Below are 72,089 nucleotides of genomic sequence, written 5' to 3' on the forward strand. Positions count from 1 at the left end.
CAATGGTTAATGAGATGCACGTGAATTAATAGCAGAACTTCCAAAAGTGGAAAGCAAATTGATTTACTCCAGTTTTGCTGCTACGGAGTCAGTTTTCCCTAAAAGAAGAGTAAACGACACGTTTCAATATTGGCTATCAAAGTGTGAGAAATTGTTGAGATAAATAGGCATGTTATTTCAGAAAAAATCCCACCTTATGCTTGTAGGATGAATGACAGGCACTAGTCCTCTGCAGATGACAGCTGATGCCTACAAGGATAAAGGAGAAACTCCTAGCAAGGAGAGGAATTGGTGCTGACCTCCCTTTTCGAGGTTGTTCCAGTCAAGGCACATTCAAGGATGGGAAAAACAAAAGTAAGGGGGTGGGACAGACTTCAGTGGAATTTCATACCCTTCCCACAGAATGTTTTTTGCCTCCCTGACTCCATGGAAACACAACAGCCAGTAGTACCAAAGGGGAAAAGAGTGGCACCCAAAATGAATAGAATTGTGAAGGAATCAGGACTGCATTCTCAAACAGAAATTTAATCAATCCAGGGGTTATGGAATCATTTAGGTTAGAAAAGACATTTGAGATCATCAAGGCCAACCATAACAACAGGACTAGCCAAGTCCATCACTAAAGCATGTTCCTAAGTACCAGATCTATGCATTTTTTAAACACCTCCAGGGAATGTGATTCCACCACCTCCCTGGGCAGCCTGTTCCAATGCTTGATAACCCTTTCAGTGAAGAAATTTATCCTCATATCCAGTCTAAATCTCCCCTCATGCAACTTGGAGCTGTTTCCTCGTGTCTTATCGCTTGTTACCTGGGAGAAAAGGCCGACACACACCTCACTACAACCTCCTTCCAGGTAGTTCTAGAGATTAAGGTCTCCCTGAGCCTCCTTTTCTCCAGGCTAAACAGCCCCAGTTCCCTCAGCCGCTCCTCATAAGCCTTGTGCTCAAGACCCTTCACCTGCTTCGTTGCCCTTCTCTGGACACGCTCCAGCACCTCAGTATCTGTGTCATAGCGAGGGCCCCAAAACTGAATACAATGTTTGAGGTGCAGCCTCACCAGCGCCCAGTGCAGGGGGACAGTCACTGCCCTGGTCCTGCTGGCCACACGGTTTCTGACACAAGCCAGGGGGCTGTTGGCCTTCCTGGCCACCTGGGCACACTGCTGGCTCACGTTCAGCCGGCTGCCGACCAGCACCCCCAGGGCCTTTTCCTCTGGGCAGCTTCCCAGCCGCTCTGCCCCAGCCTGTAGCGCTGCGTGGGGTTGGTGTGACCCAGGTGCAGGACCCGGCACTGAGCCTTGTTGAACCTCACACACTCAGCCGTGGCTCATCAGTCCAGCCTGTACAGATGCCTCTGCAGAGCATTCCTGCCCCCAGGCACATCAACACTTCCCCCCCACTCGGTGTCATCTGCAAACTTACTGAGGGGGAACTCAGTCCCCTTGTTCATTGATAAAGATATTAAACACAACTGGCCCCAGCACTGAGCCCTGGGGAACACCACGTGTGACCCGCTGCCAGCTGGGTGTAACTCCATTCACCACCACTCCTTGGGCTCAGCCATCCAGCCAGCTTTTTCCCCAGTATAGAGCACACCCATCCAAGCCATGAGCAGCCAGTTTTTCCAGGAGAATGCTGTGAGAAACGGCATCAAAGGCTTTACTAAAGTATAGGTAGACATCATCCTCAGCCTTTTCCCTTAGCCACTAGATGGGTCATCTTGTCGTAGGAAGAGATCAGGTTCATCAAGCAGGACCTGCCTTTCATAACCACACACTGACTGGGCCCAGTCCTTCAGCTGTTCTGCACATGCTGTGTGATGGCACTCAGGATGATCTGCTCCATAACCTTCCCCAGCACCGAGATCTGGCTGACAGGCCTGAAATTCCTCATATCCTCCTTCCTACCCTTCTTATAGATGGGCATCACATCTGCTAACCTCATCAGCTGGGACCTCCCCAGTTAGCCAGGACTGCCGATAAATGATGGAGAGTGGTTTGGTGAGCTCCTCTGTCAGCTCCCTCAGTACCCTCATGCGGATCCCATGCACAGAGACTTGTGCATGTGTAAGTGAAGCAGCAGGTCACTGACCATTTCCCCCTGGAGAGTGGGGACTTCATTTTGCTCCTCATCCCTGTCTTCCAGCAGGATGGTGAGGTGAAAATGTAAATATTGCCTTGGCAACTTGAGATAAACTCATGAAAAATGTAATGTGTTACCCTATGACGGAGAAAATGACAATCAGATTAATATTGAATCAAGATGGTTTTATTCAGATTCTCAGAGCAGGTAAACAATTTGCCAAGTGGTGTGAATGCATAAAATATTTCTTCCTTCTTTTTCTAGAGTGACATACATATTCTAGGCATCACTGGCATATCAACATGTTAAACAGGCCACAGAAATAGTCATGGAAACTGACGCTGATCAAATTTTATTCTGGTATTTGGAAAGGAGTACTGTAATAGGGTTGTTGCATACTTTATCACTATTTAATTTGATTTCCTAATCTGCTTTTGTAACTGATAGAAGAGGGAGGAAGACAAAGATTTATAATTAACATTAATCAGAAACTTTAAGAAGTGTTTCTCCAATTCAAGTTCTGCATTTTCTTTTGTTCTTTTAAGTTTTGACTGTTGGTGTTTCTTGACTTTTAATTTACCTCAGAAATGTTTGGTAGCTTGCTGAGAAATTCACTTTTCCCTTTTATGTACTCAGTTGTTAGGCTCACATGCTAGATTTTTTTTCAGTCTGAACAACAGCCCAGAAAAATATATAATTTCAGTGCCACTGTAGTTGAGACTGAGGCAAAGTTTCTTTTTCTCAAAGAAAAAAAGACAAAGAAACTTTTTCACTTTCAAAGTGGCATTGAGATATGGCACACCAGCTTCCTGACGAATGCTGGTTCTATGCAATATCCTGGTGATAACTGGGAGAGGAACTCAGCTGTGCCAAAGCCCACACACAAGTTATAAGTCCATAAATTCAAAATACAGCTTCATCATTGGCATGAGAGACTTTGAAGTGTAAATTACAGAAATTTGCTAAACTTTAGGCATAGATTTTCTTTGCTTATTTTCTTTCCTGACCTTTGGCTACAATTCAGTAGCACCCTCTAGCACTCATTGTGCATTCATATCTGGATGTGTTGTGCATACACTGCTTTTATAGAGTTTTTATGCATTTGTGTTAACATTTTATTCCTTGAAATTCTCAGCAATTTTAAATCCCATTGCTCCACTATAATTATTCCTCTGCTAGTTGTATAGACAACCTCTTGTATAGCTTAGCTGCAGTAGGTTTTCATTTAAATTGAACAAGAAATACTTGGATGGAATAAAAATAAGCGGCTAAACAAGGTACTGCACTGCAGTAAAGCAAATATTAGTAACTAATATGTATTAACTATTCTTACAGTAATTAAATACTCAGATTTTAAAGTCACCAAAGTATCAGTTTTGGTTGTTTACTCTGATTCCCTGAGGGAGGTCATGAATTTTTGTCCAGCAGTTTCCAAACATACCCCAAGAACTGAAAAATCAGCTTCCAACTAGGCTGCTAGTGAGCAAGCTACCACTGATATCTAAGGAAAGCTGGGAAACTATGGAAACTGTAGCACAAGACCCTATGTCAGAAAAAACTGGCATCTACTATTTTTCACTTAAATATGTATTTGGGGTTAAAACACATGCTGTGGACTCCAGTTCAGGAAAGTATCTCTGTGCAGAATGGCATTTGAGCCTCTGTATAGACTCATACAATGATGATTTATGCTTAGTCCTTATCTTAAAAGTACCTATTTCATCCTGTTTATGTAGGTTTTCAGTTAGGACATCCTTATATCCTCATCAGACTTGATAAATCACTGGTACTATTCTGCATCCAAAGGAAAGCATCTGCATATGCCTTTCCTTGGGAATAATATTTGAAGTTGGGATGTGTCACATTTAGTCTAGGCAATAGCTTTCTCAAAGACACTAACTGATTGCCACTGGCAGGAAAAAGCCCTGTTTCAAATGGGTAAACATAAAATAACAGCAGTTGATTGAAATACTGGTGGATTTTCTGTAACACCTAACTCGCTGTATATGTAAATAGACCACATAGATTTTTCCAGCTCTTACGTAAGACACAGCCCTGGGACTGAAGACTTCTGCACTATACCTCAGGTCCCTAGCAATGTATTTATACATGGTATGTATTGTATGTATGTATTTATATCCATGCACATTTGGAGCAGAGGCTGTTCTGGCTCACATTGTCCCTCTTCTCTGAGGACCAAATGCACAAAACAGGAGAACCAGAAACCCTGCCTTGGGCTTGGAGGCTGATTTTATTTCTTTTGCATAACACAAGCAAAATTGTGCAAGGAAACTATCCCCATGTTAGAATAAAATAACAGTGGGAAAGGTACAGTAGGATGTTGGAAATAAGAAAAATTCTAGCTTTTACAGCATCTGACAGTCAAACTTTATTAACACACAATCATCTTGTTTAAAGCTAGTAACTACAGTTTTATCACCAACAGCAGGGCAAACTTACCTGCTTGGGTCTTCATAAATCTGAGCAGTGACTTCACTTGCTTATTTAAAAATATAGAAAGTCACATTTAATATGAGTACACACTAATGCAAATTCTCCATTATCCTACATACTCATGGCAAGAATCTCCTCCAGACTATAAATTAGTGAAGAATTTAAGCTGGAGAAATCAAGAAAAAGGTTCATCATGTGTACTTAGTATTCTGTTTAACTTTTCGTCTGTTCATGTCATACAGCACAAGCCAGTTTGTGAAATATTTTGGAGGCTTTATATGCATGGGTCAGGGGATGCTATTATAAAGAAAAAAATGTCAACTAGAATCTTTAAAACTGCTATGTTGACATACATTCCTGGAGTCACACTTTTTTACCTCTCTTTAATGTCAGTTCTTATGAATGTTGAATTCAAATGTCTACAAGCTTAATCTTAATAATAAGAGAGATTCAACTGTTCTCATAAGGAATTTCAAATAATACTAACACCAGCAATTGTATACAAAAAAATGGAAAACCAGACCATTATTTACGGTATCCTCTTGATCTTTGCAGAAATATTTGTGGTGCATTTGAGGCTAATAACTTGAATTTGCTTTCATAAGTCATTACAGATGATCTATATGGGCTTGAAAAAGAATTTTTCATTTATCCTATGTTTCTGATAATAAGGAAACATAAGTAGACAAATAAAATAATCTAGGAAATCTTGGTGCTTCTCTGCATCATTATAATGAGGCATTATAAGTGCCATAAGACTGTGTAAAGATACTAGAAGCTGTACCATTTCATATTACAATTGCACAGAGATGAAGAAGTCTTCTGTATTCATGATTATGCTATACAGAATAAATGATGAAGCAGGGAATATTCAATTTCTTCCTCAGCCTGACAAAAAAGGAAAACTGCATACTGGAATTTTTGTATAGTTTTCATGCAGTCGTAACTTTCTAATAAAGTTCTAGCAATACAGATGTACAAAGGTTGTGTGTCACTCAGATCCTGCAGACACCCACACCTCCTGCACATGTAGCACACAGTCCAATATCATCTGTCTGCTCTATCCATGCCGTGGTATCTGACGACCAAAATAATAGGCACCATCTGATTTACATACGCTACTATTCACTAGCACCTCATAACACAAGGGAGGATAAAAACCTGGTCCAGACAGCTGAGACCATCAGTATTCCTCATTGTTCTTCTAGTGCACCTGCACCTTACCCCACACAGGGATAATTTTTGGAGCTGAGGCTCAAACGTAATGCAAGCTACATTAGAGAAAGCCCTTTGCAATACTCTTACCTCCATCACAAATGTTTTCCACTTAGGTTTCTATGGACTAGAACTGCATTGTAATGGAGACAGTTGGTCTTCTTACTTGTTTGAAGCTTTGGAGGTGACGAGGAGGCAAGCGGGAACCTTGGTGTGATGAGAGAGCCTGGGCACATAGGCTGTCCTATATTGTACTGTCACACACATGATTTCCATCTATTAAATCAATCTTGGTGTTGCCTACTACTGTCTGAGAAAGCCTCTTGAAATTCTTCATAAGGGCTGTGTATTCCCAAAATTTCCTGCTGGGCATATCAGCTAGATCTTCCTCATGCTGCCCAAGGGCAGCTCAAACACAAGACTTATTGGATGAGGGGGGATGTTGCTAGACTACCTTCTGCACATCCATAGATGAGTCTTGGTGATAAGCTTGCTGTCCATCCCCTGAGCTGCTCCTGCGTCTAACCTCAGAACTCAAGTAACAGATCTGCAGCACATCCCTTCCCTGGAAACATCATCTTGCATGATTGCCTAGCCGATTAAGAAGACCTTACAGAAGTTTTTAAACAAAGCTCTTTAAATAGCTCCAATGGGAAATCCAGGACTACTCTTCTCCTTTGTATTCTCATACATTGCCTTTGTGGAATGAAGGTGTTCAAGAGAGGCAATTCCTGCATACTTGATTTGACAATTTTCATGAGTCAAGGTGAGCTTACCTCAAGCAGTTTGGCTGTAGCTGGCTGATGCTTGCTTATTGCCTCTGCTAATCCCAGTGATGTTTATGTGTGTTACAGTAAAATGCAGCAGAAGTGCAGATGTATTCTGCCAAAATCTTCATGGGGAAAAACTTTTATAATTTTTTTATTTTTTCACAAGTAACATTTGTATTGATCAAACATTAAAGGAGCCTGGTATCCTCTGTAATTTGGATTTCAAAGTTTCACTGCTGTAGGCATATTTAAACTGACACTTTTCAAGGGTGCTGAAGGGGTTTTTTTAACAAATTCAGGTGAACATCAGCATTTTCAGCTTTCCTGTGAGCCTTAAATTGCATTGTTCTTGATGCAGATGGGTGAAATGAGTGTAAAGTTCTACCTGCATGCTACCAAAACACATTTGAAAGCATGACTTCAGAGCTCTTAGTGAGATAAAACAGCACCACAACTTGTTAACAGGAATATGTATACCATGTTATATAAGAAAGTTAAAGGAAAAGAGGAGGGAAGGATAAAAACCAATTTTTTACAAACTTAAATTCTTACTCTGTTTTGAAGAGAGGGTTGGGAAAACTTCACCTTAGTAAAAAATAAGCAGCAATGTTACTTCAGGTACCCTGTGATTAGTCATGTATATAACCCAACCTTACCTTTGAATTAATGTTCACTGCTTTCTTGCTAGTTCTAGCTCATTTCAAAGGCTTTATGGTCATACTAGTTTTTAGATTCAAAGTGCCAATATGCTGAACAGTTACAGTCACATCTAAATTGATAGTACTAAGGGGAATATATGTAAGCATCTAAAACATGGCCCATGCTTGGACTAATCACATGAATATTGCAGGCACACATTATTCTGCTCAGGGAAACAGAAAATTTCATTGCTAATTGTTCATTAAAAGTTTATTTAACTGGAATTTACATTTCTTTAAGTGACACATCCAGACAGAGAATGTCTAAGCTCTCATTAAAGTACATTTTATTAATAATTAGTTAGTACATATCAATTAATTTGTCAAAGGAAATTTCTTTGCCTTCACCCTATCCTTTTTGTATAATAGCTTGTCTGCATAACTTGTTTTTTGTCTTCTGTTCTGAAAAGTGGTTCTTAGGAAATGGGTAAAGAATAAGTTGTAAAAAAATGCAGAGTATATTCACTGACATCAAGCCAACCTTGTTAATGCCAGACTGAATAGAGAAAATCTAGCATAAAGAAACCAATTAATTTGATTTTAGACTGTGTGGATTAAAATGTCTGAAACAGGACCATACTTCTCAGTCTAGATACATTCCTGCTGCAATAAGCACTTGTGCAGCAAACAGAAATCAGGGAAAATGAAAATCCATTCTGAACCATTTTACATCATAGCATAACTCATAAAACCAAGGAGGGGCAAGGAGATTTATGTCATTAACTACTGCAAATCAGGTTCACAGCAAGAAGTCAGAGCTTCCCTGACCAACAAAAGATCTTCATGTTCTTAAATCATTCCTATGAATCTACATCTTTACTTCTAATAGTCTCAGAGAGCAATCCTGGGTTCCTAACATCCATTTTGTACAACCTGCATTTCAACTAGAGATAGATGTATTAACTACTCATGCAGCTATTATTTTTTTGTTTCTTTTATTTATGGTGCAGTTAATGCCAGCTGCTGGGTGGCCAACCAGCTACTTGATATGGCAAAACAATCCATGGGGCAATTGCTGCCTGTCAGGAAAGGGTTCAAGGTTACCAGCTCAACGAGCCTGTGCACTGGGATGCCGAAGAAGTGTGATCAGGCAGGGCTGGAGCACTGCGGGAAACAGGGTCTGCTCACAGGTAACAAGCAGAAGGGGGAAGGGAGGGCAGGAGGTACTCCAAGAGTGGGAAGCTCTGCCACATGCCTTTGGCTTGAAGGTATTTGGGGTGTATATAGCATCTATACAAAAACCAAAGACCTGCCTACCACCTGAGAGGTGATATACCAAGATGGAGATTTCAATGAAAAGCTGCACCTTATGTAGGACAAAGGCTCTTTACACGGAGACGGAAGTGATGGAGTGCTGTATCTTTGCATGGAAAGCAAGAAATCTAATTGTCTCTGAAGCATGTGGGCTGTCAGTAGCTGGAGGCAAGCCTTGAAAGGCTGCCATTAATATGGGTGGCCTATTCTTCCACGATGTTTGTTTATAATGTCTGCTCTTGGCATACGTTACTGCGAACTTAGGAAACTTCATCATTAACTGGGCTCATATCCTGTACAATGAATGTACCGAAACTCCAGAGACCGGAGGGCAAAGGGAAGAAGAAGCAGCAGTGCTGAATGAAAGGGTTTTTTAACGAAGAAGAAATCAGATAGAACAGGCAAACTGGAAACACTGAACACTGGAGGCCTGAGCCCTGGACAAACTAGCTCTCTGTCAGAAACTCAGGGAGACGTTTTTGCTGCTGAAAATATACATGGTTACGAGCAAATTCCCTTTCTGTCCATACTTACCAGGCAAAACTCCTTAGAGTGCTAACAGGGGAGACTTGAAGCCTTTGGCATGTGGAAATAAAAGCACACCAATGCCCTGTGCAGTGTGCTATGTTAGCGCAAGTACCCTGTGCACTGGAAGTCTATATGTAGACCTCCAACTAAGCAAGCTCTGCTGGAAGGGTGGGGAAGATGGCTGGCATTGCAGTGACATAAAGCTCCTCACTCCTGAATGACATCATCTAGAGGGGAATACAGTATTCTTCAGTTCCCATGACTGACTTTTTATTCCCAACATCTTTCCTAGGCATTCCTGAGAAGACCATTTCCTAGCTTTTTCAAGGCACAAAGTCAGGCTAAGAACTTTAGGATTTGGTTAGGATGATTGGAAATGTGATAAACTGTGTGGAAATTGCTTTTAAATTGCCATTTATTACTGCAAGATAGGATCTGTCTCCCCTTTTCTCTTCTCCTTTCCCACTTATTTATTTTTAAAGCACTTAATAATTACCTAAGGGAGGGAATACAAACTACTGATTTGCATTTTTCAGTCTGCCAACATAAGAAATGTTCACAGTTTTCTTTTAATCTTTAACAATAGAAAAACAGATGGCATGAGTAATTCTGTACTGTCCTGTGCATTATCAGTATTCCCAAAATGGTATGTACACTAACCTTAGCACAATCTCAAAGCACAACAGGGAAGGGAGGGGAAATATCATGGCAGTTGTGTTGTATTTCTGTTACAGTGTAGTGGCAATTTCTGCACGGACAGAATCGGACAATTGGAGAAAGACTCATTGAATTTCACTCATTTACACACACAAGGCTCTGGGGCCGATGGGATCCACATGAGGGTACTGAGGGAGATGGCAAGCAACTCTTCATCATTTACCAGGTTAATGACGTAGATTTACCATCTACAAGAAGGGCGAGAAGGAGGATGTGAGGAACTTCAGGCCTGTCAGCCAGATCTCGGTGCTGGGGAAGGTTATGGAGCAGATCATCCTGAGTGCCATCACACAGCATGTGCAGAACAGCCAGATGATGGAGCCCAGCCAGCATGGGGTTATGAAAGGCAGGTCCTGCTTGATGAACCTGATCTCTTCCTACGACAAGATGACCCATCTAGCGGCTAAGGGAAAAGGCTGAGGATGATGTCTACCTATACTTTAGTAAAGCCTTTGATGCCATTTCTCACAGCATTCTCCTGGAAAAACTGGCTGCTCATGGCTTGGATGGGTGTGCTCCATGCTGGGGAAAAAGCTGGCTGGATGGCTGAGCCCAAGGAGCGGTGGTGAATGGAGTTACACCCAGCTGGCAGCGGGTCACACGTAGTGTTCCCCAGGGCTCAGTGCTGGGGCCAGTTGTGTTTAATATCTTTATCAATGAACAAGGGGACTGAGTTCCCTCTCAGTAAGTTTGCAGAGCATAGCTAGGGAAAAACATCTGCATGATTCAAGTCTCTCTTACTTCCCAGGGGCAGTCTCCTGCATCTCCCCTCAACCTGCTCTCTCTTGGTTCTTTTCCAGTTTCCAACACCTCATACTTTCCAGACCTGATTATGTCCCTTACTTTCCTACTTGTCAATAGCATATGTCTGTTTAAAGAGAAATAAAAATCAAAAGCCTAAAGTTAGTTGACTCCTGTTGGACATGAACCAAACAGTGACAGTTCTTGACACATGGTGACTCAATCTGCATGGGAGTTCAGCTACCACATTTAAATATATCTCCTTGTTGCATGGGGCTAAGCTAATCCTTTATGCTTTGCGCAGAGACATTAGTTCATAAAATGGAAGTTCATTTAACAAGCATAAAAGTGTTAGCTGTCTTCCTTCAGGCTGCACCTTGAATGCAGGGGCTTGTGGGCTTATAAATACTGAGAAGTGATTGTTGTGATAGCCAACATGAACTGGAATTACAGCCTGACCAAGGGATTTCTTTCTTTCTATGCACAGTTCATTTTATAATTGTTTTCCATACAAATGTGAACTTTGACTTAATGAACCACAGGCTGTATTTCATGCTTATTGTCTTGGAAAGTGCAAAGCGTTGTTGTATAAGCATAAATTTATTTCAGTTCAAGGTCAAAAACATTAACTTGCTTTAAGAGGAAATACGGCTTATACTTTAGGTCTTCTTTTTGTTTTCTAGCCTGTGACCAAACAGCTATTGTTTGCTTTTGATGTAAGTGCTGTCTCATGTCAGTGCATCAGTAATCTTAAATGATTAGGCTTGCTGGGGTTTTGTACAAAACATTTAAGGATAAAGGTGGATATGCAGCACATGCACTACTCTAGTGTTTTCTATTTAAAAAGACACATTGCCTGTAAATCTGCATTAATTTGCATTCAAAATCCACTTTAGTAAAAGTGTCTAGTTTGAATTCTTTTAACTCATGAGTACAAACAATTTATCCTTGTATTCTTACATGGCATTTCTGCCACTTGTTTCCTCTGTTTGTATTCCATAATAGCTTTTGTTTTCTCTGTTGCTTCTCCCTAGCAATTTGTTTCCTTTATCTTTAAGTGCATCCAAATATTTGATCACAAAACTCAAATAGCAGCTCTGCCAATTAGAGGGAAACAACTTTGATGTGCCTGATTACAGATGAAACAAAACCAAATGTGGGTACTTACAAGAAACAATATCAAGCAGAAAGACAAACAGCCAAGATAACAATCTTTTGGTTGTGAAGTCATGACAAATGCAGATGGATGAAGAGTTCACATCCTATGGAGGCAATGTGAAATAAAATAAATAAATATAGTGAAATAGAGCAAGATTGATAGGCAGAAGAAAATAGTGAAAGTAATTAGGTTTTAATTCAGGAAAGTTCTTCCTAAAGGAGGTTTACGTAGGGGGGTGATGTATAACACTAAATAGTAAAATTGTTAGCAACAATGATGGTCTGGCAATACATGCTCAGTATGTGTCAAAAGAAATTACTGGAAAGTAGGATCTGGAAAGAATAACTTAGATTGATAACAAAATTAAACAACAAATCAATGAATAATGATAAAAACATTTAATTATTTACCTTTTTTTCCTTTTCTATTAAATCATTTGATAATGTTTCAAACTAAAGAAATAAATACATTTCTTGAATTTTTCAAAAGCATAACAGTCCCACAGTATTTTCTTATCCTCAGCGTGCTACATGCATGGCCTAATCCCAAAGTCATTTGAGGTTTTAGGCTATCTTTCCATGTATTTTAATTGTAATGGGATCCCTAAGGTCCCTTGAGCAGGCATTCTTAGTTTGAGGCACATGTTACCAGTAGGGCAGGGAACTTGTCCTGTTTGCTTCCTAATACTTCTAACACAAGTGATATCACAGTTACAAAACACAAGAGCTGCTGTCCAAGTGCCTTTGTTGAGTCTTTGTTCCCTTTTCACCAAAGTTAATACGAAGTATAAGGTAAATTCAAGGAACAAAATTAAGGTTAGAAGTTAAGATCTGAAATAATAAGAGAATTATGTATAAATGGATAGAAAAAGTCAGGACTAATTAATCCAGGGCAGGGAGGGCAACAGAGCAAGAAGACCCTCCACAGTCATGTTAAAGAAAGAAGGGTACTTCATGACGACAGATTTTTGTCATATTCCTAACACAACTCACTGGAAAAGTACATCTTATTTAGTGCATTGACACATCTTGACAGGAGTCAGATATATTCTTCTTCTTCCTTTGTAACAATAAATAAATTGTTCAAATGTTCAGGTAACACCTAACAGAATTCATCTGATCTTGAAAACTAAGCAGTTCTGGATGCAGTTTTTGGCTGGGAGATTTCCCAGATGCCATAAGCACAGGCTATGAATTGTGGCTGAATGCTCGGCAAATGCCAGACCACAGAAATCAAATTAGTGGAAAGACTTCATTTGGCCCAATCACAGCTGCTGAGTTGACAGATGGGAATACTTTGTTTTTAGTGGGGTCTTGTGACATATTCAATTCCGACAACTGCCAGAGGCAGGACCGAGTGATCTGACCCAGGCTGTCAACGTCAAGTCTTTTATGACACCATTGGGTGAAAAACGGGATGTGAGCAAAGTACAGGCACATTGGAAGGGAAAATTCAAGGCAGACCAATTAGTGATATTATTTTAATTTCTGACTTTTCATATCTTGATAGTAAGTATTTTTAAATCATAAATTTTATACAATGCTTAAAAATGTATTTGTCTCTTCTAACACCCCAAATCTTCATTTCCCAAGCTGTCAATTTGTCATGTACTTTGTCGTCACAGTGAGGACTCACAGCTTTTGAGCAGAGACTAATTTGCTTCACGTTGGTATAAACTGGGAATCATTTTTTTGATGTCAGTAGAATGACAGCAAGGCAACACAAGTGACTGGAACCAGGTCCTCCATCTGTAAGGATTTTTTTACTTGATGATGATAACCAAATAAGACATACTCATACTCCCAGAAGTATTTTTATGAACAACTGTCAAATTAGTTAAAAGCAGAGTCTAGAAGCTGAGATTAACAAATTTTCTCCATCCATGTTTTATTGCACAGCAGATAAATATTTTAATGAAAGCCTTTAGAAATGTGAATTCTTTTATGCAGTTAAAGAAAATTCACATTAGCCATCATAATGGAGAACATTACAAATTCAGATCACTTGAGGTTTAAGTGCTCTGTTTCTATGGCTTTTATAGTGCTTTATTCCTTGCAAGTGTTACACAAACAATATTTGCCTTGCCAAGGTACAGGTCAGACAGACACTGCAGAAGTGTCGGTTGACTCTCCCTCCTGCATGCACCCTCATCCCCCATCCCTGCTCACCCATCTGCTGGCTGTGGCTCCCTCAGTTCACCCAGATGGACAAACTTTGTGATTCTCCTCAAGGGTTTTTTTTAAGGCTGCAAGAGCTTTTTCAAAGAGCACCCACAGGTAACAGAAGGAAAGCAGATGGCTCCACACTGAAGCTGATAAGGAATGTTCATCTACCTTCTCCTGCTGGCTGAGGTGAGGCTGGAAACTTCTGGCTATAAAGATGAGATAGATTATCTTAAATTTCATTTAATTTAATTCATTCAATTTAATTTTCATCTCAGTGATTTGACCAAAAGCCTTATTCAAGAGTTTCCTCCAGACTAGAAAACTGAAATGAACATACTTTGCCCAAGATATCAAGACAAATGTTAGAAATGCAGTTCTCTCTGCTATATCTCCTGTTTCCTATGCACCAGACTGCACCGTTTCATGTGAAAAGTCACAGAACAAAAGTACAAATGAACCCTTCATGCAAGGCTAATTGTCCCCTGGATTTGTACAAACAGCAAGAGGCCAGCAGCATGTCACCTCACTTCCAGTTAGGTGGTTTTGGAGAGCTGTATCTTCATACTAGTCCATTAGGAGTAGATTCACAAGGACTAGGAATAGACTACAAAAATTGACTTCTTTGTTTTTCAGGCCTTTCTGAAACTTCCTAGTGAGTGATTAGGAGAGGAGCAGGAGTAATTATGGAACATGGAGCTGGGCTGAGATGGGAATCCAGCAGATTGTGCAGAGGTCTCAGCACAGAAGCAATACAAGCAACTGTTCTTGAGGGCCTTCTTGCATTTTTAAGGGCATGTTATACTATGTTAATATAATGGCCTGAAAGTAAAGTAAGCAGCTGCAATACATTTAAGCAGGATCGTAAGGGGAAGACATCTGTCCCAATATTTTAAAGTTCTCATTAATTGCCACTGATTGCTTTCAGTGTAACAGCAAAATATTGGCACTGCTGTCCCTGCTCTAGGTTTTGTGTGTGTGTGCATTTGTGTGTGCGTGTGTATAGAATATAACAGTTCAATTGGAAGTGACCTACAATGATCATCTAGTCCAACTGCCTGACCATGTCAAGAGAGACCAAAAGACAAAGCAAATCATTAAGGACATTGTCCAAATGCCTCTTAAACAATGACAGGCTTGGGGCATTGACCGTCTCTCTAGGGAGCCTCTTCCAGCATCTGACCACTCTCTCAGTAAAAAAATGTTTCTTAATGTCCAGTCTACACCTCCCCTGGTGCAGCTTTGAACCATTCCCGTTGGGGGTGGGGGGTGGGGGGGGTGGGGGGGGGGTGGGAGAGTGTGTGTCTGTGTGTCTGTGTGTGTGTCTGTGTGTGTGTGTGTTATTATGTAAAATGTCTTCCTAAAACAGAGGCACAGATTACATATATATTTCACTTAAAAAAATATTCACATCCCCTGATATGTATTTAAAATCCACCATATGTTGAAAATATGACTTAGAAATATATTGATAGTTGCATCACTCTAACAATAACTATTTTCCATTGAACAATAACTATTTTCCATTTTTTTTTAAATAATTCTATAATGTGATCAGCTGCATAATATGTGAATATCATGTATCAACCACTTCTGGTGGAAAAGGAGTAAGTCCCAGGTTCTGCATGTAGAACAACATCCTATGCTATCCTAAATTCTGTCATACTCTCTATGCTACTTGTAATTTTCCCATTCATTCTTTCCTTCAAGGCAATGCTGAGATTAAAGTACTCTGTGATTTAAAACCCCAAATCCCACTGTGTTTGAGCAGATTAGAAGCACTTAGTGGGTAAAGCCTCTAAAAATTTTACCATAGATTTACCAAATTTTAAGCCACAGTGGGAAGCAATTGCAGCCACAGCACAATACAGCAAAGTGAGAGCTTAGTGCATGCAGCCAAAGTGTATTCCACAGCAGCATTTTCCACAGACTCCCAACTCAGCATTCCTATCGTATGCAGGGGCATTTACAACCAGGTGTTAACTTTACTGAATCACCTAGGGGACAGTGAAAGCATATTTCCAATCCAATTAAAGCAATTAAAATCTGTGTTTTGATAATGTTGTCATTGTTTGTATAATGAGGCTGTATTCGGAGTTCCAAACCAGAATGCTAATGCTCCTTTTGCACTGTTTTGAGGTAGGCAGCAGACCGTATTGCCGAGCAACATCCGCACATAAATAAGCAGTGTAGCTCAGAGTATGATGGTTGGCCCTTGTGTGACCACAGGTTCCTTATCCATGCACACACCTGTGGTTTTTTTTGATATTTGTGTGAGAAGGAGTGACCACAATGTGGGAATGTGAGAGCTGTTGAGAAATCCTGTCCTGTACAGCTCTAGGTCCCAAACACCACCTCTTCAAGATAGCTCAACATGTGGCAACAAGGATGTGATCAAGGAGTTAAGAAAGCAGGCTTGTTACATATGCAAAGCTGTTCAAACTGAAGGCATAACAGAGGAAAAAAATGCAGGTAAACAGACACAGCCAGAAAGTGATTGCCTGTGTCACATTATAGCACCTCACAACAATGTCAGATATGCAACAATCTAGAAAACAAAGCAGTTGAAAACTTTTCCTCATGGAAAGGATATGGGAGACTTGTGTTCACCAAAGGTGCTGACCTGCATTTGGTCAGAGCATTCTTCCCCTCTCTGCCCCAGGTAGCTCCTTCCCAAACGTGAAATCCAGACTTTGCTATGCATCAAAACAATAATGGGAAAGAATAAAGTAGACACAATATCTTAAACTGCAAGGATACCCAGGGACACCACTTGAGGTGATAAGGGATAACATATAACACTCACCACTGAGTGATTTCCCTGGCTGCTCGGCCAGGGCAGGTCAGCTCTCAGCACTCAGCTTGCTTGGGAACTAAACCAACACGTTGCTTTATGGAGAGTCTTTACCTACCAACCCACAGATACTCTGACTGTGTCCACAGCACCTTCTTTTTTTTTCCATTTTGTTCTTTAGTTTGCTATGATACCTCCTACTTCCTTTAACTAAGTATTCCCTATATTCTGTACTAGAAATATACTTTCTCATTCCTTTATGTCTTTTACACAGTGGATGTTGCATTTCCTCTTTAATTTTTCTAAATAAAGCAGTAAATTCTCCAAAAAACTCTTTTTAAAAGAGTTTTTAAAATTTCTACTTTAAAGTAAAAGACTTAAAATGCAGTAATGTAATCTATACAAGCTAAATATTATGGCAGAACACTGAATAGTTTTACTGTACCCTTTTTTTTAGATGAGGGAACAAGAACTGCATGCACTACTCCAAGTAGAACACACGGCAGACTTATTCACTGGCACCATCTTTTTTTTTTTTTTTTTCTGGCTTTATATTACCTTTCAAATAATTCCTAATCCTTTATATACTTTTTTGACTGCTAGTAACCAGTGACAACACTTACATAGGAAAATCTTTCAGGCTGCATTTTCAGTGATGACAGTCAGCTCAGAACACATCACTGTATTAGTGAAGTTGAGATTTTGTTTGCCATGCTTGTTGCCTTATTATTTAGCCACAGTGAATTTCATTTTCCCTGCCTAGTTGCTCATTGTTATAAAATACTCCTGTAATTCTGCAGTCTGCTCCAGTCTGTCCTGAATGATTTAACACCACAAAATTTGCCACCTCACTATTCACCCCTTTTCCAGATCAGTAAAGAACACAGTGATAAATAAATAGTTGTATTAGCAGTGTAAAGAACAATGGAGACCAATTTGCACATATAGTTGTCCCTGCATAGCTGTACTAGAGAAGTTATCCAAATTATAGGGTATGTTCTTTCAAAAAAAAAGGGAAAAACTGTTATGCAGAGAGAGGTGACAGGAACTAGAATGAAGACAAAATATTTCCATTTGTTTTATGATAAACCAAAGGCCTTCAGTAATCCTCAGATGGACACACAGCCATTTTAAAATAGTTCAGGAACTTAGAGTGGGTAATATAATTTTTGTCCACAAATAGTTTGAAGCCAAAATACTTGAAAGCAGATCAGTTACCTAAGATGAAGATGGTGGAAAGAAGGGTATCAGTATCAATAGTATAGTTTTCTGAGTGGGTCTCACAGTAGTGTGCATGGTTAACTATAAAAGTAGTAAGTAGCATGGTAGGAATCACGGTGCCACTGTGAATCAGACCTCCAAGTACACCCCATACCCAGAGATGTCAAAAGAAGAGGTCCCGAAAATTAGGAAAGCTATTAATGAAGGTTGGGGATTGAGGCAGAACTATATGAAACTGACCTCAAGAGTTTATCCTAGAGCAGCAGGCAGCCAAATCCAATACTGTAAGGCTGTCAGCATCTGTCTAGGCTGGATTCATGTCCCATTCTTTTCCCACCATTGTATTGCGTGAAGGCTTTTTTCATCATAAATTTCCACTAAAACCCGCCAGCAAAGCCTGGCTTCAACCCATAACCAAATCTCCTGCACAAGCCTGGGAAGTCCAGCAACTCCCAGAAGCTCCAGATTACCTGCAAGCGTGCCGTGGCACTGGTCCAGGGAAGCACTACTGAGCATCGCGCCTGTGGAAAGGCCAGGCTGTACGTTCCCAGGAAACGGGACATGTGCAAAGGCAATGCATGGCTGCTCCTCTGGGAAAGAAGCGGGCATGCCTGGAGCTGTACATTTCAGTGAAGTCTGCCTTAAAGAAAACAGCTATTATAAATTAGCCATAAATTAGCTAACACTGTGGAACAGAATACAGGTATAATCACGTATGCAAGACACACAAAAAAATCTTATAGCAAAAAACCTTACTGAAACAGCAGCCAGATTCCTTATATGATACCTTCACGATGCTCATACAAACAACAGTTCCTTTGTTTCCCTTTGTTTTACTGACTTATTGCTGGAATGTGCCAGTGTTTTATGATCACTTTCTTTTGTCAATACAAGATAATTTCAGGCCATCAGGTACAGCTACCCTCTGCTATTTACCAGTAGTGGTGAATTGAAAATGTTGACCTTCAAAGAGAAAACAGATCAGGTTTTAATGTCAGTGATAAAACTGAGAGTAATCAATAGGAGATCTAAAAGCAAATTAATTGGAGTAATAGGTGTAATTACTGACAAATGCATAGATCACTTAAATTGCCTCAGTCAGTCATTTTATTGGCTTTTAAAAGACAGAGGAAGAAAACTCAGAGGCAAATGAGGCAGCAGCATTAACAGCAAGCCAAATGCAGCTGGACTTATAAACAGAGCTGCCAGAAGCACTGGAGGCCCCCATTTTAATTGCATGAATATCCAAACAGTCATGTTTGGCATAAAGTATTCAAGGAGTATCCTCAAAAGTCCACTTTTAGAGAACAGGCACAAATTATAACTCTGAGCTTTATTCACAACAAATTAGTCATATGGGTGTTGCATAATTTTGCTTCGGACAAAGAATGAGCAAATGGGGAGAGAAGCTCATGCATTTGGACAAAGTTTGCATGCATGAAGGGGTACTTTTCTAAGTTATAGAGGAGTCAAGAATGCAAAACCTTAAATACAAGGATTGAAAAAGCTTCAGCAATTCCATTTTCTAGTCTGAGAAGTTACTGAGCACGTTTGACATGCAAACACCTTTGATAGGGTCAAGTGAAAGTCACCCATACAAACTGAAACCAGAACATGAAAGAGTAAATTTTACCACTGAAAATCATAGCAAAGTGATCAGTTTGGCTCAGTTAAGGATATAAAAGTGCAGTGAAATTGTTAGTTTGGAGAATCCAAGGACACAGCAAGTTTCAAAGATATGCATTGCTAGCTGTTTGCATTTTGAGCTTTCACAATAAACATGTTAATGATGAACAAATTATGTTTGGTGAAACTGACTTTTTAACATAAAATTAAAAGCTGGTTCTTTTGCTGGAAGAGGTATGTGAAAGTGAGGAAAAAGCCACAGTGGAATAAAAGGCGAAATAGCAAGGGAAGAATGAGAGCAGTTATGTTTGTGGAGCACTGAAGGAAACTTGGAAAAGAATGTCCTGAGGAGTTGGTCAGGCCCAGATTCTCCCGTCTGTACTTACATTTAGCAGAAAAAGTGGCTTTGGGAGTAATAAAATCATAGCAGTTGGGAAGAGTCGATAGGTGGTAAAACTCACCTAATGCAGGCTAAAGCTAACAGTAGCTGGGGTAGCAGATACCGTTTATTTGTAACAGAGCAACATATTTCTATATGATTCAGGGCTCTCAAGATGCACTGGCATCTAAACCATGGCTGTAATACTTTCAGGCATCCTCTTCTCCATTTTGTGGAATTGGCTTGATTGAAGCTGTAGACTTGAAGTTCTTCAGGCCAGGTATAGCATTTTCCAATGAACATGTTTAGCAGAATACAATCCAGACAGCAGCTTTTGAGCAACTATGAATACTAAATAATGATGCCATGGAAGAAGAGTAAGCAGATTTATTATCGGTACTGCCTTGCTTCTACAAGAAGCCTTTTAAAATCCATTACTATTCTTGGGAAGTGGTAACAAAAATTTCTAATGCATTGATGGGCTCTGAGAAAGTGAATTACACCTTCTTACCTCATGCAAGCTTTGGAAATTTTTTCTCTTGTATTACCACTTCCAATTTGTTTCATAACTCTGTTCATCTCAGACTGCAGAAGAGTTCAGGTTGGTTTATTTTGACCCTAATTATCACAAATATGCTAATATTTGGAAATGAAATTGCAAAAGTAATTGTCCAGTTTAAAATTCCTGTAAATATCTTCCCTTCACCCTCTAAATACATTACTCCCCTCTTCAGCTTGCAAGGATATGATAGCACTTAATGTTGGCTTCCATGTTGATATCTCTTGGTGTATTCATAACAAGACTTTCTGTTAGCTGGTTTAGTGAGTACTTATATTAGATGCAATCTTTCTCTGAGACAAGATGTACCAGCCAGACTTTTTTGTACCAGCCAAAAAGCTTATGAATGCTTAATGCAGTATGTGTTCTTTTGTAGGATGATAAGGAAGGATAAAATTTCATCTCTGATGAAATTTTGGATTAATATTGTTGGGTTTTTTGAAATTCCTCTTTCTTTTTCTGAAATGTGGTGATGCCTTAAATCAAAAGTGAAGCATCATTTGTGGCACCAACAGAACACCGGTTAGCTTTTATGATGGCTACTGTCGGCCAACAATATTAGAGTGTTGAAAATTGATGAAGCAAGTAATCACTGAGAAGTTCCATGAAAGATATCAGAAATGTCTCCTAGGTCATAGTTCTTAAGGGTGATTAACATCACCTTATCATATTCATATATACACTATTCCAAAATTACAACATTCACAGCATCTGTGAAGATCTGAGAAGATGCTGGATGTGGTGTGGTGTTCAGGATTTTTCATAACTGTATGTCTAACTAATAGTTGATTTTCTGCCTGTGGAAATCGAAATACCAACTAGGAAAAATAACCTTCTCTGCCTCTTGGTGAACAGAGAAAGCTGTCATATTAGTTGTAGACTTACAACACTCATGTTACTGAGGAGCCCTCAAGGAAAACTAATCCTAGATTCTCCTTAGTTTACATTTGATGATGACCAATTTAGACTTTTTCATTTTAGACTTTGAATGTTAGGATACCTGAAACCACCTCTTTTGGAATCTGTAATAACAAGCAAGGGAAACGACTGCATTTCAAACATTCGGACTGGGTTTCTAAACATCCACAATCCAATAAGCAGTGCTGTTGAGACTTACTTTCTGTCTGTAATTCATGCTGTAAATTCCAGTCTCAGTTGTACAATTGAGAAATTTTATCATGTGGACAAATAGATTGGTTTTGTAGAAGAGTCCTTTTAAGACACAGAAAATCAGAACTAAACAGAGGCTTTCAGAACTGGAAATTGTTTTCATTTTTCATTAAATCCATGCCGTAAACCTTTGGAGACTTTTATCTTGTGCAGGATTTAGTATTTGTATGTCAAAAGCAATGCATTTTAAAAGGCATCAAACTAAATCCTGGCTGGTGCTAATCTGAATTGTATAAAAAGGTTATATGACTTTATCAGGTCTTAACATGAGGTAAATTGCTTTCTGGTTTTATTCCTGTACATTTTGTCTATAAAATACGTTCCCTTATGAGGTGAAAGTTTCTAGAGGTAGTGAAGAGAAACACAAGGTGGGGTTATGCTGGGAAATTCATTGCTTTAGCAGAGAAAAGGTGCTACTAAAATCATCTATTGCACTTTGGTCTCACATTTCCTCCCATAAAATAGCGAAATGTTTTGAAATAGGTTATGGCTATGTATTAAACAATGAGTATACTTATACTGTTAAATAACATAGCCCCATGATTAATTCAAAAATCCCACTCCCTGATTATCTACACTTCATATAGTTTTAGTCATAATGGGCCAAACTAGCTGCCTTTAAGATACATCCCAGAAAGCTACATGGATAATTCATCCCAGAACTGCTTGATATTTATTGAAAATTTGTTCTGCACTGAGAGGAGAGGAGTGAAAGAGAGACAAAGAGTGCACCACTCCTTCTGTGTCTCAGTAAGAAAGGCCCAACAGCAAATAGCCTAAGGTAACTGCTTTAATGAGACAGAATAAGAAGAGGAATATAGACTTCAAGTAAATCTTACATGCCTTCAGATGTTGGACACCCTGAATTCGTGCAGCACTGGATGAAGCCCAGATGGATTTTCCCACAGCACGCTGCACACAGCAGATCCTGTCCACAGAGAGAAGCTCCTCCTTTTGCTCATTCCAGCTAATGAGTGAAGATAAGTTACAGACTACATGACTAACATGGGCTTCTCAAGGCAGAGTACGAAGCCCAGTGGAACAGATATGGTCTGCTCAAGATCACCAATTCCTTAAATATGTCTTCCACAAGGCTCCCAACACACAAGTCCAGTCCAGGCTGGGTTCCCTCAAGCCTGCCCAGTCCTCCAGCACCCTTTCAGCAGCCATTGCTCTGTTGCATCCTCTAACCCAGGGGTCCTCAAACGTTTTAACCAGAGGGCCGGCGCGCGGATGCAGTGGCAGGCAGTCATCTGCGGCTGCTTGGTTTCCCCCCCAACCCCCGGCGGGGGGGTCTGTAAATACCGGGGGCCGGATTGAGGACCCTGGGGGGCTGTATAAGGCCCACAGGCTGTAGTTAGGACCTCTGCTCTAACCCCATAGCCCAGACCACAGAACACTGCCTTGGCATAATGCTATAAAAGCACCCACTACTCCAGCATGCTGTGATACAGCCCTTGCACGTCTTCAGGTTGTGCCTTGTTGACTGAAACGTATACGCTCAAAATAATTATCATGTCTTGAGCCACAGGGCCAGCTCTCAGGTGCATCATGGACCCATAGCAAGTGCTGTTCCAAGAGGAATTGCTAGTACTCTCAAGGTGAAGTTACGCTGACTTGTTTGGGGTTGAATGACTTGTTAGCACTTGTCACTATGCAACGTATCCTGGGGCAGCTGCCCTTGGCAGTACAAGCAGAAATAAGGACAGCATAGACTCTTTTTTCATCATTACTTTATTTCACCTGGTAAAATACACTCAGTAACAGCTGTATAATCAGCTCTGTGTCTTTAGACATTCAGCAACTACTGTAAACCTATAGCTCAGAAAACAAAAGTACCTTCTGCTTACAAGAAGTGGGCAAACTTACCAAAAGATGCCTGGAATAACCAGAACTTTCCAGAAATAAGAAAATCTTGAATTTTATGTTGACTTTGTTCTACATCCTAGAGTAAAAACTTCAGGCGGTTCTTTACCCTGCAGCATATTTTGCTTAAATTAATCATGGAAGACATGATTAAATTATTTCTGTCTTATATTGCATAAACTATTAACTGTTACAAAATTAACAGTTAACAATATCAAAAACAGTCAGAGAGAGTCCTGGTCTCTGGACAGATAAGAAGCATGCTTTAAATCTAGAAAGAAGTGGGATTTCAGACACACTGCTGTTTTCAGTGTCTTTGCCTTGAGTGCCTTCTAAATTTTATTTTTTTAAAATAATTTTCTCAGACACCTAGGTCTTCTCATTTAGCAGATGCACCACCAAACTGGGCTTTGAAGTCAGTAACAGTAGTCAAAAATATGATTTGCAACACCTAATCTGTAGACCCAGAAGTTTTCTGCCAGAGCTAGTTTGTAAGTAACATAAAGTCAGTTACTTCTCTGACTTCTGACTCCAGTCCATTGAATCACCTCTCATTCTTCTCTAAAGTGTATCATGGATACCTGCATAACACTTTCTTTTCAAGTCCTCCCACAAATTAGAAAAGGATTGCCAGTATTTGTCAAAGGAGCAAGCTGACACAAGTTCTTTCCTGACCCTACAAGAATTTAATCCTAAGTGATCCATGGTTTTGGTAAGAAAAGTCCCCTACGAGTTAATGCATTTGTCATGTTTTCTTTTCTTGATGTAATCCTGCAAGAGAATTGAGGTTTGGAGGTCCCTTTTGCATTGTAAACACTAAATAATAAAGTCTGTTTTTTTCCCTCAAAATGTCTTTTATGTATGCCTATCAAGCCTAGTAAAATATCTGACTCACATATGCTTTTCTGTTGCAGAGGTACCTATTAGTCAGATGAAATATATCGAAGAGTTCTCCCTTATTTAAAGGTCTCAGACCAAGTGAAGAATGTGTGGGAGGAATAAAAATTACACCAACTTTTGAGAATAACATTTAAAGCTGAATATCCTTAAAGGAAGTACAAAGTGGAACCCATTTTATAAAGTGTCTTTCACAGGAAGAACAAAATAGTTCACTGCCCTCAATTAGACCAGCCAAAAAGGCTGAAGAAAAAAGAGAAATATCTTTCCAGCTTCCTGTGGATGCAGGAAGGGCTGGGTAAATTAACAGGCGTGCTCATTTGGTGAGGGGCCAGAAGGCATCACAGTGCTTCAAGAGCTCTTTGTTCTAATTCTACCTCATTTTAGAGGAATAAATGAGATAATTTCACTGCTAAATTGTCCTTGCCAGACATAGCTTCTTTTTTCTAAACTAATTTTTTTCCCTTTAAAAATGGGTAAGATTGCACCAAATGGCAGGTATTTTCAAAGAGTACTGGGAAGAAAACCTTAGGAGAGGTTTTTCACCTTTCAGCCTCTATTATCAAGCCATATGCTGTCTGTGCTGTTGCCCACCTTACTGTTGAGGAAAAGAAAAAAATATAAACCCAAACAACTATGCATGCTAGACAAATAGCACTTCTTTCCTCTTTGATTACAGTTGAGGGAGTTATTTTTGCTCAGACCATCCATTTTCACAGTCTTTCACTCTTCATCTCCAACCACCTACCGCTACCTGTGGTTCAAACAGTAGTTGCGGCAGGCCCCTGTTGAAGATCTGACAGCCATTACCAAAGCTCCACAATACAACAGAGAATGGTGAAAACTTCCACAATGTGTTACCTATCAATTGCATTCAACCATCACAACAGCTGAGTTAGAAAAGAATAAGCTCTTAGGGCATTCAAAATCACTGAATACAGACTGGATAACTCACGTTCTCTAAAGTAAAGTAGGACTCCCAGTTGTGTTTTAACATTGGGTAGCATGTTTCACACTTAGAGATAACTCTCCATTTTCAACCCATTCGGGAAAAATTGAATTAATCGTGTATCGTCCAAAGCCTGCTGGCTTCTCTTACATTGTCCTGTACACATGATGGCTTCTAAGAAATCTTTTTTTTTCCCAAACAGATATTTCCAAAATGCTCTGAGCTAAATGGCTTTTTCCTCTGCAACAGCCATCAGAGACCTTTAAAGAACAAAATCTTTGGCCACAGCCAGCCTTTTGTCTCACTTACTTTCCTTTTCTTTTCTTTGTTCTTCACTTCCACACATTTGTCCTTCCAGATGCTTGTCTTAGAATTGCAAGAAGCTTAATATAATTAGTGGTTACTCATTTGTCATGCTAACCATTAGACTTCATTTACCAAGGTCTATTAAGGCTGTTCTAACATGAGTTAATGTATATCACAGTGATGTTTTTTCCAAACCTATGTTGAGTAAACATTTTTACATAATGGGTCCTCCATCTATCAGTTGAGCTAATATCACTAAAAACAAAGCAATCAAGCAGTAAAAATAAATAGCTAGCAGAATTACATCTCCATAGCCTTGACCCCCCTAACCAAAGTCAATAACACACTTCACATATACACCTGTGGAAAATACTAAATGATTAAAGAATTAAGGAGGCCCAGATAAGATAGAATTTAATTTCTGAAATTATTGTATAAAACTGACATATTACATAAACATTCATATATGCTTTGAAACAATTTGTTTATATCTTGATTCTGAAATTGATGGCTGTTCACCCATCATTTTTCTTAATCAGTTTATATAATGAATTTTTACCCAAAAAAGGGGGTTTGAAAAATTTTACCAGGTTTTGCTACCCTTATACTTTTCACCAACTGTAAAGGTTGCAGTGTCACAACACCTGAGGGGTGCCTGGGTGAGAGCACAGCCCTGCAAATGGTTCCTCTGTATATCACAAATTCAAGGGCAGCGGAAGGTCAAGGGTACCTGTCCTCTGGGATGGCACTAGGACATAATTCAGTTTTAGTGACCAAAGCTTACAAAAGAATCCATGGTGGTGATGAGCTTACAGATATTGATCACCATTATGAACTGGGTTTTCTAAGTCGCAGTCACTAAAGCAGAGTTATACACTAGTTGCTGAGCAGCTAGCTCCACTGCAGAGCAATTCAATCATTTCTACGGGATATTTTTAAGAATCTCTTCTGAAAAAGTGTATTCAAACAACTGTTGAATAACTCAGTCTGAATTTTACCTGTGACATGCTTCATCCTGAGAGTAGGTTTTTGGAGAGCAGATTTTAAAATTCTTTTGCATATTCATCTGAATATTTTAATGACATCTTTGTGCTTTATTTCAAAATGGAATTTTATTCCATGAAACCACAAAAAATAAATTAGATGCCAGTCTTCTAATCAATTTGAAAGTAGAAAGATCACACCTCCACGACTGATTTGTGAGCACAAAGGCATTGCTAGGATAGATGCTTCCTGAAACAAATTGAACTCAGTTCAGTTTTAGTTATTAATAAGTAAAATAGATTTGTGATTAAATAAACTATCAAGCTAGTAAGTAAGGCTTCTTTGTACTTTCACAAATTTGTGAGTTTGTGAACTTACTGCTCGAACACCTTTCCTGTATGAGCAAGTTCAGAGAATCAGAAGTATTCAGTCAGCTTCAGAGATTAAACTTTCACAATGCATCTTCATACTTAGTTCTTTACTGTATTAAAACCTGTTTTTACAAATTGATGAAGTAAATTCTGTAGTTATCATATGAATGGCCCCAGAACACTTATGCACAAGGCAAGGGCTCTACCGAAGAGTTCATGCTTACACAATCACTGTGTCAAATGTAAGGTAAAGAGTGAATGTTATGTCTTTTCACGTGAGCTAAGGCAGCTTCCTAGTGGCTCAGCAAAGCACAGCCTTGTGACAGCGACTGCTCAAAAATTCATCCCTGCTTTCTTTTCTTGGTAGCCACGTTCTTCTGGTGAGTTTTGAGTAGAAAAACACAATATTAGTATTACAAAATTTAAAAGGCAAATATCTAGCCCCAGTAAAGCAAAAGCATGAGGTACATATTCTGTGTGTTCAGCCACCGAGTCACAACCTTTGTGATATTTTCAAATCATAAGAAAAAATTAATTCTTAAGTCACCTAATTTTAGAGTGCAATCTTCTACACCCTGGCCATTTGTCTGGAGGGAAAGAGGCTCCACTTCAGGAAATACCTAAAGACTTCCATCCAAGTGGAAACTAATCTTGAAATCTGGGGCTTTTCTGAATCAGAGCTGCAGTCATTACAGAAAATGTTCTCCATGTGAGAAGGGGACCACAAAGCCTTCAGCCCTGGACTCTCAGAGCTTCCCCAGGTATGGCAGGGACACTCCAGTCCCACCACTTGCACACTGAGCCAGTGGGGAGCCTGCCTGAACACATACCAGATCTGGGAACAGATAAATGTAGAATTAATTGAAGTAAAAAACATGCTGTATTTAGTTACTCACTGGAGGAAAAAGGTGAGAGCAGGAATAGAGCTCTCATTTATAATGGAAGCTGAACCATTATAACTGAAGAGCAGAAAGCTGGCAACATGAAAAGGCTTCTGCACTAAGAGCACTAAAACATGATTTTCTTTTCAGCCTTACGGTTGTTTTCATCATGTATGTACTGAGCTTCCACATGCACCCATAGCTAAGCCTTTCAGGACACGATTCAAGTCAGTGGGGCTGGAACACACAATATACAAAAATGTAAACACATGAAAAGGTAGAATTTAGCTTTTTAAGACTTGCATTTTCCAGCAGCATCCTCAGTTACTGGGGATCCTCAGAAAAATACAGTTAATCTTCTTGAAGTGTTAACAGCAGGCACATCTTTACTTCCCTCCTTTCTGGTCACCACTTAGTCTTGGATCTCATCCATTTGGTGGCATAGACATAAGCCTGCAAGTTGTCTCTGACTCTCACTCACACTCACATATGCATGCATTAGTACCACATACTAAAAAAAGGATTTTGTGTCACTGCGCACGTCATTCTACGTTTGCATAAACTTCTCTTTATGTGACACACTGTTTATTTTTTGGCATGATTGTGCTTTAATAATTTATTCACCCTAACTCAAAAAAAAAAAAAAGCAAACAATGAACACTGCTCAGATATTTTCCTGGTTTGAGGTAAAATAGTATTCATTCCCTAAGGAATTAAACACTGTGGTTTGCCAGACTCGCATCTGGGGTGGGGACTGAGGGGCTGATCTGGTTTTGCCAACAGAAATATTAACAAGGAACTGGGCAATGGGGAAAATCCCCAGACAGCTACATGAGCTGAGTGATCATTTTCTCATGAACTTGCTCACGGTGACAGTTTAAGCAGCTGAATCTCACTGACTCCAAAGTTAATGATAGTCTAGTGTAACTGCTCTCATGCAAAATTCAGTTTCAGTGATATTTGCAGCTGCCAGGGTTGGTAGTCATAGCAGAGACGGTACTAAGGAGCCTATGTGAAAGAGCTCAGCTATTCTATGTTAAAATATTATAATTCGTATTATCCTGCTCACCTTTCCATCTGTTTGAATCTTTTTGCCTTTTGCTTAGTTTTATAGCTTCTGAGGCTTAGTTCTCCTGTAAATATACGTTCATACTGCACTTGGTATCATGGACACCATTCTCCTTTCGTCTAAACTATAAAAATTATATAAAAATATCTAGAAGAGCTTGAGTATCAAGTATTTGTACTCACTAAAAACCGCTTCAATTCAATATATGGGGAAAAGGAGAATATGCAAGCAAACTACTGACAATGAGTACATCTCAGTGTACAGACACTGGAAAAGTAGGCTGAATTAACCAAATATATTTCCTCTTAAATTATTGATTAAGGTTTAACAGAATTCTCATAAGGTTTGTGTATGTTCCTGTATCAAAAATGCTGCAATTTCCCTTTTCCAGTTGAACACTCTTCATCAAATAATAAAAGCACCAACTGAACAAAGCAGCTGGAGGTGAGTTCTTTGAGAAAAGGCTGATGTATAGTAGACTAAGCAATATTCAGATCAATCTACATTTGCAAACAGGGTATAACTCCTCAAGATTCACTCAGATCTCCTGCATAGTGAGATGTGGAAGAAAACACCCAAATATTAGTATTCTAGAGGTCCCATGTTATCTAGAAAAGGTAAAGATAAGGGTTTGATATGGAGTTTCTTTTTTTTTCTTTTCCTTTTTTTTTGTTTGTTCAGTTGATTTTTTTATAACATTATCTTCTGATCTTTTGCTGTGATCTTTTTTGCTTATCAAAATTTCAATTCTTCTGTAAAATTATTTTGAATGAAAATTCAGTAGTGACTCTCTCAGACACCCTTGCAAGCTACTGTGTTTCTCCCCATTATCTTCTTATCTAAGCACACTTGGCAATGTGTTTGCTGCTGTATGAAACACAGGAGTTTGAACTCTTTACAGTGACAGCACAAAATATACTATGCATAAAAAGCAAAGGAAAAATCCATAACATACCACCTTTAATGCAATGCTGTCTATTTAATTATCACTTTTTAGCATGTTCTGGGTCAAACACTTTCTCTACAGTTTTGAAGATATAGTTTTTGATTTAAAGAAATTTATGGGGTGAGACTGGAACTGAAGTGGCCAGACCTGTATTCTTGGCTTTACCATCAGCTTTCTTTTTGCTTTTCTATTCCTCTGCAGAGACTGATACAATCTCTTGTCTAATCAAGAAAGACTAAGCAGTTTCATAAATCCTTTATTCCTAGGACTTTGTGTGATGTATTTGGCAGTGCTAAATAGAGAGCTCTTGCTCCCTTGGTCAACTTACCCTATCCATGCTTTTCTCCAGTAAATCCACACCTAAGCAATGAGATCCACCCAGCTCTGGGTAGGCTGCTACAGCCACATTGAGGTCCAAGGCCAGAGGCAGGGTCAGGATTTGGCATTAGTGAAACTATATTGTTGTGACAGTAGCCAAGTCCATAAGCTGTGTGTATCAGCATGATGAAGTAGCTGAAGTAAAACACCATCCTGACATACCTCTACTTGTCCTGAGTTTAGGCCAGTTCCTCCCTTGCATTGGACCCTCTCCACCCTATAGACCTGGTATGACAGTGAGTGATGGAAAAAAAGTATTACCCTGTTGCAGCCATCTGAGAATCAAATGTCTTTTTCTCATCACTGAAATACAGATACAAGTCCTTCCTCAAGTGCTTTGACTAAAAAGCCCAGTATAAATTCTTAGTTTCATTATATTTCAAACTTTGCAAGAAGATGTCATTACTATGCAGTCTCAACACATCTCCTCGATTGTACCATATCTTCCCACCACTTTCCAAGCCAGGTTTGCTTAGGCTGTGCCCTTATTCACCTTGTACCCACTAGGCAAACCTTTCAATTCACCCTTGCTGAGGTGTTTCCAGTTGCCAATGCCATTGCTATACAGTTGCCGCTACCAAAGCAGGAAAGGATGAATACCAGGGTATTTAGACTTGTTGTAAATATTGGTTATTATGTACAGAAAGGAAAACATTGAAGTAATCTGAAATAAATACCTCTTTTCTGCAGGAAAGAAAATCAGTGCAGGAGAACTTGTATGTAAGTGTTGGTTTGGAGAATTAAGCTTGTGTGTAAAATTATCTAACATTTTACACAACAAGTTTATACAATCCATAAGTTGCAAATAATCCTTTAGAGATTTCAAAAAGGCCTTCATTTTTTAACAAGCTAAAACATTTGAAATCTTTCACAGCAGCTAAAAGTATCTTCAATATGGTATTTCACAATAAATTGAACTACATAATGTGATTCATCAAGATGTTCCTACATAGAACTAATAAAATAGGTAGTAAACTTTTAAAAATGAATGGTTTAACCCATTTAGGCAAAGTGTCTCAACATTATTAGTCAACTGATTTTAAAAGAACCTATTGAACCTGAAAGTATTTCTGAATTCTTTTCTTCAGAATGAACAAGCTATGCGGATTTTTTTTAGTGCTTGGGGTTTAACTACATGAAAATGCACAGGGAGAGTAAGCTGTAGTCATTAAGCAGCATTAAATCCCTCTAGGAACACTCTTATTCTGAATTCAAGTTGCTTTGTTCCAGCTAACTTATCTCATTTCCAAAATAAACTGAAAAAACCCCCACCAAATTAAGGCAATTAAAACAATCCAAAATTAAGGCCACTTTATTGCTGCATGTAGAGCGATATGTACAATTATGTGATTTAGGATACTGACGGAAATGTTAATTCGAATCTGTTTCTCTAAGTGTCTGCCTGTAGACAAGCCCAGAGAGATACCCAGGCTATTTACTCACCATTGTACTAAGCAGGAGAATTTCCATTCATTTTAATTTGCTTGCACTGAAATTTATAAAAGAAAGGGACCACTGATATGATACTATGCATTCACTTTTATAAGCAAAATTTGAGACATGACCAAAGTGATGAAAGACTGAGGTGCAGATAAACTCTGGCCAAGAATTTTCAAACATTGATGCATAATTAAGCCATCATGTCCAAAAAAACGTTACCAATATCTAATTAAGAATATAGGAAAAGCTTTCTAGTGAGATTTTCAACAACAGATTTTCAAGAGTTGCCTAGCGTATTCAAATCCCATTTCAGACACGTGCCCACCTTACTTCCCTCAAACTGACTATCTAACCTGGAGTAGTATTTCAACATTCATAGGTGTCTTAAAATAGTGACCTGAAATAACTGTCCGACAGCACACAAAGCAGCAGCTTGCAGCAGAACTGGTTTTTGCAGGGCCAGCTGGTGCACAGGGCTCTGCCTGGAAGAGGGAAGGAACCTGGAGGGTGTTGCCTAACCCAGGTGTTGCAGCCATTCCCCACAGGACAGACACCCTCCTCCATGTGCGACACCTCAGGCTGGGCACCACCATGGAGTTCTCAGGCCACAGTGGGCTCCTCCCTGGGCCAGCGAAGGTGAGGATGGCATCAGCTGTTGGAGGCAAGCTGGGCTTGGCAGCCTACAGCATCAGGCGTGGGAGCTGCAGGAAGGGGCAAATAGCTCCCCTCCATCAGGGATGATGATGAACAAGTAGTTGGGGGGACCCTCACAGAACCACTGCAAAAGCAAAAGCCTTAACTCTGAAAGAGTGAGGAGAGTGGTATGGAGTGGTTATGGGGGCAAAGGAGGAACATCATGAGGACACAGAACCCTCAGGAGGGGAAAGGCTGACAGCATATGTTTTGAGGCAGCTGGCTTCCTTCTCTCTGCAGCTCTTCAGCTAGGGAATAGGCTCAGAGCGTCGGTCACAGAGGAGAAGGAATGGCTACCATCAGGGACAGAAACCTCAGGGCTTCTAATTAGGAGAATCACTGCGAAGAAGAGATGGTGAGGGGAAACCGTGCAAGACAAGTGGAAGTTTTGACAAAAGCCCTGCTTTGCTAAGGAGCTTCTCTATAAGTAACACAGAAAAAGTACTATATAGGAATGTATTTTTACCTCTGGCTTCACAAGCAAAGCCTGGTCCTGGACCTATGCACATCCCTATTTAGTTAGGAAAGACTATGGGAAGCAACAGCTTACAGGTATCTTAGATAAACTGGATGCATTCAGATCCATGGGACTGCATAGGATTTGCCTATGGGTGCTGAAAAAATGACAACCATGATTGAAGTGCTTCCATCTGTAAATTATTTTTTTTTTAAATTACAAAGAGGTCACTGAAAGCTGGAAGAAGGCCAACTAAACATGCATCTTTAAAAAACATGGCGAAGTACCTGGGGAACTGTCAGATGCTCAGCCTCACCCCAGTCACTGGAGGAGGCTGGAGCACATCCCCTTGGAATAAATCTCCAAGCAACCAAAAGACAAAAATGCAAATTCCAACAGTGAGCAGAAACCCCTTTACCAAGGAGATATCATACTTGCCAAGGTGATCACACAGTCACAGAAGAGCTGAGTCTGGAGGACACCTTTGGAGATGATCTAGTCCAACACCCTGCTATGGAGCAGGTTGCCTAGGACCACAAGGTCAGGTTTTGAGTATCTACAGGGTTGGTCATGGCCTCTCCAGCAACCTGTTCCAGCATTTCATCGTGATTAAAGTAAGACTATTTTCTCACTTTTAAATGAAATTGCCTATATTTCAAATGGTGCCCATTGCCTCTTGTCCAGTCACTAAATACCACTAAGAGCCTGGCTTTGGCTTCTTTTGTGCCTTCCATCAGTATTTATATACATTGATGAGATCCACTCTGACCCTTCTCTTCTCCAGGCTGAACAGTGTCAGCTCTCTCAGCCTTTCCTCATACGACCATCTCTGTAGCCCTTCCATAACTTTCTCCTGTATGCCTATGTCTCTCTCTTGTATTGGGAACACAACGCCCCAGATGCGTCTCCTGTTGGCCCATTTCTCCAGCCTGTAGAGGTCCCTCTGGATGGCAGCATGACCCTCTGGTATATCAAGCTGTTCCTCCCATGATGATAGAAGTCATCAGTTTAAAATGATTGATATAATGATAATGTTGCACCTACTTTAACACTGCTAGCTTTTTATAAGTTAGTTTACATACAAGGAATTTTTTCTGCTTTTTTTGGTTTAATAATCTGTAACATAATCAATATGCATAGCTTTCAGTATAATTTTTTGATACACAAGGACTACAAAATACCTTTTTGCATCTTCAGAAGCCAAGTCTCTATGCAAAAAATGATGTATTGATTCTGTCTTGACCAAAGCAGTCCCCCTATTCAGTGTTCCCACTGCAAAATATGCAGAGGAAAATTACTTACTCTGTCGTGTATGTAATTAATAGGATCAGTATCAGCTTCACTTAGGGTGGGAGGTGGGGGTGGAGGAAAAAAAAAAAGACATATATGAGAGTCAGAAAGTGATACATATTTTTTTTATTATCTACAAATCATATAATATTAATATAAAAGTAATGATTCATAGCAGAAGATCAGTTAGAATGTAGATCTGTAACAGAATATAGAAAACAGACTGCATGCATTTTTTGCTGATAGGGAATGATGGAATTCTGGTGTCAAATTAGATCACTCCTAATAGAAATTAGAGGGGAAAAAAAAGATTGTTTCTGTAAGAACTGAAGCATTGTCTAAATTTTATTTTTAATCCCTAATATATTTTCATGCACTACGGCAAGAAATCTCAAAGTTTCCAACTTGTTCCAGCATATTAACACTTACCAGACATTTTCTGGAAAAGCTTAGAGAATTTGAAGGCAGCAAGTATACTCAAAAATAAAACCCCAAGCTCTCTCTATCCTCTATAAAGAATTAAAAATTTTCCCAAGGCTCATTATAGTACATAAGACTAGCACAAGTATAGATATGACTAAGTTAAGAAAAACAGATTTAAGTGAGGCCCAGACCATCCTTGTGGGTGGAATTGAAATGGACACTGGGACTACCTATAACTGATTATCTGGGTCAGAGATGATCCTAGATGATAACAAGGAACAAGGGATTCAAGCCTGAATGCTCAGAGTGAACATTTTCATACACTGGAAATAAAGCATTAGAAACAAAGAGTATGCATCAGGAAACTGTTGTCTCTCACACATTCTGTTTTATTAATCTCCTATACTTGATTTTCATTTATACCTGTTCCTTTATATTTCTGTAGTTAAGGGTATTTTTTTTTCCTAGACCTGAGCAGATAATATCTATATTTATGCTTCAGCTTTTTCTTAAAAAAAATAACTTGCTAAGTCAGCATTGCTCCTCTTCATTTGGCTCAAATTCTACCTTGAAAATGAAAGGAGAGGTGATAGGGGTGGTGGGGTAGAATAAAAGCAAGGGAAAAGCTTTGTATATTATCTACAATTAACTACAGTACAACCCAAAATGGCAGTTTATTGACAGATGGACAAATGTAATTGCAGATCCCAAGGGATGCGATTCAAATTAGATTTAACATTATAGGGGATGACAAGGAATTAATCTTATCAGCATGCGTGCCTGTGCTGTGTTTGCTGTTACATATGCCTCTTCTCATCTGGCTGGCCCTTAAATATATGAAGATGCAAGAACATTTGCAGTTTAGTTGGGTTACAGCACCAAAATAATTAACTTATAAGTAGGACGTAAAGGAGCAAAATAAACTTCCCTCTTGTGCATGGAGACATCATTCCAGGAGCCCAGACAGAGACAAAGTCATCTGTGAGTAAAGCAGGTGAAAGGTGTCCTTAGAGAGTACCCAGCTGGAAACACTGTTTGGCAGTACACTTTGGTAACTCCTGGAGGATAAGCGCAAGCCTGAATGTAACGGTTCAGTGATGTAACAGAAGGTAATATCTAGGGGCATGTGCAGGGGAGGAGACATTAGAGATATGCCAGTTGTTCAGAAGGAAGGGAAAAAAAAGGAGCACAGTGGGGAGAGGGCACTAAGCTCTTAAGCCTTGCTGATGAGAAGGTCCAATAGAGACGGTTCCTGGACTGTCGCTTCTTTGTGGGCTTAGGAATCAATTCTATTTTATCATTTTAAGTTGAGACCTTTAACACTAACAGATTGGGTGTGCAGGTGGGGAAAAGGAGGGATGAAGTGAAGAGGCCAGATACATGGAGTCTGTAGGCAGCTGATGAAAAGACCTCACATGAGTAGGTGAAGTTATTAAAACACTGGGGACAAAAGAAGGAAAAATGGGTCAAGAGCAACAACCTGAGGCTTGGAACAAGTAGTACTGAAACTACGAGATGTGAATGTATCACATTAATAGACTGAGATGTAAGTTCTATATAAAATAGTGTAAATGTATATTAAATGCCCTGCAATTACCATGCATATTGAGAAACTGCTAATCTCTTAAAATAAGAAAATACTATTTTGTTACTGCCTGTTTGTTACTGAAGAAAATAAACAAACTCAAAAGCTTTCTAAGAGGTTTCCTAACATGTGTACACACATTTGTGCATCATCAAATCCCTCCATGTAAACATAATTTTGAAATTTCAGCCCAGCTGGTGCCTTTATCTCTGAGGAGGGGGTTTTGTGGGGCTTGGATGGGGAATTTTTTTGTGACATCTGTCACTGGGTTTACAATGTTTTTCAGAATGGAGTAGTAATTGGAGGTACATTAATCTACATTAATGTAATTAATACATTAATAAATTGGAGGTAAATTAATTCCCAGACTAAGATATATAAGTGAAGTACAATTGTAGAAAGTGTTGAGTGGTTGATACAGCCCCACTAAGGTGTTATTAAGCAAGGATCTGTGAAAGTGGCCTTATTTCTGAAATTCTTGCCGAAGGAGCAGGGTCTTGTGGAGGGTCTGTAAATGGGCGGAGGAAAACAGAGATCCAGATATCAGTTTTCTACCGTTGAGGAATTTTTTTCTTGTCTACAAGATAGCCATAAATTAATGGTAATCCACTGATAGCTGCATGCGTTACTTTTGACTGGTTTCCCCTGCCCTAAGCCATGGGTTTCTTTTTGATCCCTTGACTTCACTTTCTATTCCTTTCACACATCATCTTACATGACATTGTTACAGAAGGACAAATCCTAACCCTTAAACAGTTTCAGTGCCTTTCTCTGGTTATAGCATGAAATACTGAGAAAGAGATGAGATTTGATGAAGAATTCTGCCTTCAGAAGGCTTGTAAGTACCTCATGAGGCAATTTACATAATTATACCTTAAAACATTACACACACTCTGTTGAATGCCCTGAGGATTTTGAAAAGGGTAAAGTGAGTTTAGATGTGAAAAAGCCTTAAACAGACCTTAAAGCTTCTTTAGTCCAAATAGCTCTTCAACGTGCCCATACTCACAAAGCAATGTTTTTTGAAAATAATGTAGTTTGGAAGTCACATGTAATCTTTCCATATTGACTAAATCCCTCCACCTTACCCATGTGAGTTTTTTTTCAAACCTTCCTCTTCTGCAAACCTCCCATACGTTGCTTTTTAAGGAAAAGAAAAACTATCGTTCAAAGCAAGCCTCTTCACCCGTGTTTCGTCCACCTCTGAAACATATTTCCTTTTGAACAGAATGTAATGCTTCAGCTCTCAAAAATCTAGTCAGGCCATTTCATCTGTCTGAAACAGCTCTAACACTTTTCTGTGTAATGCATTTCTATTCCCATTAAATTTCCACTGAGTCAAGACTGTCATCTGTGCCATACAAGTGCAGAAGCAGCCTAGTTACACCTAAAGTGCCATCCGCAGTAAGATCCCACGTAATTCTGTATTATCTTCTCCAGACTGGTTCTTCCTTGCTTTTAGGTGACTTCTACACTAAAAACACATTTTCCTAGGCTTTGTATTATGTTATAATGTTTTGAAACAAATGTTACAATAAAACCTCTAACTAAGGTCTTTATAACGCAACCTGTACGGGTATACTACCTCATGCTCATTTCTGTAAAAGGTCCTGCAAGACACTGTGGTTGTATTTGGTTTGTGTGACCAGGTTTTGGCAGCAGTGGGGCTACAGGGGCGTCTTCTGTGAGAAGCTGCTAGAAGCTTCCCCTGTGTCCAATGGAGCCAGCGCCAGCCGGCTCCAAGATGGACCCGCTGCTGGCCAAGTCCAAGCCCATCCCCACCAGTGATGGTGGTAGCACCTCTGGGACAGCGTATTTAACAAGGTTATGTGTGTATGGGGGGGGGGGGGGGGGGGAGGAGGCAGCTGAGGTGCAAACGTGCACAGCTGCAGCTGGAGCTGGAGGGAGGAGTGAGAATATGTGAGAGCAACAGCCTGTAGTCACCCAGGCCAGTGCAGAAGGAGGCAGGAGGTGCTTTAAGCCCTGGATCAGAGATTCCCTGGCAGCCCGCGGTGAAGCCCCTGGCAAGGCAGGCTGTGCCCCTCAGCCCATGGAGGGCCGTGGTGGAGCAGATCCCCACCTGCAGCCCATGGGAAGGGCGCATGTTGGAGAAGTCCATGCAGAACTGTCTCCCATGGGAAGAACCCCACACTGGAGCGGGGAGGGGTGTGAGGAGCCTCCCCCTGAGGGAGAAGGAGCAGCAGAGACAGCGTGTGATGGACTGATCCAGCCGCATTCCTCATTATATTTCCTCTCCCCTGTCCAGCTGAGGGGAGTGATAGAGCAGCCTTGGTGGGCACCTGGCATCCAGCCAGGGTCAACCCACTGCAGTGGGTTGGGTCATCATCAGTAATGATATGAAAACCCTTATCACTGCTGTAGAGTCAGAGGCTGGCACGCTGAGGTGGAGCACGTGCCATTTGTATTGTTCTTGGGAGCAAGCCTACCAACCTTTCCAGATAGTTCCTTTATTATTTTACATCTTTAGCTCACTTTTCAACTCCTGTAACAAACTGTCCTGATGCAAACTATATGTCAGTGTAGGTATAAGAGTGAAAGTGCATTCAAACATTCAAATATTGAGGATGATTTATCCAGATTGTTTTTTTTTTTTTTAGTTCAAAATCAATTACACCTAACAGTATTTTGTGTGAAATACTGTAGAGGTGGGAACCATGACACCCATATGTAAACAAAAAATTCAGCACTGACTCAAACCAACAGATTTCGCTGTAGTCTGGTTTTTGTTAGTTTGCTATTGACTTCCATGAGAAATAGAGCCAAATCTGGAGGCAGTCTATTCCTCCTGATTTATGTAACACAGAGACTGTTCACTCAGCAAAGGAAGATTTGACCAAAAGAAGCACTAATTGAGAATTATTAAGTTGTATGCCCTGGCTGAGCTCTGAACACATTTATATAGCTGCCTGCAGCTGTGCTAGTTTGAGGAATGGAGAGTCACAGTTTGTCACTCAAGTCTTGAATGAGTGAGGAAGGTTTGAGCAAGACAAACTGTGCCAACACATTGTTTAACGCTTGTCCCTTCCTCAAGGGGGACCTGACTTTCAGTCAGCTGAATTCAGTGAGGGGTTCCCATGCAGTTACAATAAAACAAATGTTACTGTTACCCAATGCTGCTGCTACAGATCTGGCACGGGTGAGAGCTTCCCTGATTCCTGAAGTAAAAGACAAGAACTTGCATAGACATACCCATTACGTAAACAGGGAAAAGAAGAAAAATCCAGTCCTCCGTTGGTAGCACAGCCTGTGGGCAATTTTATCAGTGGAAAAGGCCTTCACTTTTCATCTCCCTGTGAAGGGCAGTTATATTCTGTGAATGCTGCTAAAAGGAAAAGATCTTTGAAAAAGTAAAGATTTTCCTCTACATGGCAATCCTTCCTTGTGGAAAATCAAAAATGTGCAGTGAGAGTAGACTCAGGGGAGCAGAAGCTGCAAGAGAAGGAGGTAACCTGGAGTCAAGAAAATAGAAATGAAGCCAGACAAACACAATAAATATGGAGAGAAAGAAAGGCAATGAAATAAAACATTAGAATGAAAGAACAAACCTTAGAACAATCTGAAAATTGTGGGCCAAATTAGTTTCAAATAAACATGTGCAAACCAAGGGAGAGAGATGATGCAATGAGAGAATAATGGGCATAAAAAAGTAATAATAATAAATTAAAAAAAAAAAAAAAAAGACGCACTATAAATTGTGCAAAATCTGGCTGCAACTTATTTGTGGTCATCACCTGTCCCAGTGTCCTCACATCAGGAGTGTCCACAGAGCAGGGACTGCACCGTTGGCCCTCCCCTGGCCTGAAGGTTAGCATTTTAGCTGTACTGGTGCAGGACTGAAAATGATGTGACCTAGTGCCAGGCCTCCCTCCAACAAACAGAATGCAAGTAAAAATCAGCAGCGGAAGCAAAAGATGTATTTCAGACTTTGACATCCTTTTCTGACCCCTCTATAGAATTCACTTTCAGAATGAGCAGAGGGACCAGACCTCACCCACAGCTACTGCATCAACAGTTCATTTCAATAAGTAAATCTCTCCTCCACACACACCGAACTACTTCTGTCTCACACAAAGGGCTGTCAAACTTGGATTTTTCTTTAGAAAGACTCCTTACAGCTAACAGGCTAATGCAATATTATCAAAGCTTTTCATTTTCAGCACTATTTCCCTAGTTTTTCTATTTAATTAAAAAAAATGAAACATAAAATATGATCAGCAGTGACTGTGGCAGCAGACCAAAGCAATCTGAAGTCTTATTACCAAAATTAAGTGTTGATTGACCATTGGTAGCACCTCGTTGACACTTGGATACTCAGACTCCACATATTTTGCTGAAATCAATGCAGCAGGCCACGTAGGTAAGAAAACTCATCCCTTCTCCTGCCTTGCAAAAGATCTTGCGCACATTTACCCCTGAAGTGAGCAAGACAGTGTTCTGCAGAGGCCCTGGAGTGCTTTAGATAGGGCTGTGCTTCCCGATGCCACCACGACATCCCTGCCTGCACTAGGCAGCCCTGGCTGCCAGCTCCCCTGCGCAGAAAGCATCCAAAGCACAATCCAGTTCATTGCTCCAGAATAGATAAAGGCACATTTCTTTTCTCCAGAGCGTTTTGTTCCAAGTAAATGTTATCCCCAGAGTATTGTAACGGCAACAGCAAATCTCTGAATGCTGAATTTTGTAAAGGGCATTTGCAGACATGTGAGATTTAAGCACTCAATTCAAATCCTGGTACATTTAGTTGAAGCACACAACAGCAAAGCAACTTGCCAATCCATTCTTTTTGCAAAAACTCTGAAGACCCAAATAAGACCTCAAAGACCCAGAGGCAAACAATTTCATTATGGGATGTGTGGAGATGCTTTCAAGATGCACTGATTACCATAAATACAGCAGGTAAATAAACTAGGCAATTTGCCTGTGGTCTAATGAAAACAGGCAGCCAGTTTTATGTGTGAGTTCACTGGATGTGCTGATCAAATCTTGTACAATATATCACTGAGCTGTTACAAAATTAACCAAAATATATCATTTAAGTTAAATATTTTCCTTGTTTATGAAGAGAGTCTTTTCTAAAATGAACTATTGCAAGAACAATTCTATGTTGTGAAGCAATGTGGTCAAGTTTTTCACTCAACAACACTGACCCAGTCAATAAGAAAGCAAACAAAAAAGAGTGAATTCTCTTTTGGATTTGCAAATACAATATGCAAGGGGAGAACATTTTGTTCTTCAGCTAAGTGTTCATTTCTCTGCCTCCCAACATGCCCTGGTTCTCAGGCACTGGCTTAATGCAATACAGATGGGATGGTCGAACCTGAAGAAGTTCAGCAAGTTCTATTGATTTATTTTTTAGTAAGTGGGCTTGCATGGCTCCTTAGACTGCACTTACCAAGTATTTTGAGAGAACTTTGACACATTCAGTGGATTTGAGTTGAAGTCTTTGAAATTACTTTAGAAAAAGAAATCATGTGTCAAAAATAATTATTTGGAAAATGGAAAAAGCACTACAAAGTTCTTATAGATGGAATGAAACTCAGAAGTTATGTTCCTATTGCTACACAATCAGTTTGCAAGCCTATAGTCATAAAGACTCTGCCAACTATAATCTTACTTGCATAGATTAATCTTACTCCAATTATTCATCTTTTACAGCTGATTCTTCCTGCAGGTTTCCGAACCTTATTTCTGTAGTCAATTTTCAAACACAGGCTGTCCAATGCACATCATATTAAGACAGGAAACAAATGTTTATAAATATTTAGAATTTAATTGAGTATTTCCTAAATGTAGAAACATTAATACATTACTGGAAGAAAAATAATAAAGATCAAAGAAATAAACTAAAAAAAATATGGAAAAATAGGCTTCAACAATAGAGGCACCTTCATATTTTTTTCTACAGGTATGAAAAGCTAAGTAAACATCCTCATTTCAAATAACTCAAAGTATCTGGTTCTGGGGATAAAATACAGAATGTGTAACAGGAAATAAGCCACCATTAACACCCTGGAAAAGCTTGTCTTACTTCACTCAAAAGAATCATTTTTAGTTACTCTGTTGACTGCTGAAAACACCACCCTATCAACATCACAAATACAGGTCAATACCCTTGCTGTGGGCACTTACCAACAAAGAAAGGCTTATACCCCTTTTTTTGCAGAGGTAGACACAAATGACCTCCATAGAAATAATCAGCTTCATAGTCTTAGGTTCCCCCTATCAATTCAAGTCACAACTTCACAACATGCTGATATGAAGTGTGCTAAACCTGCATGAAGCAAGTTAACCTTATTATAAAGGGTCACCAGCTGCTGGCTGCTCTCAACGGCACGTTGCAGTATGAAACACAGGCATATTCACGGAGAGAAGATTTGACCTTTACTATGAGGTATTATTCAGTTTATAAAGTCTATATGGCTAAAAATATACCCAGTTCCTGGTGATACTATCTCCACCATAAAACATTTTGAACAAGACACTACAGTATTCTGTATTAAAATAACCCATTTTTTCTGGTGGTTTTCGGTGAGAAAAAACAGGTGTCTGCATGCCTTCTGCTGTTTTCTCTGGAAGACTGTAAAGCCATGCAAATATAAATAAATTGGAATTTGATTTATAATAATTAGTTGACTCTTCTAAAAAATTTACTTTTAATAAACAGATTTCTGTAAATCATTAACGGGGAACACAGGAAACTATTAACAATATTAAATGCATATATTTGCCATGAAGTATAACCTACCATTTCATAGAAAATAATGGGCATTCAGAATCCACCTAGAAATGGACTTTTCTCTGTTGTTGGATTACTAGCAAAACAGAACTTTTTTCACATTCCAAATTGAACAATAGAATCGAAGTCTCAAGAAGTTATTACATATGAAGGTAGAATCTCTAGCATTAGCCTAAGTTTCAAAATAAATAGTCCTCTGGGGAAAAAAAAAATCACTTAAAAACTTAGAAGACCTGTTTACAGTTTTTAAAACTTTTCAATATCAGTGTTCCCGTTATTATTTTGACAGAATTTTTATCTGACAAACAATTCTGTTTTTACAAAACAGCACTTCCAACTCAAAAGAATTATATAATTAAATCTTGATCCGCTTTTGCATCAGTTCTGACTCTACAGTTATATTTTATGAATCAGTAATAATGTTGTGGCTTCAAATTTTAGACATATCCTTTACTGTCTTTAAAACAACTGGTTTTCCTATTTTGTTTCCTTTCCATGAAATTTTGCATGATGTGCAGCACATTACATGCATGTTTATGCAATATTAGCAGAAGCTTGTCATTACTGATTTGCATATAAAGTCATCTGGCTACTCATTTCACTGAACTAGCACTTTCATTTCTACACATCATGATTTTGGGAAGATAGACTGCTCCTATATATGTGAAACGTTATTTCAGTCATTAAGAAAGGTAGCAAATTACTAGCTGATTCCTTTAATGATCTATTATGGGCTTAGAGGCTATTGTGTATAGTAGTATTTTTCATATTTCAAAGACACATTCATGAATACCATAGGGCAAACAGCTTTATTGAAATATTCTTTGCAATGGGTCACTTCTGTTGAATTTGCTACAGTCACTGGTATGAGATACTGCTGGATTTTTCTACTTAACTTTTTTTTTGAGTGATGTGGTATAGAGGAAATAACTGCCCATGGCTGACCTTTTCAGACAGCTTCAAAAAAGATAGTTTAAAAGATATATTATTTGTCCTACTACATCATTGTGGTTGAAATTTAATCTTGTGAATAATTTTTTTCCAGTAATTAAGGCAAATTTATATCAAATATTAGCTGGTGTTTAAGTCTGCCATCAATAACTTTCAAAGGAGTTGTATCTGATTATGCCCAGGGTGAATCTCATGGCTAGAAAAGTATGTTTAATGCCATCTGATGTTGGTGAAAATGGTGCATGCTTTAAGAAGCCAATATCTACATGAGGAAAGAGTATGTGCACAGTAAAGTTGACCTAGGATATTGTCATTAAATTCCTGATGGAAGGTAGGAAGATGTTCACTTCTCCCCTCTCATTTTCTTCCTTTTTAAGTTTGTAACTTGTTACCTATTCCAGCTTCTCTGCAAAAATCATATTGTCCTCACCTGCTTGTGCTACAATTTCATAAGATGAGCGATTTAGGACATCCTGTTCCCCTTTTTCTCAAATGATTCCTGTGTTGATGGGTGATCCTTTCCAGCTGGACTCAAGTGCCCTTTTTTATGTCCTCTATTGTGCTATACGGCACAGATCAGTAACAAGCTCAAGAACAGTAATTGCACATTTGCACAATTGCAAAGTGCAGATTTCCACTTCTCTTCATGTCTTGAATAAGCTTCCTAAATTCACTTGTTTGAACTTTCTGTATGTTTCTGTATGCCATTTCCATTTGTTACATATGTAGTTTGATCTGCCTGTTGTTCAGCTGATATTTTGAACTCCCACTATACATTACACCACTGACAACAGTTCTTATATTTTTTAAGGAACAGAAATAATGCATAAATGATACACCAGAATGAACTACCATGAACCTATTATTCTTCTGCGCAGGAGTTCATGCTTTCTAAAATTTGATGGTGATCAAGAAACATTTGCATTGCCTAGCACAGAGGTAGTTAGCTAACCATCCCTGCGATTTCTTCTGGTTTTACTTACCTTTATCACAAAACTTGGCTGGCCATGTATCAGCAATTATTTCTGTTTTGCCTCACCCAAATCTATACTAGCAATGACTAAAACAAGACTATCTCTTTGTATAATTCTTTACTATACGTGTTAAATAGCTCAATAAACAATGCAGTTCATGTTACCCTATGGGATCTTGCTGCATCTGTTTCCAAATCGTGAACTTGTTTAATTTCTGATCTTTGGAAGACTGCATAATAATTTAAATTTATAAATTAATCTTTCTAGAAGGTAAATATTTGGCCTATATTTTCCTTTCCTTGATTTTATGATCCAATTTCAAGTAATAACTCCTTTAGGTCTTTAAATTCCTATCCATTGTATGTTTTTGCATTGCTCAAATCCATCAATATTGCATAGTTACTAGCAATTAATGGTATCTCTTTATCTAAGTTAGTCACCATCTACTCAAACTAAGTAGCTTTTTTTAGAATTTTCTGAAAAATCAATGCCTCCAACTCATCCCTTACTTGATTAGCTCTTCAGTGAATATCCTTTACTGCAGGATAGTTGATGTACCCAGAACTTGCAGAAATTCAGCACAGACTTGCTGTAATCACAGCAGAAGGACTGTGATGGCACCTGTGTGAAGGGCTGGCATAGCTAGTTCTTGGGTATTGATTAAAATGAAAGGACCATCCAAGTAAATGTTCTATACACTGTATAGATCAGATTGGGGTTATTTTATTTTTAGTCAGTTGTATTTTCAGCTCTCCCCACAGCAGCAAAAATCTCAGAGCTGGACTTCATTGCAAAATTATATAAGGCTATCTAAAGCAAATGTATTGAATATGCCATTGGTCAAGCTGAACTGGCACCGCTGCTGACAGCAGCTGTGGCTGATTCCTACTGATCATGTAAATAAATAAATAAACGGTAAGATAAAGAAAGAAGCGCAGTGCAGTCAGCAGGAAGTTTCCTCACTGGAATTTTCCAGTGCATACAGTAAGCAGAAAGCTGAGGGGCAACACACACAGCCCAACTGTTTGTCAAGGCACATCATTCAGGGCCATAAGTGGAGATATTTGGAGTGATCACAATCATTTTCCTGGTTTCAGATTGCTATGAGTCTTTAGGTTTTCCTTGCCCCAAGCAAGTGAGCTATAAAGTACTTGATGGAAACTCCTGGTATGTCCCAGTTGAAATAGTCACCCAGCTAATGTTAGTGCGATGTTATCAGCACCAGTATAAAGGCTGCAAGACAGGACACCCTTATTGCAAACAGGATTGGTTGTGCCATCAAATAACATGTGGAGCCTGAGACTTAGACACAGCAGAAAACAAAACTTACAGCATCCTGATGCAGACTGATCTTGGGTAGAATCACTTTTCTGTGTGGAAAATGTGAAAAACACAGTTGTTGCATGCCTATCTTTTCAGACCAAAAAAACCCAACAAACAAACAAAAAAAACCCCAAAACCTCATCAACTTTTCCAGAAAGCTTAACCATTAATTAGGACTTAGTGACTTTTTGCTCACTACCTATGGTCAAAAAAATGTAGTTAAGATAATTTTGGAACTTCTCAGACCTTTGCAGTGAATTCCTCACCATATTTTTTTTTTTAAATGTAAAAGAATTAGACTGATAAGACATTGAAGGTAGAGTGGTACTGTTTCTACTTTATGAAGGATGTATTTGTTAGACCACTCAGCAAGAGCAGAAAGCCTCAGATCCCAATGTGGCAGGAGGCTGAACCTGCACGTGCAGAAGGCACTGTGGTATTTGGGGGAAGACTCCTCTCAGTTCTTCTTATTGAAGCTATTCTGCTCTCTGAAAAATCCTCACATTTTCTTTGGACAGGAGGGAAGGCAGGTGAGCATCTTCCCCTAGAGACACTCAGGAAGTTGCTCTGACGTGTTTCATCTCCGAGGGATGGATATGGACAGCCTGGGCAGCTGTGCACCTTTACAGAGAGGCACAGCTGTCTTGCCTGAATGATGCCAGGACTATGCAGTACTTCCTGGAAGGATCCCCGGCTGAGAAAGAGATTGTCAGGACAGATTTACCTACTGAAAGTTTCACACTACTGGGGAGGGACGGACTTTTGGTCCAAAAAAGTAAATCAACCCCAGGACAAAATAAGCCCTCCAAACTGCCCTTGACAGAGACACGAGGAGCAACTGCAGCAACTGCTTCTATCTACTGATCCACTTCGTTAACCACTAATGCAGACATAACCATATGGATAGATATTATTTATGGTACATCACATTGAACAAAGAGGTTAAGTGCAAACTACAGAGTCTGTATTATGGTATGGTGGTCAGGGTGCTCGTGTGGGAGAAGCAGGTTTGAGCTGGTGAGCCTCACTTTCTTCCAGCATCATTTAACACAAGGCAGCTCCAGATCTACCTTCGTGTAGCCAGTGCTGTAATTTACCCTTTTGTCACATTTCCTTTTTCAGCCTGACAGTTGTTTTGTTTCAGCAAGAGAAATCTTGAAATGTTTCCATTTATTTCAGGTTATGAGATCCAAAAATAGACTTTTTGTTTGATTTGATGTTGCTACTGGGTCAAACAAAAATGTGACGCTACCCTATTCTAACAATCACGTCTTTTTCAGCTAGGCCTCAATATGATAAAACACTTCAGCAATTTTAAGGCATCTAATCAGACAACTAAAAGCATCTTTGTAACTACTGTTAGCTTGCATAAACATTTAATGTTTCTGTAGCTTTAAAGCACTATTATCTGAATAAATTAATTTACATTCTAGTCCATTACCATGGCAATAGAATTGTTACCTTTGATTTTGGAAGGGCAAGGATTTCACTGAAGATACAGAGGTTTTTCAAATCATTACAGTATAATTGTTATTCATAACAAGATCATTTGGATGCTTTTAAATACTTCTCTTGCTGTTTAATTTTGAGTTTAATTAATGCAAACATCTGCATATGCCAGGATAAATTAGATGAATATTTTCCAATTTTATGAATAATTCACTATCATTATTATTTAGATAAACTATGAATATGAGATGATGTGGTCAAAATACCAATTAAATGAAATAATGTATTACTGAAGTTACTGGCTTGATACACATTCCTTTCTGCAAAACTTCGAAGTGGAGCAAATCTGACAGTGTGTTGTACAAGTTTTGTCATGTATAAAATATTTACCCTTTTCCTGCTGTTTCGTTTGTTGGGTTTTTTTTTAATTATTCACTAAAAATGTGTTTTATGCAGGTTTTGGTGCATTGGCTACGTACAAAGAGCTCATGGTAAGTCACACTGTATAATAAATCACGTGAAATTAGGTTGAAATCTGACCAGATTAAAGGAAGAAATGTTGAAAGACAGGTAATTGAAAAGAAAAATATCGTGATTGCGTGATAGAGTTTGAGCAAAACACATGAGGAAAAAATGCCGGATCTTAAGGAGGCTATAGCCAGGGCTGGATCTGGTCAGAATAAGAAGAAAATTCACCAATTTTCAGGACTGCCCTTGAGTCAGCAGGTCTTTTGGAGAAGTCATGCCTAGCACGTTAAAAGAGCAGGTAGAAATTGAATGCAAGGGGAGAATATACCTCACAAGAATTCCTACCCCTGAAAGACCTTACCTGGAGAAGCAGATCTGCACATGTACCAAAATCAGTATTAGGTGATAATTATATTTAAGTGACTGAACACATTGGTCCAAACACAGGGAGCTTGCTTACCCTACTCTTTCTTTTGTACATTCTTTCTAGGGAAGTGTTACACTGTCATTTCTTTTTGTCCCTGGATTGCAAAATAACTAGAGAAACAAGAATATAGAAGCAGTGATGTGTCATGTCATGGCTGATGTAGACTGTGGTCTGTCCCCTGTGTTGTGCAGTAAGTGATTATGGTCTTGGAGACACCTAGGGAATTCAGGAGGTGGATCACCAGCTACTGAGGGGGTCCATAGGCCATTCCTGCTCAGTGAAAATGAAGCCATGTTATTAGCACTCTTTGTGCTTCACAAGTAGGAAGGGTAGCAGAAAATAATGGGAAACATGGCCTGAAGTGTTTTCTCTAACATCCTTCGTCTATCGTTTAACCTGATTTTAGATTTCTCTTTTCTGTTGTGTTCATTTAGCAGTTTTGCTAGCGCTTTGAAGTTTTAAGCGGGTTTGCAGTCATTGTATAAGCGTATTTACGGGAAACAAAACTGCATTTTTTTTATTGAAGTAGTATAGTGTCTTCTCCTGGACCTCACTGTATTTTTTTGCAACAGCATGACTCTTCTGCATGAGTGTAGCCCCTCATGCTATGTAAGTTTGAGCTGATCAGTCTCCAGGTTTGTTTTGAAGAGGCCCATCAGAAGTATCTGGCAGTCCTGCTGCCTGATCACTTTAATAGGATTCTCAGTACTTGGGTCTGATCTCCAGACTAGTCCATTTGATTCAAGGTAATTAGTGCTTGAACACTTTCTGTTTAAAATCCCAATCAGCTGAGCTGATTAGGCCACGACTGCAGCAGCCTGTGTACTTCACTTTTTGGTTCATGGACACATGGCGCAAAAAGAAAGAGCCCAGCTTCTCTGAAGAATTCTGCCTGGAGAGTTTCTCTTGCAGGAAAATGATCTTTTGGTAAAGTAGCTAAAAGCTTTATGTTGCTCTTGCTCAACAAAAACATTTAAGGAAGGAAATATAATTGGTGCCAGTCAGTGTGGTCTTACAGAAAACAGTTTGTTTTTTTTTCAAACATGCTTGATTTAATTCCTTCAGGAGACTACAAGTTTAGTCAATAAAGGTAACTGCATAAATGTGATAGACATTGTAAGCTATTTGCCTTGGTGCCACATACATTCTGATAACAGTGAATTAGAATGGACCAGCAAAGTATATTTCACATATATTAAGAGCCACCTAACAGACAGATCTTCTAAGCAATCATCAGTCATTTCATGGCCTTCATTACAGCAGGGTTCTCCTGAAAGTGAGATTAATCCTGAGTCTACCCAAAATATTTTTTTGTGATCTGAAGTACACTAAGGATTTACAAAATATAAAATTTTAGGAGGCCTAAAAATTGTCTGAAGGAAGATTGGAAAACTGTACAGAGCAATCTAGATTTCCTTGTAAAATGAAGTCATTCCAAAGCGTATGTTGTACCATTTAAGTCAAAATAATGTCTAGAAGCAATGTATGAAAGGCAGTACTATAGAGTGAGATCTGTGCTTCGGAAAGCAGGGGCTACAGGGTAGTAGTGAATAATAATTTCATACAAATTTTGTGAATGATGCTAAATCGCCTATCAGTAATCTTGTTATTACTTAAACATATCCCATATCTCCTCCTTACTTTTTCCTATTTCAGTTTTCTCTGAGTTCTGACCTTTACATTTGAGTTGGATAAAGAAGCAACGACAAAAAAAAAAACAACCAAAATATCTCATGGACGAGCTATTCTTTCACTTCTAGTACACCGGTGACATTTTGGTGCTAAGCAGCTCTCTCATCCTAAACCATGTGGGAAATGTGGTAATTTACTTGAAACAGACTGGTGATTTATGACAGGTCCACATTATACTGAAATTACAGGCAAAATTGTTATAGGAATCCCTTTCCATAAACGCCCCAATAACCTTGAAATAAGCACTCAAAACCAATCTTTTTTAATTGCTCAAGCCACAAGCCATAATCACATAATTCCTTCTGATTACCAAAGCACACTAGACTATTAACATCTATGTATTGCAATCTGAATTGATTAGCCTTTAGGACATATTAACATCAAATTTCACATAATATTAACTAATAAATTAGTCTAGAAAAAGAGTTGAAATTCTAATTACCAGATATTAGATATGTCCAGTTACTCATATCAAGCAGTGCTGGAGGAAGGGAGGGTTGCGGTTAACTTGTTAGGGAAATGCGGTTGGGAAAGTAACACTCTCTCACAGTATTTCAGCTTCTAACCCACACTAAGATGTCAACCATATCCACAAGCCAAAACCAAATGAAAGTTCTGTTTTATTAAGCAAAATGTGTACAGATGAAGCAAATAGTTACCCAGAGTTTCTGTACTGTTAGTAAGAACCATTTCATGCACCATTTAAATGTCATGGCATTAATGCATTTAGTGGTCACAGCTAAGGAGACTGGAAATAGTATGCCCCAAAAATGGGCCTCTCCCTGCAGTAGGTAGTGTATGACTGTGTATGTATATATGTGTATATAAATGTATATATATGTATAATGTATGACTCCGAAGATAACAAAAAATTACTTCGTATATGTTGAAAAGGACTGCTTCTGTGTAACGAATTTTACTATAAATTAAAGAACACAAGAGCATGTCATACTGTTACACCGGTCTCTCCAAACCCTAAAAACATGTGTTACTGACATAACTGTGAGTATTAGCAAACTTGGAAAATCACTCACTGGTGCAAAAGATTTCCCTGCAGTGTACAGGAGGGGAAGATGGCATTCACAGTGCTTCTGCTTTGCCTCACAGATTCAAAGCATGCCCACAGGCAAGCCTGAGTCACTTCAAAGAGGTAGAATAAGTTTAAAATTATGTTTTCTCTTCATTCACCATCACTAATGCAAATGAGGTTTATTTCTTCTGCATACTAGACACAGACTAACTGATGGCAAGACAAAACCAGGCAACTCTAGCGACATCTTCAGATTAATTGATTTGTAGTGCTGCAGAACCTTTGAGTGGAAATCTTTAAAATACCTTTCTTCCACTAGTCATTCAGGTCCAAAAAGTCTATCCTTCACTTGAAAAATCAACATACTTTTAAAAAAAAACAACTCTTGTTGATACCGCTTGAATGCAAGGTTGCTTTAGGCACCAAGCACAGAGGCAACTAAGCCACAAGAAAGTGCTTCTTTGTTATTCCCACACTGTTGCCATTTGTTCTTTGCATCACCAGAAGTGGGTTTGGGGTAGGTTTTTTTAGATTGGCCTGTTCCTGTTGATCAGCCAATCAAAGGCTCTGAGACTTCTCCCTCATTTCTTCTTATCCAAGGAAACCAAGAAAATGCTATCAAATTCACTGCCGGTATTTTCATCAAAGATTCAGCTTTGCTCATCCTGATTATAAGCAGTCAACATTTAACACTGAAGGCTGCCTGACATACAATTTAAGCATTTCTAGGGTTTGCATATTATATAATTTTAGGTTTCAAGATAGAAGCAAACTTAGTACATTGTTCCTGCTCTTCACTCCTTCACAGGGTTACTCCATCTCAGAAAGAAGAAAGAGATAGACTGCTGATTGATGTCAATATGCTGATGTGGTGTGATTTGGTAATTTCTTCTTGCACCTAAAATACAAAAAAGATGATGCTTTTGTTGCAAAACATTTATATTTTCACTATTAATAGCTTTTCTTGAGCTCAAATCTATAGCATAATGCTAGTGCTTTGGCATCCCTCAGAAAAGACTTGATCACATCCTGACAATACCTAGGTATCACTGTGCCTCATCTCGGCCTCTGCATTATTCTCATTTCTACAGTTGAATAAATACACTGGTTTGATGTTACATAATACTAAATCTAAGTTTCAGTACATAAGAAACCACAGTCCACCAGTCAGAAGGGGGAGTTATCCTGTGGATGTGTTTTTTCTTTCCTTACAGTGCACTGTGTCGCATGCCGGTCTGAGACCAGAGCATGGTTCTGTTTGTATTCTCAGGAACAGAATTAAGACTCAAAACAGAGTCAAGAGCCAAGGAACTTTATTTGCCCAACAATAAATCTGCGAATGCAAAGGGAGAGAGTGTGAGAGATAGAGAGAAAGGAAGGAAAGAAAGAAGGGAAAAAAAGGAAAGAGTTCAGAGCAATAGCTACCACCCCAGAGCTGCAGCGTGGCGTCACAACAGTCCAATTTGTTTTCAAGTCCAATGGGGGAACGTTCCATCCCATGTTAGTTCCATTTTTTATAGATTTGTTACAAGCTGTTCTGCTTAACCACACCTTCCACCCGGCAATGGTGTACGTGCCCAACATTCCTCAGGGGCCTCCAGGCACCATGATCCCCCTGACCCCAAGTCTGGGCACATGCACAGGGGTTTGATTAAGTTTTGCAGGATCAGCCCCCCCCATTGCTCCATGGCGTCAGTCGGTTTCCTCCTTTAACAATGTATAGATAAATCACTGCGGTGGCAGGGGTGTTGTTATCTTCCCACTTTAAATCTCTTCTGTGGCAGTGGTGTTATCTTCCTGCCTTAATAATGTATAGATCATCCACTGTGGTGATGGCATGACTTTCCTGCCATAGCAATGTTGAGACAACACATCTGCTCTGGCGATGGTGGATCTCACCAGCGCAGTCTCTTACACACTGCCAGAGCAATTGTTAACGAGTTCAGTTTATTGGATGAATAGGAGATGGCTCCAATTACCAGTCCCAGCAGTCAGTGGTATTTCTCATGGAAACAGGCATGATGAAGGCATTGTAGGCCTTAATTCTGTTGTCCTTATTAAATCAAAAATCACAGCAGAAGCTTGGAAAATCTTGAAATCTGTAGCAAGTCAAGGTATAAAGTATGCCAGATCACAATTTTCTTTAGTAAAACCGCTGTCCAAGATACAGTGGAGGCTTTATTTAAAGACTGGATTCCAACCACCAGGCTAGGGAAGTGTCCTCAAGGGTCACTAGCCAGGCAAGACAGAGTGGGGGACTGCCAAATAGACAGCTATAAGGTCTGCACTTCTTCCTAAATTTAATGCTGTACTGTCAGCATGTAGACATCAGCAAATACATTCTTCCTTCATTTTTTATTTCTGTCCATCTTGAATTAAAGGTTACTTCATTGGGACTGGCAGAACATTAAACTCATTTTTATGGTCATGATTCTCCTTAAAGCAGAGCAAAAATAGCAATGGCCAACATCAAACAAGAATACTCAAGATTATCTAAAACATGGACAGTGTCCAGCTGCAAAGCTGGAGAATGGAAATAAAGTATCAGCATGGTAGAAGTGTCTTTCAGCAACTGGCTTTAGTCAAAAATCCTTGAAATGTGGTCAGACAGGGGAAAATATTCTGTAATCTTTGCAAGCAGGACAGAAAGTCCCTATATTCAATGTCTCTGAAAAAAATGTGAAAAATACAACATAAACCATTAAAAAGACAGGCAATAAAAGTTAGCGCTTTCTAATCCTTTGTCTTAATTCCTTCAATTTGAAAAGAGCTTTTTATCGTCTGACATAATCCTTAGACTAACAATAAACCTTCTAGGTGCTCTTTCTGACAAATCAATAGAGACATCATGTTTGAGTAAAATATAAAAGAATTTTCTCACCATTCTAATGCCTTTTTTTTTTCAGTCAGTCTGAAAGCTCTTTAATATTCAGTGCAGAAGACAGCTACCAGAAAACAGACAATAATGATGATAATTTTATTGATTTTGACTTGCAAAGAAATCTCAGATGGGATTAACAAGTAATTTCTTCTTCTTCAGCAAAATCTTTGTACCAAATATGCTGTCAAAAAAACCAAAAAAAAACCCCAAACATCTATGGTGTCACATCTCACACATTTGTATTAATTATGTTGTTATAAACTTTAGGACCACATACATGTCTTTACTTGTTGATTTATGCATAGGTGGACCTTCTAACTAATTTAAATCAATTCAGTTTCTACAATTGTCACCAGAATACAAAAATATATCGATTTTGTTTTCCTCCAAATTAAACTTCTAATCTAAGACTTGAAATTTATTCTGCACTTTTTCATATAGCTCAGTCTTCCCATACAGAAATCTTGCTCATAGTGCTGCAGAGGTGAGAATGATTTGTATTGAACTAGTTTTATTGCTCATAGACAAATGCACATGCAGACATTTCAAGGAGACAATTTTTTAATGCAAAATATTGCACAACATAAATAATTCTGCTATATATTCACAGGAGAGATTCTCCAGTAGGACTTCCAGTAACATTAGTATTTCATCAGGCTTTTTCCAGACTGGCATGTTGTATTACTCATTCATTGGAACAACACTAAACTGAACGGTCACCACTGGAATAAAGGCTAGATGGTGTGGGATGACCCCAGTGTACAGACTGTTTTTATTTTCCCAGTACTTAGCAGAGAAAATCTCCAACAGCATGGCAAACTGTATTTTCTAGGTATTCCTCACAGTTCTTATCTTCATTTCAGTGACTATTTGGAATCAAAGACCTAAAATAATACAGGACTTTTAAAGGTACTCTCCCTTTTTCTGAAGGTGGTCTCTCAGACTTCATATAATACATCTTCATAATATTTCCATCATGTTCTAAATCAAAGGACACTAAAAGTGACTAAAAAATCCTATTTTGGTAGTGATAATGGTAAATAACTCCATTCCCTTTAATTTAACAGCCCACAAAACTGGTAAAAGAATGAAGACAGGTGAAAGAATTCCCAGAAAATTTTTGGAGGGGGGAAAAAAAAAGAATTAAACCCAAACTGTCAATAGATATGTTTGAACTGAAGTCTCAGAATATCAGAATAGCTGGAAAAACTCAACTTGCCAATACTCTCATAGAATCACATTTGGGTTTGGGTTGGAAGGGACCTTTAAAGATCACCTAGTTCCAATCCCCCTGCCATGGGCAGGGACACCTTCCACTAGATGAAGTTGCTCAAAGCCCCATCCAGCCTGGCCTTAAGCACTTCCAGGGATGAGCGTGCTCAGCAGTTTTGGTCTTAACTGAGTAGGAACATTGGCTCCTTTATTAACCCTCAGAAGCCTCCTTAAAAAGTGAAATAAATCTTAGATGAATTTTAAGGTTTCTACAGACTTTTGCACTTGCCCATAGGGATAAAGTTGACTTAAATATTAAGCTTACCTTGAAAAGGTACTGGGATTATTTTTTAATTCTGTTTCTCAAGAAATATGTATTGTATACAAACAATTTTCTGTGCTTACTTGGGTGACAAAAATACATGTGTCCTTCCTGCTCTTTCTATAAATATACCTAGCCAGCACACTTAAGGGATTTTGCCTTATCAATAAACAACAAACATAAGTTATACAACAGTCTCCAAATTAATTTTGGAACACAAGACTGAATGCAGTGATTGTAGCTACACCTTGATGTGCAAATGCATAGTCTTTAGTATTTTATTTCTGAGTATGAAGAATGCACTTTACTTGCTGCATTTTTTAACACACCTGCTATAGAATTATTATTTTTTTTTGCTTATGCAATGAATTAGTTCTTCCTTATGAGCCATAATATCAGTAGTTTCTATCAGAGGATCAAGAAAGAACAGTAAGTAAAAGATAAGATATTTTGGCATTATTTGGAGGGGGGGGAAATACCTATATACATATGCATGTACACATTGCTTATTCAGAGCCTTTATTCATTTCAGGTTTCTTGGGACATTTCTGACCATTTAGATATTTTTCTTCACTCCTGCTTCTGCTTCTCAGGAGCTACTTGCAGCCCAGCAGCCAGACAACCATTTTTCCTTTCAAGGTGATGTAGATTAATACATTACAACTTCTCTCTTCTGTAGGCAAGGCAGTCTCTAAAACAGCAAACAGGTATTTGAGGTCAGGACATAGTTCCATATTGTAACTTTTTCCTTCTAATCTTTCCTTCCAAAGCTACACACTCTCCTATTCTACTCCTGTTGCCTAAAAATCCTCCTACTCATTTACTCTATTTAAAAAGTGAATTTTCTAAGGAATTATCACACCACAGTTTACCATCCCAAAGGACCAGTCTGCCAATCAAATGCATGTTTGCACAGGGGCTCTTCCCCAGACAGGTTTGAATCCTTACATAAAGCCCTAACAGAAAAATAACTGAAGCTTTCTTCTGAATAACTGGAAAAATTCAGTCTGAAAGTTACTGGAAAAAGACTTCATAAGAGACAGACACTACACTGACTGTCAGTTCTCTGAGTAAAATTACACTTATAAGTAAAAGCTTTGTTTTGCTCAGGAGCAACTGAAGAACACTTCCGTTCACAGATCTTCTTTCTTATCTTCAGAAAAACCTCTGTGCCGTGCCACCTTCCTGCACCCCTCTCCCCTGTGCTGAATGGCAAAACCACAGAGATAATTACATCTGCCTCATGCCTCGGAGGACAAGACAATTAATCTCATTTATACAACCTGAGGATTGACTTTCCTGCCAAAATGACTCCAGATTAACAGTAGCTCTAATTTACTTACATTTGAAAAAGAAAGTATTAATAGCTCTGATCATGAGGTATTATTTTTCAAGAAAAAGACTTTTAAAAAATATTCTGATTCTACAACCACAGAAGTGAAAAAATAAAAGTTTCTTTTATTTTCCTCTCTAAAACAATATAGAAAACAAATATCACATGGTCAGGTGCTTACTAATGGGGACCGATTTTTTTTTCCATGGGAATCCATGCACTAGGTTAATAGACGTCAGAACTTATCAGAAATTAAGAGTGGGGAGTGAGAAAAAAATTAAGGAGGTAATTTTTCAGATATATAACTTGAATGGCAAAATCATAATTTCTAGGTATTCATTGCAAAATTAAATATTTTATTTATTAGTTCAAGGATTATTCTAACAAATGGGTGAATTATATTTACACCTAACTACAGTAAGCTAGGGACCCCGTGTGTTTGTGCAGACAATGGTAGTCATGCAGACACCCTCACTCATGTTTTCTGTCATCTTCTGATGACATATGACTGTAAAACCATTAGGTATTTTTGACTAGTTTTCTTTTCAGTTCATCAGTTTGACAGTCTGAAATAGAAGTGTGTTTTCCATTTGGTTTCTCAGTTACTGTACCATTATATACCTTCAGCAACATTAACCTTTAAATTGCATCTTTTCTAAAGAAGATCCAACAATAAGGAAAAGGCTGGAAATCCTAATAAATCACATGGCACAAGTGCATACAGTGTTAAAAGGTAAAAATCATCAATAACAAAAGAATTTTTAACTATCAGTTTTCTATTTTTCTATTTATTTTGTTCTTTCAGTAACAATGTAACACATGAATCCTGTCTCAGTCTGTCTAAGATACTCTGGAAACGAAACAAAATCCAGTTCAATAGCTGAATCTGTAGGGCTGTCTTTTTCTGTGAAGGCACTGATGCTAAGGCAAGGTCCACCTAGGCATAATTAACCTTTCCTGTTAGAAGCTGAACGAACAATTTGGGAGGATCTCAAAGGGATTGTCCTTCCTTTTGAAGGATTTCATCGGTTCTTCCCTCTCTCCTCAGAAAACTGTTGCCTATTTGCTCTTTCTCCACATTTTCCTTTACATCTCAGTAGCAAGTCCCACAGGGGGAGGACCTCACAGATGGGTCTCCACTTTCAGGCAAAAAAAACCCAAGCCCACTCCTTGAAGGAAGACAGAGGTAATCCTAAAACCCATGCTGGCAAAACCCAGGTGATGCTCTGTTTGGGGTCCATTCCCATGATTTTGATGTCTTCTGCTTTTTAAATTCTGGGGTGCTTTCTGAGTGGGTGCTCACTGCAAGGGCATCAGGCGAGTTGTGCTCCTTACAAAATATGGCTTAATAGAGCTGCAGTTCTGAGTAACTAACTTTCCTCCCCCAGCTCCTCACTTCTCTCAGATGTTGTACCAACAAATAGTACATGATCCCACTAGCCTGCAGCTGCAAGTGTCTTAGTCTAGTTCATCACTCAGTCTGGCAGGAATTTTCTTGAAGATTAAACACTGGCAGTGCAGTGGCTTTCCCAACTGTGCTTGCCTGGTACAGGCTCTCCTTAAACTTAAACTGCCATTGCTGCTTTTTTCTTCCAGCTCATGAGAGTTAAATTCATCCACTTAAAATGGAACAAATTATGAAATTAACATTGTCTTTAAAAAATTCTCTTTAGGACCAATATCAAGTTAAGTATAGCAGAATGGAAATTAAGTGCATTTACTTAAATTTTATTGTTACAAATGCTTGAATGGATATTTAATCTGTGAAATTTCCTTGGGATCACCATTTTTATAGACATCAAAGATCTAAAAGAACTGTAAATGCAGTTCTTGATGTTGCATGTCATTTCACAAAAGTTGTTCTAGGTAGGAAAGACAGTTTAGCTAAGGAAATTTAGATTCCCCAGTGTGTAATGGGATGAGAATTGCAGTTGAATGAAGAAAGATATTAATTGTCTTATCAGCAAGTCTAGAAAAACTATTAGCTCTATAAGACTGCTTTGGCATTTCACAGGATGCCTTAGGATGCTTTTAGACAGTTCATCTTCAGAACTACCCTTCTATGAAGGACAATTTTTTTTATGAGAGGCTGTGATATATTAGAGTTGCACTTTCTCACTACACATGGGAGGTAGATGATCCCTGAGTAGCACAGAATAACTGCTAGCTAAAAGATAAATTTGTGGACCTGGTAAACTGGAGGGCAATTATTCTAGACCATGTATAATATGGTCTCCAGTGCTTTCTAGCTGTACATTATGGTCTAAAACATTATATTTGCAGAATACAACTGAATTTCACAGATGCATGGTTGTGCTTATTAATTTCCTGGCAATTTTATTTAAGTATTTTTTAAAGTTCCTTATATCACTGTGTTTTTCATGACTGTAAAACCATTTTTTACTTGGAGTTACTTAGTTTTGAAATTGTTCTCACACACAAATTATTTGTCAAGTGCTCCAAACCTCTGTGTTTGCAGTACTTGTATTATAATGTGTCAGAGCTCAGCTGGTAGAGTGGTTACTGACTGTACTGGGCCAGTCATCCCTTGAGCTAATCCTGGTTGTATGACCCAGCCAGGGTCTCCTTAAATCTCATTTATGCCCTCAAACCTTTACTTCAAATGGGATATGAAATTTTGGCTCAATTTTGCAGGTCAGCAGTGATTGCAGTGCAGGTTCACAGAAAGGACAGAAAGTGCATTTCCACAATCTGCCTCATTTTCCAGATCACTTAGCAAAGCCATGGCTTTTCACTAGGTCTCTCAGGGAGCAGTTTTTTCCCTGGAGTGTCTAGTGAAGATGGAAAACATCAGAGCAGTGTATTGCTTCAGAAGACCACTGCACTCTGTGCTTCTCTCTCCAGAAGGCCAGGGGCAGCAGCAAGGGGTGGCTGTCTCTTGCCATTTTGCTCACAGATCACTTGGTCCAGCTTGGGGGGTTGCTCAGTTGCTTTGCTCTTTCGAAAGAAACACACTCTGAGTCATGACTCAGCCAGCACGACTATTGTATTTGCAGGCAGATATCCTCCAGGTTTCATTTTTGCTGTTTGCTGAGCAAAGGAAGGGACAGAGTGATAAAAGAGGTGACCAGAGCAGGCAAAGATACTGAGTGTCACTTTAGGGCAGAAGCTCAAACTGCTGATGCCAAACTGGGGTTGATGCAGGGACCAATCTACATTAGCAATTGAGTTGTAGTCATTGCCCCAGCAGTACAAAAGGGTGGGACAGGATTTTTCCTGGGTGCCAAATATCTTTATGTGATTTGTCACAATTCTTCCTGTTCAAGGAAAAATTCTCCCTACCAGTCTCAATTTTTCAGTGTTACAATGTCACTGATAGTCTCTTCCTTCTGTCCCAGTTCCCTGTTTCTTATTTTATCATTTCAGCCAGTGACTGTAGTATATAGTGTATTACCTGGTGCCACAAAACAGGCCTTTTTTTTTTTCCTTCCTCTAAAAATTCAACTCAGCATCAGCAAATTGCAGATGTGTGTGGGGTTTTTACACAGCCATTTCAGTAACCAGTTCCACCTATTCAATCAGAGTATTTGGACAGGTAGAGAAGAACACATTACTGTTCGGTGTTAATAGCAACCTCTTTTGGGTAGGGTAGGGAGGTTTGATGTTTAGTAATTTACAGAAACAAAGGACTCAGTGAAGAAAGCCCAAATATCTGGTAGAATAAAGCAAAACCACTTTTTGTTTTTCCTTAGTCTTTTGCCTCTTTTATTTCTCTTCTGCTCTGCTCCAAATAAAGCAGAATTTCTAGTGGCTTTTTTATTTTAAGATACTGTTTGCCTTAGACCCAGAAAAATGCAAAAGCTTTGCTCCTCTTCCCTGCTCTGTGGCCCTAAGGCAAGAGCAATGCATTGCAGAAAAAAAACCCATGTTGATCCTTAAGACATAACTGCAACTGACTTTAAATGCATCATTTTGTTTTATCTTGCTTGCTGCAGTGAAGACCTGCCTATCCCTGATTTCTGAACTTCAGCTTTGAAAAGCAAATTAATTTCTTTGCTTCTTCAGCTCCTGAATGTGGTCCTTTAATATCCAAGCCATGGAAAAACACTTATCCAAAGAGCTTAGAAAGGCTCAAAATGAGTGAGGTTTGTAATAAACTCCACTACAAAGATAGGCTGCAATCTGGTAAAGTATATAAGGTTTTGTGGGTTTAGATAAAAGACCATTTCCAAATATTGGGAGCTGAAGAGAAACTTCTCTCATAACACAATGACAAGAGCAAGCCAGAGCACAACAATTCTATCTCATGACAATTTGGGAGATTTTGGAATTCATTTTCATTCTTCACTGGAACAAAAATGAAACCTCCCCTGTATTTTCACAAAGATTTTTCCTAATCCCAAAAGTTCTTTTTTTAATTTAACTTCTTCCCTCCCTCTTGTCTTCTCTCCAGAAATTACCAGAAAGGCTGCCCTGTACCTTAGGAACCAGAAAACATTGCCCTAGTCTTTAAGCTGCTTAGCTACAGAGTGTGTTCACACACATGTATACACAAAGAAAGACAGATGTCAAACAGCAAAAGGAGCAGCACGAGCCTTCCCCAGCCAGAGTGACACCTGGGGGGCGTGGGGGTGTCGGGGTGTGTGCGTGTGTTTAAAGCAGCTGGCCCCTCACAGCAAGGCATCAGACACCGGCCACTTTCTGGAAATGGGTGCAGGACTGCACCCAATGGAGAAAATTCTTAGTCTCCAAACACAAAAACAGCTGAAGACCCATAAGAAAATTCCTAGTACTATGGCATTTTGTTTCTCTCATGTGTCCCACACACCCGTGGATGAATGCAGCGCCACAGGAGTGTGCAGGGGACAGGGAAGTGGCACCAAGCAGCCGCACAAGCTCCTCCAAGTGACACAGAACACTTGGACCCAGGGCAACAAGCACCTTGGTGCCTCCCTTTGCTTCAGCCAGGCACCCTGTGCTGTGCCATGGTACTAGCTTCTGGACATCCAGAGTTCAGATAGGTCCTGTCACATGCAACAGGCCAACTGCAATGCTTCATTAGCAATTTAAAAAGAGTAACTTATTTGTTTTCTCTCTTTGGGGCTTTGTTTCATTTATTTGTTTGCCTCTGTCTCTACTAGGATTTCTACTTTTTCCCTGATATTTAACATGACCACTTGTTTGGCTCCATGACTGACAGCAGCGGCATTAGAAATGAGACAGGAGACCAGTTTTGGGAAGGATTAAATAGCATGAAGCCCACAACAGCTGCTTTTCCATGAGGCCTTCTCCACTCAAGCGCTCCCCATTGCTGCTGCCACCGGTGGCAAGGACCAAATGGGTCTGACAATGTGGAGAAAATTTAGGGACAGGGAAGTGGGGAGAGGGGACATTTGCAAAACTACAGCCTTTGTGAAAGCAGGGAGAGATACGCAGCACAGAGCCAGAGGGACAGGGGAGCCAGCAAAGTCATGTGGAGACCTGCTTTAGATCATCATAAAAGCTGGCCTGCACAACCTCTGCACAAAACACCTTTCCCTCCCACAACCACCAGACTCCTTAAATAAAAATTATTTCAAAAAATTAATGCCTACCCCTTTAAAAACTAGAATTCTAGTTTGGGTGAGCAATATTCAGCCTCTCTGAAAATCAGGACTGTGGGGTCTTTGTCCTTATTTTTCTCCTTCACTGCACATATTTTTATGTTGCTAATTTGAAGTGGTTTTAAAAAACAGTATTTCATACAAAATGGTGGAGACCACAGTGCTAAATTCAGGGAACAGCTGGATTTTGTTAAGCTGGCTTTTATACAACTATTGTTTTGCCATTTTTCCACCCAGCTCTTCTCAGAAACACTGAGTAAAATTGTATGAGGAACTCTAATGCAACGGTCAGTATAATTTGGAATAGCTTGATAGATAAAATAGCAATTATTGCATTGCTTGCTTGGGACAGACTGTATGTTCAGGGACAGAGGGAATGAATTAGAACAATAATATGACCAAAAAGATGTAACTTTGCAAGCGATAAAGTTTTAATTCGTTGTCTTAGGTTATGCTGCAAATCAGGGAAAGAATGGGTAGGAGACGGAGATCTCAGATACCTCTGCGCCTCTGCAGACCCTGCAGGGCAGGATCCCTCAGCCAGGCAAGTCCTAGAAACATGCAGAAATAAGGTCACATCTCCATCAGCGTTTCTGAAATGACATAGGAAGATTTCCTTATAAAAGAATACCTGCAACTAGAAGAGGGCCTAATCCAGGTATGGTCCAAACCCAGGTCAGTCAGCATGGAGAGGAAAAGATTGCAGCTGCCCAGGAGGTGGGGGCAGCTCTGCCAGCATGGTGGGCAGCCCACACTGAGCCTGAGCGCATCTCTGCTTGGGAGGCTGGGGCTGCACAGCCTTTGGAGTTTTGCATTTAGCTAGTAGCAACCTTCTTCAAACAGGGATTTTCCTGCTGAGAGGGAACAAGCTGGCAGCTGAATGCAATGAAGATTTCTTAAAGAAAATTTAGTCATTAGGAACAGCTAACAATTGTTCTGTATGTGATAAATGTTATGATAGCACATATAATCTAGAGTTTGGCACTTTTTTATTTATGAATGGTAAATTCACTGAAAAAGTCGATGTTTCAGGGAGAACAGAAGCATTTCTAAAAATTGAGTCAAATTTCACTAAAACTTTCAGCCAATGAAATGAAGTCATAACATTTTCCTTTGAGCTGTTTTGAGCATTTCATGTAAAAAACAACAAAGTATTGAATATCTATTTTATCTTATTTTACCTTTTCATTTTACCTTTCATTTTACCTTTTCATTAAAAACACTCCAAGGCTTGAAAATGAGAAACCTTTCCATGTTTGCATTTTGGTGATTTATGCAACCTGCATACAGAGATCTCTCTGGTGAACTGATGAAATCCTGGAATGAATTTTACTTTACCTGTCACTAAAAATCAGGATCAAGCACAGTCTTAATCCTTGCAGTACATCAGTACATAGCCTGTAGAAGGTATCTGGATGCTTTCATGAAAACATAACCTTCAATACTAAAGCTGGTGATACTTTAAGCACATGCAATAATTAAGACTGGGTACACAACAGCTAAAAATATGTAGCTGGGATTGCTAAGGTATGTGATAAAAGCTCCTCTGCATACCCATAAAGAAGCAAAGAGAGACATGGGAGGGAGAGCCCAAATACTACCCTGCCAGGCTATTCCCATGACCATCACAGGAGCCATCAACCCATCAAAGGCCCATATCCACAAGTGCAGAGGAGCACAAGAGCAAGTGAAACCCCAAATTAAAGACTCAGAGGAAGGGACACCCTCTCCAGACCCTTCCCAGGGCTGTCCTGGGAGACCCTAGCATCCAGGCATGAAACCCATCACAATGAGTCAATCCCAGAGTGTCTTCCAGAGTGCTGGGGTTTGCTGCTTAGGGGTGTCAGACACAATACCAGACAGAGAGGAAAAGCATTTGGGGATTGCACAGGACTTACTAGGCAATGTTTAGGGGAAGAACAAAAGGTGAGGAAAGAGCTAGATCTAGATGATTTGGGGAGGGAAAAGGGGGGGAAATAGAGGGATTAGGGAATCCAAAGGGCCAGTTGCTCACCAGAGTGAGCAAGATCAAGTGCTAGTCACTAAGGGTGGAACCAGAGCTCAGATGCCTGTGCATCCATGGTGCCACCAAGCTGGAGAGACTGGGGACTGGAGCATGTCCTCTGTGAGGAAAGGCTGAGAGAGCTGGGACTGTTTAACCTGAGAAGAAAAGTCTGAGAAGAGAACTCATCAATGTCTACAAATATCTTCAGGGTGAGCATTAGGAGGACGGGGCCAGACTCTTTTCAGCAGTGCCCAGGGACAGGACAAGGAGTAACAGGCACAGATTGAACCACAGGGTCTGAACCACCTGAATATGAGGAAGAACTTCTTCACTTTGAAAGTGACAGAGCCCTGGCACAGGCTGCCCAGAGAGGCTGTGGAGCCTCCTTCCCTGGAGACATTCAAAACCTGCCTGGACACAGCTCTGTGTGGCCTGCTCTAGGAGAACCTGCTTTAGCAGGGGCTGGACTAGATGATCTCCAGAGGTCCCTTCCAACCCTGACCATTCAGTGATTCTGTGATTCTGTGATATGCATTTATTTCCACCAGCAGCACTCCATCCTGCTTACCTAGAGAGGAGATCAGGATGAGGGCTCTGGTACTGTCTGTGTTCATATGAGTCCTCTGTGTGTCTGTCAGTGTTGATCTGTATGGCCAGCCATGTACATGTGTATTTATGTGCTCTATATGTGTCCGTGTTCCCTACTGGGAACACATGCCCAGTTTCACTGCTGGTTGGACCTGGGGGCATGGAGCTGTGGGAGCCTCATCACCATCAAGTTGCCACATCTGTCCCAGCTTCCCTAACAGGGATGATTTGGCAAAAAGCTGTAATAACAGAATATTACATAACCTGAAATCTGTGCTGAGAATTTTCCCATATTTTCAAATTCCTATTAAATAAATTATTTAAATTTGGCAACCACAGGCATTCCATCCCAAAGAGACAACCTCCACATTCTTGGAAATAATAATCATCAAACATTATCTGCATTGTGAGGCTGTTCCCCAAACTATTACATTTCTATGGTATGTCCAGAAACAGTGAAAAACTTAAGAAAACTAATCAGTCTGAAAGTAATTTAATTCTATTTTGCCTTCTCTCCTTAGATTTTATTCCCCCCTGCATTTAAATATTTTCTCTACAGGTTAGACCAGTTACCAAAGTAGTTTTGTAAAGGTGAGGTAGCATTTGGCAGTTCTGGAAAGGTCTATGTTCTAGCCACACATGCATTAGAAGAGCTGTAGGCATCCAGCCTTTTAGCTCTATAGTATGACTTTTCCCCTGAGGAAAGCCAATTGCTCTTGTGTGTCAGAAATAGGAATTGAGGTCACCTTGTCTTTGTGGAATGTGCTTAGTACTCTTTCAGTTTAATCCCAACTGGGCTATACCCTATGATAGACCTATGTGATTGCTGGGGGGAAAAACAGGGCTTCAGGTAATGGGAAATGAAATGATGTTTCCTCTCTCACCTACTCCAGGATTGCTTATAGGAAGCATGAACCTGTGAAGTGTTTGAACTCTGCCCAGGTGACTGATGAACGGGAGGTTTCTGACTGCTGTGTTGATGTTCACCAGGTTTTCATCAACAGGGTTTAAAAAGAAAAGCAGAAGCAAAAGAGATTTTCATCCTTTGCTAGTGAAGTTGCCCGGTTTGTGCCTGCAGCACTGTTTTCAGATGCTTGAGATAGAAGCAAGACAATGCCTTTTTACTGGAGAATAGTCAGTTCCTGAGTTTGCATGACTGGTTTTGTTCTTAATTAGGTCTGTCCCATATTCTATTAGCTTCATCCATTTTCCTAAGGGAGATATCCATAGACTTTCCCTCCCTTCCATCCACTGTTCCAGAAAGGGAGATTAACAGTAAATTATTAGCTACAGCATAAGGATCTGCAGTTCAACCTGTTGTGAAGACAAAATAATTTTCAACTGTCTATTTTAATTATAATTTTAATCCATCAGGTTGATGAGCTTACCTAGGCTTTCATTTTTCAGAAACACCCCTCCTAAGTATGATTTGCCCATTTATTCAGAAATCAAACTAAAATGTGAGTACAGTAACCCAAAGTTACTGATGTGGGCTGTTGTGACCGAAAACTGCACATACCTCTTGCAGCCATGGTGAAGAAGAGCATGACTAAGATGACTAGATTTAATTCACAATGTGAAAAGGATAAGTGCTGAAAGTCATGACAGAACCTGATGTGAGAAATGAGGGGCTTTTGGTGGTTGCCCGAGGCCCAAACCTCTCAGGTGTGATTTGTGCTAACAATGGTACAGGTCAGGTCAGTGTTTCAAGGTCAGAGCTCGCAGCTTACCTCCACCATGGTGTATCTGAAGAGCCAGCTGTGAGGCTACAAGTTTTTCCATAAAAGGGTCAGCATTATCCATTATTATACAGTGCAATCCATGAACTGTACATCATTGGTGCTGTGCGTACAGACTTACAGTATGTAATGGGTAAATAAGGTCTGGACAGATGACAGCTTCATCATCCCATGGGAGTTGTTGATGGGGTTGTTGGTTTTTTTTCAGCCCATTTCAGAAGGTAAAACAATTTCCAAGATTTTTCATCCACAGTCAGCAAAAAGAAAAATTTTGTCTCGGCTCACTAAAAATTTTGTTTGTTTTACTTTTTCACTACTTTTACATTTTCAGACGTAAACCATAACTAACATTTTGAAATAAAGATGTCTTTTAAAAAAACAAACAAACGAACGAACAAAAAAAGAAGCCTCCTGGCTCTAAGACATTGAAATGACTGTTTTAGCAACTACCATTTTTCATTTTTATTCTTTAAATAGGAGACTAATTAATACAACTTCTAAAACAGAAATGCTTAATTGTATTAATGCATATCTGTTGCATATGCAGCAGTATTTGCAACCAAGCGATCAAAGAGGCATTTGAATTGGATGTTTCATGAATGAGAATTGTTTGTTGATATTGACAACAGATTTTCATGTGACCTTAAATTGTCATTTCCATCTCCTCTAAAATGGAGGAGCAACAGTCAGCATGAAGCTCTTCTGCCCCTTGTATTTGCTAACTGCACATTGGCTTCATAATTACATCGCTGATGAATTTGAGACTGTAGCCTCTTTAGGTTAAAGGCAGTACAGCAAGAGGTGCCAACAGCCCCACAAATACTTCTAGATTAACTTATCCAAAACTCCGCAAGTAATATTGCCTTTAAAATTTTCATCTTTGCTACTGCCTCTGTTTCTAAAGATTTCTTACTTTTATGCCCTGTGTTTATCTCTCATCTTTTAAAGATCATAAACATTTTATTTGATGCTCGGTTTTCAGTCCTCAGCTACTTTTGTCTGTTCTTTCTAGGCTTTGATTAATCATTTATTGAATCAGTGAAGAAAATCAGTGCACAACCCTCTTTCTCCCTCCCTATAAGAGGTTAATCTTATACATACAGCCCAATATGCCACATTAATTCTTCTCCCCTTCCATCCTCTCACAGTGACTTATATGAGAACCTGTTAAAAAGCTGCATACTTGCTTTCTCTGAGAAAGTTGTACTAGAACCACCCATTTAGCAGATCTGAAATGCAGAAATCTTAACTTATGTACATGCCATCCCAAATACCCATGAGATTAGAAACATGATCTTATCACAAGAATGGATCAATGCTGCATCTTTCTTTCCTGTACATTTATTTCAGAACAGATTAACTGCTGTCAGCTTTTGATATAATCTGTGTCTGAGGACTGCAGCCCAAATGAATGGAGCACAGCAACATATCGTAATAAGCCGCTCTTGTGAGAAACACTTTTGCTTTGAACAGAGATGAAAGCAGGGTGTTTATCCTTTATGGAAACAATCTTATCTTGGACACAAATAAAAGGTCCTGCAGCTATAATTTCTTGTGTTAAAGACAAGCTGAAAAAGAAATGCTACTCAATTCACTTTGCTTCATGATAGTTTAAAAGAGCATACAGTCATGTTTTTCTCCTGTATTCCTTAATATTGGTAAGTGACAGTAAAACACAGTGGGATTATTGCTCATTCTTTTAGAGCAACCAGTGCAGCAAGTTTTCCTACTCAGCTGTGAATTGCTTAGACCCCACACACCGCTTCTTGCCCCAGTAGTTCTAAACTCAATCCCTGATGTTGCAATGCCACAGGCAAGGATTCCCCTTACAAGCATCAAAGGTGCCTATCTCAGCTGTTTCCAGTATCACCAAGTGGGTCTCAGCGGAGCTTTTCATCAGTATCAGCATGGGATATCTTGTTTCAGCGTGAGACAAAGTGCTTCCTGCAGTCAAAATCTATCTCTCCAGCATCATCTATTTCATCTTCTATCTTAAAACATTGGGTAGCACCATCACACATGCCACTGCTCAGTAGCTTGGCTTAGTCTTCAGAGAGCCCTTCCCTGACACCCACTGACCCATCTGCTATATGCCTATTAAATTGTGTTAAGTTTTTACCTCAGCTAAGCAAAAGGGTAGTTTAGTTTTCCAGCTCTCAGTATTAGATGTCTCTATGTTTTTCTTCCCTGTCCTTTCTCTCTTTTTGCAGGTGTTTTAGTTTTTAAGGGTGGCCTGGTGACTTCAGGAGCCATCTGGCAGCTCTGTGATATGCTGTGGTCACACTATGCGGTGCTGGTTTTTTAGGACTCCGCTGTCAAAAGGGGCAGAATTCTGTCAGGTTCCTCAGCTTCAGGTGCTAGAAAAGACATACCATGGGGGTAAAATGAATTAAGAAAATAAAACAGTTGAATTACAAAGTACTTGGAAGACCCAGCACAGTTAAGCTTTCAGAAAACTTGAAGGAAGAATAAATGTTTGATGATAATGTTTAGGCCACCATCACCACACTTTTCCGAATGGACAAAGAAAACTCTTTGTAATGGTGAGCAGTGCAAGGAAAATGGTGCTTGCTTTTGCTGACTGAACCCAGAACCTGAGGCTCCATCCTGTAAAAAATGAGGTGGAACTGGCATACAAAGCTCAATACAGAACTTGGGAAACTGAAGCAGATAACTTAGAGGCCCCTCTTCCAAGATACACTGACTGCAAAAGGCAAGTAAATTGTACGTAGTTGTCTCCAGGATGGTTGGTTGCACAGTTGCCAGATGATGGTGTACTCAGAACTGGAAACCAGTGGCTTCGATTGCAGTTGCACTAAAGAAAACTGAGCATCTCCTGTTCAGAAAGGCAAGGAGGGTTTGATGCTGCCGTATTTTGAAGAACAAGACTGAGCTTAGACTTTCCTTCATGTGAATGCAGAGTATGCCTGCATTTAGTCTAAGCTATGAGGGGTATTGAAGAAATATCTCACAAAACCTCAAACAGTTATTTCAGTGCTGTGAGTGGCTGCCAGCCTTTCAATGTGATACCAGTCATTTTCCACTGAACGCTACCAATTAAATCTGTCACATGGGGGCACGGCATGAAATCTAACAGCATTCCAGAGTGTGTCAACTCTTCTTAAGTCCCACTTATGTAACAGGGAGGGAGGACACCCATTTTCTCTTCTCTTCCTGCCACCATACTAATCCCAAGAGGAGACTTTCAACATTTTAAAGGAACAAAAGGAAATCAAAGGCCGTTAGAAGTGCTATTTGCAAAGTTTATCCTTTGCAAACGTGTTACAGAGATAGTCTAAGTACATTGCTCTCAAAAGCAAGAAACCATTTATTTTAATGGAATCTGTACTGCTTTAGAGGGATTAAGGTAACTTCTACCATAACCGCTCTGCACTTTGTGATGATTTTAATAACCTCTTTTCATAACCAAGTTCCCAGACATATTCAAACTTAGTATTATTCACAAATTAAATGTTCAGCTCACATTTACAGTCACAACACAAATGTCTGCAAAGGAATGAATCCTAGCCATGCAAACATTTAGAAGGGATACAATGTTCTACCAATGTGTGAAAAGACGACAGAGCACAAAAGAACAAAAGATGACTTTTTTTATTTCTTCATGAAGGCTCTATTCCTTCTTTGAATGTAGAACTGGAAGCCCCAAACTCAAACTTTATCAGTTAATTACAGATTTTTAAATGTAATTCTCTTTTATTCTTCCTTTGCCAAATCAAGGTTACATATAATGCCTAATAAATCTGGCAAATTACCTGCAAAGCTGATTAAAGATCAAACAGATCCAGAATTCATAGCAATATTTATATGTTATAAATGTGGAAAGAGTAATGTATTCAATGAATAAAGCCTTTTAGCAACACTGCTTTGATCTGTTTGTATCTAAGCCCACTCAGAGCAACTTTTCTTGAAAATTAAAAGTTAATTTTATATCAAAGAATGAAATGTTCTCAAAAACTATAAGAAAATATTTCGAAAAGTATAACTTAAGTTTAAAATGTCCTAAATAAGTACAAGCAAATCTTTAATGAAGAAGTATCTGTTGGTATTTTATAGAACTTTTTCCTACTTATTGAAATATGAAAGACAAAAAAGAAAAGAAGATTACCTCATGTGTTCCTTTTTAAATGGCTTTCATTTAAAAAATATACTTGGAACAACATGCCTTTTTCAAGCTGTGCAATTGTTATACAATTTTTTTTTTATTTATCTTTTCTAAAATGCATCTTTTTATTGCCATCTCAGCTGAGATCAGAAATTCCTCAGCTCAGTCCGTGAGCTGTTATAGCACTCAGAATGGGACAGTAGGTTGCCAGCGTCGGTCTCAATCTGAGGTCTACAGGCAATGTCATAGGCATAGAAATAGTATGTAGTATTACAAATATTATCCAATAGGCTAAAAATTCTTTTCTAAAATAATGTTGGTTGATTTATCAAAGGAGTGTATTTGAGATGTAAACACTATTTTTCAGTAAAGTCGTAACGGTTATGGTTATGCAGCTCTCCAGGATGGTCTGTGAACTGTTTTCTGGCCAAGAAACCAAGTGTTACAGCATAGCTCAGGTCCTTGCAGCTGCACTTTCACCCACCACCTCCAGATTGTTTGAAATGGCTGCTGATGCAAGCTGGTCCTCAACCTTGCATGGCTGTTTCTTGGGAGAACATTGGGTCACATGGGCAAAAAACTCCAGGAATGTTGCTAACAATTTAAGAGTATAAACCAGAGCCCCAGGCTCCAATTAGTTTGTTAATACAGACATAGCCTATACTGAATGCCTATCCCATCATCTGGTGTTCTGCTGACTTCTGAAAGTAAAGCCTATCAAGAAACAAAATTCGACTTTTGCCTTTTATGTGATGAATAATTTGCTGACCTGAAGAGAAGTGCCTCAGGATGCCAAGGTGGTAAGTTGAAAAGCCAGGAGCCCAATGTTCTCAATGGAATTTAGCAAGCTGAAATTTCTTATGGTGGTGTCAATAATGCTTCCTACCCTTCCTTTCTGAGAGCTTTGTAGGATCTACCAGAGATATGGTGTGGCAGGAGTTCTTCCCATATGCTTACATACTGACATGACACAATACCTATTGAAACTGGAGAACTAATAGCCTTTTCTGGCTTACTATAGCCAAACATTTCTAAGTTCCCCTTCTAGTTTGGCAATAGCCACTGAACCCCAGTCAGCAGCACTCAGGCTATTTTGACATTCTGAATAGAAGCAGCGAATTGCAGCTGGGTATTATATTTGTGGCCATCATTAAATGTCATTTGCAAGCACAGTGTTCCCTGTCCCTGA

General features: G+C 39.3%; 1 long non-coding RNA gene across 1 annotated transcript; it reads left to right on the top strand.

The window, feature by feature from the left end:
- The first annotated feature begins 12,517 nt into the window (after positions 1–12,517).
- On the top strand, positions 12,518–36,125 carry LOC308060422. Its single transcript, XR_013926719.1, has 2 exons — positions 12,518–22,256; positions 22,914–36,125. It is a non-coding gene; the product is annotated as an uncharacterized lncRNA (long non-coding RNA).
- The last annotated feature ends 35,964 nt before the right edge of the window (positions 36,126–72,089 follow it).

This window comes from Falco punctatus (assembly GCF_963210335.1).
Source record: "Falco punctatus genome assembly, chromosome: 3".
NCBI lineage: Eukaryota > Metazoa > Chordata > Aves > Falconiformes > Falconidae > Falco > Falco punctatus.